The following is a 70,708-nucleotide window of genomic DNA, read 5'->3' on the forward strand; positions in this document are numbered from 1 at the left end:
TACCTACAGATGGTTTTGGCCCAACCTGATTTGCCCATACAGACATGGCCGATTGAGCCCAGCTAAACTAATTTGAACAGTGAGGCCGGTGGAATTCAAGAACAACATTGATGGGGAGAGGGCTTATTAATTTAGTTCCTAATTCAGAACACATACAAAACATGAATATGCACTAAAATACTGAACAGATGCATGAAGTCGCCTTGGTGCAAATAGTGGACACGAGGAAAATTGTTGTGGATATGATCGGGCCACACCTTAGCCCAAATATGGCCCTTATTACCCTCCAAAATAGAAGAAAATATTTTGTTTTTTTTTTGACGCAAAGAGGAAAAATTGAATGGAAAATCTCTAAAATATGGTCGTTGGAGCCGCCTCCATTAGGCTAAAAACACCCGCCTAGTTTGATTTTTTTAGAAAGATACAAACAATCTAACCCATCCTAATCATTGGAACTTGTCAAACACCTCCCATCTAGTTTGTCCACACCATCTTAGGCTTGATACTTAGTCCATAAATTTCACCAACAACGAAATATAACTTACAAAAAAAAAAAAAAGAGTTCAATTTGTTCACCCGTTTTCCTTCAAGCTAAAACTTGTTTTTGTGGTTGGTGCTTCAACAAGTAGCTTTAATCTTAAAATCCAATTTCATATAGTACAAGAACATGCAGACTGCTAATCTCCGATCATTTTACCTAGATTCTTCTCCACTCAAGCGGATAAAGATTTCATAGGATTTTTTCTCTACAGTACTCAAATTGATGCTGAATCTAAAGTGTGAAATACGATTTCCCAATAAATAAAAAATAAGAGAAATCAACCGAAGCAACCGGTCTCGTGTACGGCTTTGCCACAAAAGGCCCAACAGCGACGCATCTACCTACATGCACCCTAAATTTCTGTGGCGAATAAAGCCCAACGTCTCGAGGGCAATACCGTCAGCCACCAAAATATCTCGGGGCAAGACAGGGACTCCAGACACATTGACTCACAGATAACACCCGTGGGTCCAGCCCTAGCCACAAATCTCCACACTCCCACTCCTACGTGGCCGCATCTCCCACCGTCAAAAATAATCGTTAGCGTCCAGTCGGCTTATCGTGTGGGCGAGACTGCATGAACGGCGATGCAGGCGCAGAGGTAGAGGAGGCTTATCAATTTATAGTCTTCTGAGAGAGAAGGAGAGACGGAGCTAGTTTAAGACCACAGCCTCATAGCTCTATCGGCCGACCATATCAGAATTCTAAGAATAGGGTTTTCCCTATTCTCTCAAGAAACACCAACCCTTCTCTTCTCTCTTCTTTTTTTCTCTTAAAGTTTGCTCCTTTTTTTCTTTTAATATTTTATTTTTGGGGGTTGAGGCTAATCCAGAGCCACAAAGGTTTAGGTGAGCCTTTTCTTCTTCTTGTTTTTTGTTTGTGTTGGATTTCGCTGCGGAATTAGGGTTTTTGGGTTCTGTTCTGTTTGGTTCTGGATGTATTGGATGTTGTTCTGATTGGTCGGTGGAGTTTTCAGTTCGTGTTTGTTGGATTTGATTCTGAGCTGTTTGGTGTTTATGTGTTCTGGGTGTTTGAGATTGATGAGGTTTGGAGCTTGGGTGTTGTTCAATATCTGATTTTGATGGTAGGATAGAGTGCTTATGGTTTTATTACTTGGTTTTTCTGTTTCAAGTGTGTTGCTTTTTTTGAATTTGAGATGGGTTTTGGGCTCTAAGATATGTGCTTTGAGGTTAAACATAGTTTTTTTTTTCTGATTTTGTGGAGCTTGATTGGTTACTTGTATGCTGATTTTGGTGATTTTGATTGGTGCAAGAGGAATGTAGTGTTGAAAGGGCTGTGTGATCTTATGTGTGGTTGATATGCTTGGTGTTGGTAGGAGGAGTTCTTTGAACATAATAAGGGTCGAGGTTTTCATAAAGTGATTGTTTCTTCATGAATTGAATGCCAATATGCTTGTAACATGAACGTATTGATAGCTGAGCTATTGCTAAACTCGGGTTTGTTGGTTTTCTGTTATTATGAATGTGTTGAAATGGATGCTAATTTGAGTTTGCTTGTTGCCGCAGGTGGGTATCATGGCTAGGGCTTTAGTTCAGTCTACTAATATTCCTGGTCTGGTTTCCGAGCGAAGGCTTGGTCAATCTAAAGGATCTGGAAATGGTAGAAGATCGACCAAGATGATGTGCACTCTACGAGCACCTCAATTGAGATTGAGCAGCTTCTCGGGACTCCGTAGTGTTAATGCGTTGGATATCATGGCGAGGCCCAGGCAGGACTTATATTCTAAAGTGGGAGTAGCTATCTCCTCCCGTCGTCAAAAGGCTAGCAGATGTGTGCCTAAAGCCATGTTCGAGCGCTTCACAGAAAAGGCAATAAAGGTCATTATGCTTGCTCAAGAGGAAGCAAGGCGACTGGGTCACAACTTTGTTGGTACCGAGCAGATCCTTCTAGGTCTTATTGGTGAAGGAACTGGAATTGCTGCCAAAGTCCTTAAATCTATGGGTATAAATCTTAAAGATGCACGTGTTGAAGTGGAGAAGATTATTGGACGTGGTAGTGGCTTTGTTGCTGTTGAAATCCCATTCACCCCTCGTGCAAAGCGAGTTTTGGAACTGTCTCTGGAGGAAGCCCGCCAACTAGGTATATAGTTTCTTCTTGTTTAAACATCTAGAAAAAAAATATGATAGTAGCTAATAAGAAGTTTCAACTTCCTCATTTTGCTCATTTTGAGGGAACATCGGTCCTTCTGGTGCATTTGATGTTCACATTTTCATGGAGTCTAAGCCCTGCATTGTATAAGGACTGCATTCTATCCTTCGTAATCTATGTGGAATCAACTGACAGTTCATTGAAGAACTGCTAATTGATGATTGAGTCCATGTATGACCTTGAAGGCAAATGTTGGTTATTGAAGAAAGATTTTAACACAACCGGAAAAATAAAATGAAAAAGTGGAACATACAAATAGATTTTAAAGTTAGTGGCATGGACTTAATTTTAAGTCAATGAAGTAATTTGGCCCCCAATAATATATTTATTATCTATTGATCATCTTTGGTTGCTGTTCAATTATATGTCATTGTCTTTTGATTATATGCATAGTGTCGCTAAGCTTTTGCTCCTGTGTCGAAAGCAGTTTTTTTTTTCTTATCTGAGTTAGTGATATACCTTTCGGATTTACTAAGAGACCTTATCTGGTGAATTTTAGGCCATAATTATATCGGATCCGAGCACTTGCTTTTGGGACTGCTTCGGGAAGGTGAGGGTGTGGCAGCTCGTGTTCTTGAAAATTTAGGTGCTGACCCCAGCAACATTCGCACACAGGCAAGCTACCGTTTCTTTCTTTCCAGAGTAATTTGTCACAAAGGAAAATAGTGACAATTTTTTTTTTGGTTGAGCAGGTTATTCGTATGGTGGGTGAGAGCACAGAAGCTGTTGGTGTTGGTGCTGGACAGGGAACCAGTGGCAACAAGATGCCAACTCTGGAGGAGTATGGTACCAATTTGACTAAGCTAGCTGAGGAGGTAAGTTTTATCACAGCTTTTTAATTTTTTACTTTTAGTGTCATCTCTTTGTCCTGTTGCTGAATGTTCTATTGTCTCATATTAGGGAAAGCTGGATCCTGTTGTTGGAAGACAACCTCAAATTGAACGCGTTGTCCAAATTCTGGGCAGGCGGACAAAAAATAATCCCTGCCTTATTGGAGAACCTGGTGTTGGCAAGACTGCAATTGCAGAAGGTCTTGCTCAACGAATTGCAAGTGGTGATGTTCCTGAAACTATAGAGGGAAAGAAGGTGAGTTAGTCTATTTGTAATTTTCAGCTAGTTCATGTTATTTTAAAACATCAATACATTAGTTATACATTAAACTGCAGTAGAATAGCACATGTTACCTCCCCATCTGCCATTCTATAGGTTATCACTCTGGATATGGGTCTTCTTGTGGCTGGTACAAAGTACCGTGGAGAGTTTGAGGAAAGATTGAAGAAGCTAATGGAGGAAATCAAACAAAGCGACGAGATAATTTTGTTTATTGATGAGGTTCACACTTTAATTGGAGCAGGAGCAGCAGAAGGTGCAATCGATGCTGCAAATATATTAAAGCCAGCCCTTGCAAGAGGTGAACTACAGGTAATTTTTTTTGATACATCGCGTTGGCAGAAACGAGATCTCCTTGTCCCTTGTTTTATTTATTATCCTATATGGGAAAGTGCAATTATAGTTGTGATGATTGTTGCAGTTCTAGCTTTTATATACATGTGCTGGCTTTGGATTCTTGGTAATTAAAGAATAGTGGTGTTTGTGCATTCGAATATTAAGTTTTATCTCTATGCTGCAGTGTATTGGAGCCACCACTCTAGATGAATACAGAAAGCATATTGAGAAAGACCCAGCATTGGAAAGACGTTTTCAACCGGTGAAAGTTCCGGAACCAACTGTAGACGAAACAATACAAATTTTGCGGGGGCTCCGGGAACGTTATGAAATTCACCACAAACTCCGGTATACTGATGAAGCTCTGGTATCTGCTGCTCAGCTATCGCACCAATACATCAGGTAGCATCCCTTTACATGGCATGTTCATTGTAGAAGTCATATTTGTCTTGCATTTCTACCTCTTGAACTTTGCTATTGATGGATCCATTTGAAATTGTTGTCTGGCTGGTAATTGAGCTTGTATACCAAGTTGTGTAGTAAGTAATCATCTAGGATGTCAGAAATTAATCATCATTCTTTTTTGTTTGTAGTGATGCTAGCTACTTTTATCAAAATCATTGCTAATTTTGTTCTGATTGACAATATCGATTTTTACAGTGATCGATTCCTACCTGATAAAGCAATCGACTTGATTGATGAAGCTGGATCTCGAGTTCGCCTACGTCATGCACAGGTCGGACCTCACTTTATGTTTCAAATTTTAGACAGGGGCCGTCTTTTTATCCCTGGGGTTCTGGAGTTGACGTGGCCTATATGATCTTTTGCAGCTACCTGAAGAAGCTAGGGAGCTTGACAAAGAACTGAGACAAATTACTAAGGAGAAGAATGAAGCTGTTCGGAGCCAAGACTTTGAAAAGGTATAAATCTTTCACGTGTGCATGGATCAGCATGTATGCTGAAGCCGTAAAGCACTCATGTTGCAATTAACTATAAATATGATGAACCGGATCCACAGGAGATTGCTTTTAAAAATACTGTTGAACTTTCAAGGTGACTAAAGAGTTAGATGATCTGTATCCAGTGTGGTAGATTAAAGTCTTGAGTCTTTACTCTCTAATTTGTCTTAATATGATTCCACTGATCAAGCTGACAACACTATCTTTCCCAGGCTGGGGAGTTACGTGACAGAGAAATGGACCTTAAGACACAGATCACAGCTATAACAGAGAAAGGCAAAGAGATGAGCAAGGCTGAGAGTGAGGCAGGGGATGTTGGACCTATGGTAACTGAAGTGGATATTCAACACATTGTGGCCTCTTGGACTGGTATTCCTGTCGACAAAGTGTCAGCTGATGAATCTGATCGCCTCCTCAAGATGGAAGAGACCCTCCATACACGGGTTATTGGTCAGGATGAAGCAGTCAAGGCTATTAGTCGTGCTATCCGCCGAGCCCGTGTTGGACTAAAAAATCCCAACCGTCCAATTGCTAGTTTCATCTTTTCTGGTCCAACAGGTGTTGGAAAATCAGAACTTGCAAAAGCTTTGGCTGCATACTACTTTGGCTCTGAAGAAGCCATGATTCGTCTTGATATGAGTGAATTCATGGAAAGGCACACTGTATCAAAGCTTATTGGTTCTCCCCCTGGTTATGTTGGTTACACAGAGGGAGGTCAGTTGACTGAAGCTGTCAGACGCCGTCCTTACACTGTGGTGCTTTTTGATGAAATTGAGAAGGCTCATCCGGATGTCTTCAACATGATGCTTCAAATTCTTGAGGACGGTAGATTGACCGACAGCAAGGGCAGAACTGTGGATTTCAAAAACACACTTCTGATCATGACATCTAATGTTGGAAGCAGTGTAATTGAGAAAGGAGGCCGCCGTATCGGATTTGACCTTGATTACGATGAGAAGGATAGCAGTTACAATCGCATCAAGAGCTTGGTGACAGAAGAGTTGAAACAATACTTTAGACCAGAGTTCCTAAATAGGTTGGATGAAATGATTGTCTTCCGCCAGCTCACTAAGTTGGAGGTGAAGGAAATAGCAGATATAATGCTGAAGGAGGTGTTTGAAAGGCTGAAGACTAAAGAGATTGATCTTCAAGTGACGGAGAGGTTCAGAGACAGAGTGGTTGATGAAGGATACAATCCAAGCTATGGGGCAAGGCCTCTAAGAAGGGCCATAATGAGACTACTGGAGGACAGCATGGCTGAGAAGATGCTAGCAAGGGAGATCAAAGAGGGTGACTCTGTTATTGTGGATGTCGACTCTGAAGGGAACGTAACTGTGCTCAATGGTAAAGGTGGTGCCCCTGGAGCTTTGCCTGAGGCTGTTCCCGTTTGAAAGCTGACAGCAGTTCACCTTTTGACGATATGTTTGTACTTTTTCAATTGAACTTTCTCGTTAAATAGTCTGTTTTCTTGATAAGTACTAGTTGGTAGTGGCAATTGAAAGCTGTTTATTAATGCTTGACTTGATTGATCAAGGCTGTACCAGTTATACTGAAGAATAGCATGCATAGTTCAGTCTCAGATGGTAGGGTTAGTCTTTTGTTCTTCTTCCATACTTGCGTTTGGCTGTTGGGGATGCTAGCATTTATAATAAAAACACCTATTCATCATTTTTCAGCTGACTAGCTTAGATTTTTGCAATTGTCTTTGTCTGAATTTGTTGCCTGGGTTGTTCGATTCCTTGCAAGCAAGGAGTATCACAAATAAAATTGATACTCGGCCGTGCAAAGCCAAGGTCATTTATATTCAAAAGACTAGCTTTATAAGATATGTTTTAGGTGCACGTCCCGGTTGGGCGCTAAAGCGGGCTATGCTCAGTTGCTCACAATGTTATTACCTCGTTTGTTCATGATACAATTTTACCTGAAATACTCCTAGTTTACACTCAGACAAGGCTGCTTAATCGCATGACTACTATATCATCTCTACTGCATATATACAACAATGAACACCAACCTCCGTAAAGATTTCGTAGTGATTACCAAGAAGCTTGGAAATCCCTAATCTTCCACATCTGAATGAGATCTTTGTGTGGGGCTAACACTTCCACCTCGAGTGATTTTTAGTGCTGTCAAAGCCTTTTGTATTTCCATTGTCATTGCACTATCCACGCTACCAGACGATAGTTTCTTATGTGATTTCTGTAAATGAAGCTTAAGAGAGCTGCTACTCAGACCCGCATTCACCCCACAGATGGGGCAAACTTTCATCATTGGCTTCCGCTGTTGCCACTCCATTGAAGCTCTACCATGCAGCCTCTTATCCAAATCCAACAAGATCTTTGCAAACCCATCGTTGGGTTGTGCTCGGCGATGAACCTGCTTTAGAGAATTCCATGCTTCTAATAGAGTGGATTTCCTGCACCACAGAAAGATCACGTATGTAGCTAATCATTTCGGGAAGGTAGCCTTGTTGCAACATACAGAAATAGTGAAGACGTATCATATCAGCGAGTATACTGCAGTTTTTACTTACTTTCGAAGCATTAGGTACGCAAGCACTAGTGTTGCGCTTCTACTTTTCCCTTCAAAGCAATGGACTAGGACCTTCCCTCCTGTTTGTTCAACATGATCAATAAACTCAACCGCTTCATCAAAGATATTGCTGATGTTGAAATCTTCACTGTCACATATCTGTTCATTCATACAGTAGAGTAGCCTAATGAGGACAGTTCAGATACAAAAGTATGATGAAAGCAGAACATATACACACTGATGAAAGGTAAGAACAAAGACAACACAGCTAAATATGACCAAGTACACCAAATATTGGATACAATAAATAGTCACATTACGAAACATACTAGTTTGTAATGGTTGTCCCCTTGGTCAAATATTCATGACACCACTATCAGGATATTTGTATTTGAATTCTAAATTACTGTAATAAAGGCTACGCTAGGCCAATGGAAGAAGAAGTGACTTGCTATTTCAGTCATTCTGTTTTATTAAGAGACTTACGAATGTGCAGATGGCTTCTAGGAGCTAAGATATCATAACATGACCTTCAGATGGGCTGAGGAGATGTGTTTAAAAAAAAATCCCTAAATGATGATGAACCAACAATTGTAAACAAATGAGAAACTACTTACAGAGTAATTTTTGTATTCAAATAGATCAGGAAACTGAGAATCTGACTGTCCAATTTCATTGGAACACAAACATAATATATGAGTAATTCCTAAGCTTTGCAGTGTGTATACAGATCGTGCAGCAAGTGCTCCACCTATAAACAGGCTACTTGTGATTCGAGATGGCCTCTCTGTATTTGCAGCCTCAGATATCAATGAAATTCTCTCGAGAATATGTTCAAGTCTGACCTGTTAATAAAGATAAAAGGTGAAGAAAGAAAACATGAAGACAAAAAAGAGAAGTGACAATAGCTTCTAAGCGACAGCCACCTTAGTACATTTTTTGTTGTACAGAAATAAAATTACCTTCAATTCATAAGCATCAACTATGCCGTTATTGTCACTACCCTCAAAGAAGCCAGCATTGAAATTGTTCTCTTGGCAAAGTCTGACGGCTTCGCTCTTTAGCATTTCATTCCACTGTTCCAATTCTTTGCTCGTTTCAGCATCAACCTGAGCAATGTAATATTAAAACTTAAAGAGTTTGTATGAAGAAAGGACTATCCCATAGCATGGAACTCACCCACCCCACTACATATATATCTCCATCTTTTGTCTGGTATACATGCAACTACATTATCTAGTGTACCAACGTGAAAAAAGAGCAACACTGAAATCAAACATACAACTATCCTTGACAGTATTATTGTCTGTTATTTAGACAGATGATACTTCTACCCATGATGTTACCGAAAGTGTGAGCTCTGCATACCAGAACTATGAAAAGCAACTATTAATCATATCAGCAGACAAATTCAATGAGTGCAAAACTTCCCAACTAATTATACATATCATCACAGTACCGTTTTTACTATAAAGAATTCCAACCTTCGCATTTTTATTGAAGTCCCGGAGCTTTGCTGTCAAACGCAGACTACGGAGGGGATCTGAACTTGCACTCCCTTTCCAAAACTTTCCATGCCAACTCTCCCTTGACATGGGAGAGCTGCAGTCATAGCTTTCTTTCTGTCCTGAAGTTGAAGACCTTGTAGCAGTTCTCTGCGATTCAGAATCACTAAAATCTGACTGGTTCTCACTGACAAGCCTCTCCTTACCTGGTGTAGAAGGAAAATAACCAGTTCCGGCAGCTTGTGATGGGGACTCAGTAACTACCAAATCCTCTTTCTCGGACTCTGCTACTTTATCTATGATATTGAAAAATATACGTGTCAAATTCTCCAGCTTTTGATGAAGTGTGATTAAGAAGATATGGAATCCCTGCAGATCCCTAAGAGCACGTTTGAATCCACTACGAAATTCTTTAACAACCGTAGTCATTTCCATTGTTTGGGTATCAGATGCATCAGTATCTTGTAACGAAGGACGTCCTAATTTCCCTAATGTTATGTCGTGTAACAGATTAGAGGAGTATTCACAATTGTTCAGTAGTAACTCAACCAGCTTTGGATAAATTTCCTGGTCATTAGCACGTTTACCAGCAGGAGGACGACGGGGAACACCAGAATCAATAGCCACAATTGGAAAATCAGAAAAAAGTAAATCATCTGAGAGTTGACTCTTTATGCTCATTTGACTAGACCTTGGCGACTCCATGATGTCTGAAAGATCAGACTTCTGTGTTACCAATCCTGCATTGTGCAATCTGATATCTACTGAAGTTGCCCTTCTATCCTTTTGTAGAGCTCTAATCACTCTTGGTTTGTATCTCTTGATGGCTGAATCAAATGCTTCCTCCAATCTGTCCATATTTCCAAAGTCCATTTTGTCTGCAAACAATAAATTTGCAGAGTTTCCACGCCATCTGAGCTGACGGCAAGGTAGTCTATCTTCATTTCTGATGACTAGGTCCAGTAACAAAATCCTACCAAGAGAAGCTGCTGTTTTTTCTGCGGTATCCTTCGCCTCAAATATACTTGAGCTTTCAAGTAGAGGAGATCCATGAACATAACTGCATAAACGAAAGATGTGATCTTCAAAACACCATTTAAAAGATCCAGTTATCCAATCAGAAGCACTTATTAATGCTACATGTCATGAAATGCCATGCTACATTATTATTATAAGCATACAGCAAGGCCATAGATGGAAACATAACATCATCTAGAATGCCTAAAGAATGTGCTAAATGTATATGGAATGGTCCTAGAAATCAATAGAGTTATTTTAATGGCGAGAACTAGTTATGTGCATCCTAGGTAGCAGACTCATAAATCTATTGGAATGCTTCCTGAATTGATATTGAACTTCTGAAAAATTGAGCAACTCAGATATACCTCATGAGCAGAAGGCATCGGCTAAGTTCAAGAGCTTCCAAAAGTTCTGAACATGTCATTTCCCCACATTCATCTCCTTCTGAAACTGCTGCTTCTCTTGCTTTCTCTGCTGCTTCCTTCATCTGGAGCCACTCCATACTACAATTATGTATAACCCTGGCCTGCAACGTCCAACTGAATGGTTCAAGAGAAATATCACAGCAATTTCAGAGAGAAGAAAGAAGCATTTTGGCAAACATAATAGGCTAGCCTGATCAGAAAGGTAAAACCTGTGGAGTTCGAACTCCAAGCCACTTTGCAAATTCATAACCTAGACGTTCAGACTGTGTGGCCATCCTTGACGAGGAAATCTTTATGCAAGCCACTGCTTCTTTAGAAGAATTATCATCATTCCCTGGTTGGTTGAAAAGGGCAAAGAAAACAACTCCTCCGGAATTCACTGTCACCTATATGCAGCAGAACTGAGAGATGATGAGGCAACATATAAATAATAATGACACACTTCTTTGATTCAATCCAATAAACACACAATGATGCTCCATATGTGATTGAAGGGGTTGCTTACCTCCAGCGCTCGGTTCATTTCATCCTCAGACTGATCAGTGCTGCTACTGTGTTCAGTGTGGTGAAGTGAAGAAAGCCTATCCCACGAGAAAAAACTCGACTCAATGTCCAACGTAGCAGCTTTACCAAGTCTTTCCCAGAGACTGACTTCCGTGGTTTGCTCAGGCGACGTGGGGCCTTTCCATTCCTCACTAGACTCTCCTGCACTGAATGCCAACCCACAACCATGATGATACTATGTTCCACATTTCAATGCACATATTCATAACCACAAGATAGCACAAAGTTAACAGCAACCTAGAAGGCATTGTGTCAAGCCTTAACGGGCGGCGAGGGAAGCCAGAGGATTGGTACTTGGAGCTGCGTTTACGGACCAATTCCAGCCATTGAGTGATCTTGAAGGCCGGTCCAGACGCAATGTCACCCAACATATACAAGACCTACATTCCCAAACTACATTTTACATCAACCATTGTTTTATTTCTGTAAATATCAGCTACTATCAACATCATAACATTACACACAAGCATTCAAACAATTCAAATTTCAAAGAACTCAAAAGTAACTGACCCGGGAAGTGACGGTAAGAGGCAGAGGAGCCTCGAGGTCGTCAGATCCAGGGTCCAAATCCTTATCTTCCTGCAAATTCAGCATGACCCAATTCGTTTTATGTCTAAACAAATCAATCTCATAAATAAAGATTGCAACTTTATGCAATGCACTAAAAACCCAGATCCCAAAATTGGCAAGAAATGAAGCAAAAGTAAAATAAGCAATAGGGTACAAGATTTTAATGATCTGGGTTTAAACAGAAGGTGGCAAAAGAGAGAGGGGTTTGGAGGAGGAATACCTGGACCTGCAGAGGGTTGATGATTGCAGGCAGCTCCTGCTTTTGCTCTGGTTTTGCCATTATGTTTATTTTTGGGAGAGCTAGTTTTTCTTTAGAAAATATAATGAGAAAGACAGGGCACCACTCTCCTCAATTCTTAGCGAGTTTAGAGAGAGAGAGAGAGAGAGAGAGAGAGAGAGAGAGACTGGGGAAAAAGAGTCCCTTTGCTTTATATAACCATTTTGGAAGTTGGCGCCTTTTCAGGGCTCTCTGCTCTTGCAAACATTTAAATAGTCACTCCAAGATATAGCTGGTGGTAAACTGGTACTGCTGGTTTGGTCTTCAACAGTGCAACTCTTGCTTACGAGTTAGATTGGGTTTTGGGAACTGATAGCTGTTGCTGTTGCTGTTGCTACAAGCTATGCTATGATTAGGAACGCACACACTGAATCTTTCTGCTTTGGTTCTTCAGCATAGTGCATTATCCTCGGTTGTTTATAGTGATGGGGTTGTGTGTGTTTATAAAATATAGTATTACACCATCACTGAAACCTACGTAAATATCCACGGATCCACCGACTGCTCTGATTTAATTAGGTGTTGTTCTTCCTCATCTCCCAACGGCTCTTTTTCTTCTTTTGGTGGACAAAATAACAAGATTTTCATTTCTTAGAACAATTCATTGATCTATTATTTAAAACCGTCACACGTATGTCCATCACTAAATGCTCGACATATTATTTAGGCCTCCCTTCATAAGGCAATAGCGTTACACATAGAAACATCTCGCCCAATTTTCTCTCTTAACAAGACCAAACACTCCCAAGTGATGAAGGATGCATGGCAGACTCACGTAAGTATCACGTTGTGATATATTTCAGTTCAGTATTGCACTGACAAAGTTTAATAATTGTGCATGATTTTAGTTTTAGGTCGGAATTTAAACACGGAGATAACATCAAGTGATCAATTTACGCTATAATTCATTAAGATCTCAATAGAAAATTATATCGTTGGCCCTTCATTGTCATTTGTTAAGGAAATACAGTTCGAACAAGATAAAATTTTATTGTCACCTTTTGCTTGTGTATAAACAAAAATGCCGTGCTGTACATCTAACAAACTGAAACATCTCTTTTGCAGTTATGCACGAATATGAGTTGCAGATTGACTTTTCAGCAAACCGGCCATCAGAATACTTGAGGTAGAGGCCTGCCTTGAAGTAATGACTTGAATAGCATGAGTGATCTCTCCGGCTGTGAGAATGGAGCTTCATGAGAGGCACCTCTAATGGTAGCAAATGAAAGTATATTCCCATAAACTTGAGTCCATCCACCAACCTGTACACAATATATAGATTACAAACTAGTCCAACTCAAATTCCTACAATGAGAAAGTTAATGAGCATTGCAAAAAATACCTGCTTTCCCTGAAACCAAACTCTATAAGGGACAGTGGTGTTCAATCTTAGCTCCCTTGCCAATCTGTTGACCAAGCTTCGGCTTCCGGTCAATGGAATTACAGAATCTTGATCACCACTGAATATAGAAATTATTTTTGTGATGATTATTGCAAATAGAAGTAATGTCACTATTAATTATATTAAAATTAACATGACATATAGTTACCTGTAGACTAAAACTGGAATTCCAGCCTTGACAATCGATCCAACTACTGAGATGGTAGGGTTTTCTAGGTTGAGCATTTGGTAGTCCAAAATGCTAGTATGACAACATACGAAAAAAAAAGTATAAGATTTTAACTAGGTAACTAAGATATTGTATCTGTATATTATATCAAGTTAATGGAGTTACTTGCTGCAAACATCCCATCTTCGAACTCCAACAAGCTTAGCATGGAGAGCATTCTGCACATCTTTTCGGTTCAAGTAGTTCACAATCTTGTCTTCTACACACACATCAATCCGCTCTGTAATTTGCTGCCACATTAATATGAAGAGTTAGAAGTGTAAGACGTGGGAGAAATGGCACACTATATGGTTAAATGTGTGAGTAGGCTTAATTACATTGGGGCTTATAGCCTTTGACTGTGAGAGCACAGATGAAATGCAGACATCAAGAGTGACATCATACTTGTCCACAAATTTACTGGTTTCTCTGCTCACTTGGCTCATAACTCTTGAACAAACTGGTGAAACCGAGTCTCTATAGTACTCGCTCACGTAGCGGGAGTAGTTGCAAACAGAAGTGAACATTCTGTATGTTGAGTCTGATATGAGTCCATGAGACCATAAATACTCAGCCCTTGAATTAAAATCGGTGGCGTATTCTAGCACAGGGTTACCCAACTGCATGCACACATAGTTAGAGAGTTGATATGTAAGTTGCCTTGAACTGAATTCTGTTCACTCAAAATTGCTAAATCATGAACTTCTTCTACTCACAGCTAGTCCTTTAAGATTGAACAACTTCTCTTTGCTATTAGCTTCAGTCATAAGCTTAGCAAGTTGAGGGATGTAGTGACCTGGTATCAAGAACCAGCTAAGTAAAACAAAAAGGATAAACATAGTGAATCCTGATAGTACTATAGAGTGCATGCATGAGAGAGCTTACCTGCATAACTTTCTCCAGTCAGAAACAAATCTCTGTGCTTATATTGAGGGAACTTCTTGAACCAGCGTTGTAAGAATACAAGATTGTCCTTGGCTTAAGGGGTCAAATGCAGACACAACATTCAAACATCAAGACAGAAACAATTTAAATCATGGAAGGAACAAAAGAAAAAAAGTTCCCTACAACAGACATTTCGGTAGGATTGATGTTTTAGAAGCCACTTCAAAGCCTAATGCAAGAAACAAAAGGAGAAAAGTAGACAGAAGCAAGAAACTGAAGGATTAATATCTTTATACTTGAACAGAAGTACCTGTTGCTTCATCATCCACTGCCACATAGTTGGAGCTTTGTCTAGAATAAGAGAATCCAACACCAATTGGTGTCTCTAAATACAACATATTAGCCTCTGCAAAATAGAACTATAAATAATATTAAAAAATTAAGAAATTAAGAAACCATATTATGCAAGAAAATAAATACAAATCATCTCCATGCATTACCTCTATTCCAGCTGTAGTCATTTCTAACCAGAATTTGACCATCTGGTCTAAAGGGTCCATTTTCAGAGAAGGCCCCTACCCCAAGAGAAGAACAACCAGGACCTAAATGAAACATAAATTGACCCCCATCAAGAATACCACATTGTCAACTTGAGTTCACGCTGAAGAAAGCAAAAGCTTTAGTGTTACAGACCTCCATTTAACCAGAGGACCAAAGGCTTTGAAGCTGGGTTTATTTCTGCTTCAACAAAGTAGTAGAAAAGAGCTTTGTGGTTTTTCTGATGATCACCCACAGAAATGTAGCCTGAAAAGTGTTGAAATGACACATTTGGTTGTCCTGGAAGCCTAACTATCTTGTGATCATAGTGATGAGATGAGGACTCAACAACCTCCATGGCAATGAAGCACAGGTGAAGCACAAGCAGTTGAACAATTGCCATTGTCTTCATGAGAGAGAGAGAGAGAGAGAGAGAGAGAGAGAGAGAGAGGGTGGTTGAGTTTAGCTTAGTGGAGAGCAAAATATAAATGTGAAGACTTTTGTTTTTATGTTGTCATTACAGTTGTGGTTTATGCTTGCAGGCCTGAAATCAATGGTGTTGAAAGAGACACAATCACTAGGGAGTGAGTCTGGTGTGTCATGTGTGCTTAGTTTGGGGTGAGTGGAGTCAGCAGCACTTATAAGATTGTTGTCAAGTAGAAATGAGCAATATATGTAGGAGAGATGGAATCTTGAATGATTTAGATTAGTAATCACAGAAATTTCAGTTTTGTTCTTTCTGCATATTCTTCACCCTTTTGACCAGGCACGGATGCAGAGGTGGTCTGGAGTTTGCTGCAGCCCACCCCATTTTTTCAAAAGAAACTTAAATTTTACTACATGTTAGAGCATAAGATTGAAAGTCAATACTCTTTCTCTCATCCACCGCTCCATGACTATGCTCTCTCTCATATCAGTCCTCTGCAATTCTTTGTCACTCTAAAACTCTAATCACTCTATTTGAAAAATCTTCATCCATAATCCTATTGATTAAGCAATCCCAGGTATATATCGATTGATTCGTATCTATTTCTCATATTAGTTTTTTTGGTTTATTTGCTATGTTTTTCTAAGTTTCTCTATCAATACAAAGTACATATGATAATTCATTTAACTTGAATCTCAGTCTTCTATCTTGTTCCAATAAGTGTAAACTATTATTTCCATATTGAAATTATCATTGTTCTACTACGAAGTCCTTAAAAAATTTTTTGGCATTTGACCAAATTTAGCACACCCTATTATTAAATCCTGGATCCATCCGTGCTTTTGACTAAAGTAACACTAAGCGCATGATCTGTGGAAAGTGGCTTTTTCTTAAGATTACTTTCCATCTGTGAAAATGTGTTAAACTAATTGAATACATAGTTATCCAGAAAAGCCTTGTTAACTTCTGCATATTTTTCTTTTTAGAACTACTTTGCAGTTCCTTTTTGGTTTTCCAAAAAAATGGCTGGATTAATTATTTAGCTTTTCTTTATCTCCAAGAACAACCCCTTATCTGGTTTCCAATTTTAAGAAGATTTGAACATAGCTGCATGATAAAAAAATAAAATAAAATTCTTTTCTTTGGGAAGGATAGCTACATGATAATTGCTATCAAGAAAATTTTGAAAAGGGTGATGGAATAGAAGGAAGAAAAATGATGCATATTTTTGAAAGAGAAAAGTTGTCAGCATTCCTCATCGATCCGACTGTTTAGTAAACACATCATGTATCCCCACTTTGTTTTCCAAATCAGACAACATTACTGAAAGCAATTTACCAGATATCCAAGCATGGGATTCAACTGAAAAGTTCTTTTAATAAAATTGAAGGAGGAATTTGATCATCTGTATATAATCAAACATCAATGTAGGATGGAAATAGCATGCTTAAGTAAAATAGTCTCAGAGTGTTTTTAGTGGAGATTGAGCAAAAGCTCGCAAACCTTTTCTCTATGTATTCATCTGGGGATGAATTTGTTCTCTTTGACCTTTATGTTTTTAAAAAGGCTTCTCTTACAGAATGATCTGTAAGACTGTAACCATCCCACTTTGTTAAGTTGTCATTTTGTTTTAGTTGTATAGTGTAATACTACCTCACAGTGAAGGTCCACATGAGACACCACATGTTCCCCATCATAGCTTCAAAACAACTAGTCATTGCTTCTATTGGGACCTGACCTGCCTCCTCCTTCTCTCATTCAGTTCTCTTTGCTGTGCCTGTGCGTGCCATTTTCTTTCAACTGAGCTTTCAAGTCATCCAATGATCACTGAGGAAGATGGTCATGGCCACAAGTCACGGATAATTTGCCAACTGCTTCACTCCTTTTACCTTTTAAGTTTAATATTCTGATGATTACAATTAGGGGTTGGGGAAAGATATTGGACGATTTGTCTCAAATAAACTAAGCCAAGAGCAATGTGGCAAGCAAAACGACTTGACATCATTGCTTCTATTGGGACCTGACCTGCCTCCTCCTTCTCTCATTCAGTTCTCTTTGCTGTGCCTGTGCGTGCCATTTTCTTTCAACTGAGCTTTCAAGTCATCCAATGATCACTGAGGAAGATGGTCATGGCCACAAGTCACGGATAATTTGCCAACTGCTTCACTCCTTTTACCTTTTAAGTTTAATATTCTGATGATTACAATTAGGGGTTGGGGAAAGATATTGGACGATTTGTCTCAAATAAACTAAGCCAAGAGCAATGTGGCAAGCAAAACGACTTGACATCAATGACATGTGAGATTTAGTTGGCAGTCAAATTTCTATGAACAATGCAGAAGAGGAATGAATGGTAGGTTGTTCTCATTGTGGAGCTACAATAAGGAAAAGTGATTAGTACAGAATTTTAAGCAACAATTTGGTTTTGGGAGATTGAATCCTATTATGATTCACTATACATGAGATTCCCACTATACATTTATAGATTCTTATATGATGCTTGGTTCTCAAAGAGGCAGAGAAGTGGACCCAGCATTACTGAAGTTCATGATGAATTAGGCTGATCTTCATTCTGACTATATCTCATATAAGAATTCTTTGATATGATTTCCTCAATGGAGTTGCCATTGTTTCATAATCTATGAGACTACCTAACAGTACCACAGTTGGAAAATGTGTCAAACAAGGAAAACCAACATTATGAAGGCTTTAGATGAACCTTGCCATGAAAGCAAAGCTTCCCCTTTTCTCTTCCATTTACTTATTTTTATTTCCCCTTTTGATGGAAATTTTGTGTGGAGAAAAGCTCAGCAACTTTTGTGTTTTAATATTTACTCCATATACTTGTTGTCTTTAACTAAACACAGATGCTTAAGGATTCCTGTCATGTTCCTCAATTTTAGGGGTAACAATTCTAACCAGGTTGATGATTTGCTTACTTGGTTATGAACAATGTTATATCAATTACACGTTACATGATAATGAGAGATGTTAAATCAACTCCCTCCTCGCCATGGTTTCATCGGCCATGGAGTATTAGACCCCGTCCTGATTACTGCAAAATATGGGTCACAGTGGGTTCAACCGTCCAATAATTTGTCTCCAACATTTTCATTCCATCACTGGTAACTGAACACGCCCGCCTTATATATGCATATGATTCGCAAATCTAAGAAGCTATTAATTACATAAAAAAAATGGACTTGCATCCACGATTCCATCCGAGTTATTGACCCAAAAAGAAGACATCTGTCTGAGTACTATATAAAATGAGAAAATAAGAAAAATAAATAGAAAATTTGAAAGAAAAAAGAATTGATATAAACAGTCCAAGGCAGCATCCATCATAACGAATAGGTGTCAAAATCTGCAGAAGATCTGTGATTGTGGTTATAAGTAATATCCGAGTTGGGATGATCAATTTCCTTACGTGATGCTTCCCAGAGTTGCTTTTCAATTCCCAACTTCCTCAGCTCCAACAAACCTCCCTCCACTGCCACAAGTTGCCATTTGTACGTTCAGCAAACAACAATAAAATGAAAATGATACTTCCCAATAAGAAAAAAAAACCCAGTTTTTCGTTAATCATTTGTTTCTGGATCCTAATCATGTCCAGATATATTCTACATTGTTGGACTTTAGACAAGGACTTGAGACTTTTCAACAATTGAATTATATTAGATTCATAAATTTAGGAATGCCTAAGCTTGGCGTCATCAGTGAGTGTAGCTTACCATCCACAGCATCATGTGAAGTCGGTGACTGTGTGGTGCTACGGCTCATGTGGCTTATCCATAATTGAAGCCTGTCATCTGCTATATCATCCTCGACACCATGTACTATAGCTCTTTTCCAAAAGTAAGCCAGCCAAGCCTGCGCATGTCAGTGGTGTTGAAAAACATGTCAGACTCGCATAATAAATAGTCTTATTTCTATAAGGCTAATGGAGATCACTACAACAAGGGGTTGAATCAGGCTTTGTATATCTATAGCAGAGATACTGACCTCTTTAAAACGAATATCATTAATCTCCTCTTCACTGAGTTCTGCAGGAAGAAATAAAAGAGTAAATTACTGAATCCATCAACAAACTGGTTGCGTAAACAATTGGGTGAACCTATCACATGAATTAACTTGAAGCATACTTCATATAGCTTTTGAAACAAAACCCACTTGAGTCCTAAATAGCCGGCCAAACACAATCACATCACTTTCGTGCAAGGAGTGATGAATCTAAGGTACCACAGTGATCATTTTATATGTTTATAAATTCTTTTTTTCAATTGTTTGAAAATAAACAAATGATACCCTTCTCTGTGTGCTATGCCCAAACAAAGTAAAAGGCCTACTGCAAATAATGACAAAAGCCAACTAACTGTTCTCTATAGAGCCTTCACCTAACCTAAGCCCACCCCAAAAAAATGTTAATGGGTAATATCTTACATGTATTATTAGAACAGTAGTTCTGAAAGGTAGTGTTATGAATAGTCAAACGATTTTTTATTGTGTCTTATCACTCTTATAATTTATGTGCATGAGCGTATATCATTCATACCAAAAGCCTCCATAAACTTGGGATCACCGGTTGACTTTGAATCTGAATTACAAACAAAAGTACATGTAAGCTTCATGATAAAATATACTCTTATATCCAAAAGTAAAAAAGAATAATGCAGAAATTTAAATTCCAGGTATGTATGTTATCAAACATTAATTTAACAGACCAAATAAAAGAATATTGAAAGCAAGATGTCTGGCGACACAGCATATGAGCCATACAAGATGATATAATCAGATTGAGGACCGATTAATAACAATTTCAGGAAATTATCTATAATTTGGAACAAATTTCAGGAAAGGATAACACTATCCATAACATCATCAGGACATCGCATGAAGAAAGAAGATACTTAATATATTCGCATTAGATAGACAGCAATGGACCAGAAATATCATGTATATGGTGAACTGGAGCCTGGAGATAGATATGCAACATACTAAATGCTGACTGCCGAATGGAATCTGGACGTCTATGTCGGGCCAATGCAAGTGCGACAGCATCCTCAACCTAAACAAAACAGTGATATAATGGATTGGAAGAAGGAAAACGGGAAAAAAAAAGTGGAACACTTATTCAGAGTATTTTCAACCAATACATGTTAAAGCAATATTAAAATCCATATTAAGGGGTGGCAAGTCATGTAGGTATTAAGTATCTATACTTGACACTTATTGACCCATAGAAGATGAATATTTGTTTGAAACATAAAACCTAAAAGTTGTGTATAACTGCAGGAAATAAGGGAAGGGTAGGCGGTAGAAATGAGACTTCACCACTCATTAGGTGTTACAAATGGGACGAGAGAAGGAATTATGTGTATAAAAATCCCTCATTGTGAGCTATTCAATCCTCCACTTTTAGATGAAAGGCTGGGAAAGTATACACTTGTCTGGTTGTACAAACTCATTATATACATGGACAGAACAGAGGACCAAAATACTCTTCTAGAATTCAAGTGTGTTGCCAAACTCAAAGAATGAATGGTCACCAACCATCTCCTTCTCAACCATTTTTCATTAATATGCAGACCTCTTACTGAATATACCGTCAGTATTAACTATAGAAAAGGAACAGACCTTTAGAGATGCTAATTCCCTCAATCCCATTTCCACAGAAAGCATACTCTCAATATTTCCTTCCCCAGTGAGATCACTCAAATCACGACCTAAATTACTTCTATCTGGATCATCACCACCTACAAGACAAAAAACAAATATGAGAAAAACAACATCAGACATAAGTTATAAGAAAACACTTTTTGGCATAATGGATGTATCCACTAACTTTTTTCCCAAGATTCCTCCTTGGCCTTTTGTCCAGCAGAAATGATGACTTCATATGGAAGAGGAGCTAAAGATGACCAATGTTCATGCTTTGATTCTGCTATATCCGCACATATTCCTAAAAAAAGGAGCAAACAGAATATACAGTAAAATGTTAGTAGGAAGAAAGTTTACACCTACGCATATACAAACAAACAGTTTTGTACTCTTTCTTGCTGCTAAGACTAATAGTAATCATCTTCAAACGAGTAACAGTATGTGTTTTATGCTGTTTATATAAGAAGAAGATGGTAAAAGATGAATACCATGCTGCACAGCTAAACCCCAGTAGCGAGAAAGCCAACATCTCTTGAGAACAACTTCCTCCTACAAGAGAGATGCAGTAATAAACTTACGACCCTGAACAGCTAAACAAATACTCACTTGTGTATTAGAAAACAAACCATCTCCTCTTGAGTTAAAATCATTCTTTGCGTCTTTGACCGAAGACTGTGTGCTTCAGATTCTGCTTCTCGGAGTTTTTCAGCTGCTGCTTCAGCACTGTCCTTTAGGTTCTGAATACAAAAAAGTAAATATAAAAAAGTTAATTCAGAGTTTTTCCTGAAATTGTAACTCCTGAATATATCACAGATTTACTTCACTGAGATCGAAAGCTATTACCTCAACTTCTGAATGAAGAGTAGCAATTTCCTTATCTTTCCCATCCTCATTTTGTCTTGCAGCATCTAGAGCAGCCTGTGAAATAAACGCTCTGTTGTCTGTTTTTTTTTTTAATGGAAATGCTTTGTTGTCTAAGAAAAACCACTGAAGGAGCACAATGCATCTATTCCAAGCCTACTTTTAATATCCCAAATTACCTGTCTTTGACGCAACTTCTCCTCCTTCCTGTAGGTGAATCATTCAAATAATCAAAAGCAAGACATCAAATAAAGACGGAACAAAAAAAAAACTCCATTTTACCTGCTCAACAATCTGGCTTCCAGGGATACACCTTCACCTAGTGTTGCAACCTGTGAAAGAACCGAACATGAAGATAGCCTAAAAAAGTGGCACGGCTCCTTTTATTTGAAATTTGAGCCCAACAGTCATAAGTAGATGCAATAGAAATAAATTTTAACTTTAACTCTAATAGAAGTCACCATCACCAACCAAACATACAATATTAGCTATCTCAAGCTTTAACTATAACAAAGGTATCAGTCTTGAACTGATTTGGATCCCTTGATTTGCAAGCTACAACCTACAAGGATATGAAATAAATTTAGAAACATCATACCTGTTTCTCAAGCTCCTTAGCTCTGGCTTCTGCTTGTTCACACCTTTCTTCAGCAGTTCGAAGCTGCAAAAAATGCTCAGACATAAGTGTTATAAATATATGGTTTCAATTATTGACACTTCTGGGGTTCGCAAGAAGGGCACACCTTGTCAAGAATATTCTCATTTTCTTCTTGGACCATATCAAGCTGCAATTACGATATATGTTAGTTTCATAAATTGCTTAAAACAGAAACTGATGGCTGACAGTAGCTACCTCATCACGTAGAGCAGCAACTTCACGCTCATCTCCTGGAGCTAGTGAGTTAACCTGTCCAATGTCCCGTGTAAACCTGTGCAAATAATGTATTACATACAGAAAGAGCTGCATGAACTCCAAAACCATCAACTACCTAGAACAACTTAAGCCAGAGTATATCTATAGGCACTTGCCTTTTATCTCTTGTTCGATTTGAAGGAGGATCAATCGGAGGTATGGATACCGGAGTCCTAATAGAGGTCTTGCTGGCTAACACTACATTCCCTGCACGAACCGACACTGAAGATCTTCCTGCTGATGCCGAACGAACTGAAGTAGTATGCTCTACAAAGTTCCGAGGAAACTAATTACAATACAAGAATCACAATTAGCCATAATGTAGCCACAATCAAATTCGCAACATTGACAATACATTATTGCACTACCACAGAATCTAAGAACACTCCGATAAACTCTACACAAAGAAGCTGAAATTCTAATCAGAGCTACAATATTTGATTCAATCTAGTTTATTCAAAGCAGCTAAAATTCAGATCTCAAAATAAACACCAGAATTCAACATAATTCTAATAATTCAATTAGCTATAACAGATTCAAAAGTAGCATCGTAGTTCAAAATAGGCTCGGAAATTACCGCCGGCGACGGAGATCTAGTAGGCCGAGTGGTCGAAATCGCCGGAAGACCGTTCCCGCCGTTATTGGCGCCATTGCTGGAGTAAGACGACGGTGGAAGAGGCTGGCGCGCAGGGAACCGGAAACCGAGACCATCGTCTTCGTCGTCGTCTTCATCGGCGGTGGTCTGCGACGCCATGACCTGCGCCAGGCGCTGCGCGGCGGCTTTCGCGGCGAAGTTCTGGTTCCTCTTGACGGTGGATAATCCAGTGGCGGAGGGATTAAGGCGCGACTGAGGATGCGCCGGAGATGAGCCGGGGCTGCTGGAGCCTCCGCTCCACTGGCGCGCGTAGACTGGACTCGCGGGTCTCCTCCGATCCATAATATGTAGAGAGATGTAGCTGTTTATATATGCTTTGTGGATTTTCAGTGTGACTTGATTATGAGGGAGCTAGATTTTATCGAAGGGAATATAGGGAGAGAGAAACGGAGGAAGGTCAAGACGGGTTTGAGGGGGGTTGAAATTGGAAATATTTAGAGCAAAACGGTGGCGTTTTGTTTGGGCTGGACGTTGATGCACGTTTCGCGGGAAGAGGTGTGGTGACGTGTTAGCCGAGGACATGTGTTTTAATTTTGGGGCTGATTTTCCGTCGGGATTTAACACGTAGACTTTTCTCTCTTGGATGTGGGATAAAGACAGAATTGAAAGGATGGGGTCAATGAGCCGTCGACGTTTTGATGTGGGAGAGGTATTTTTGGGGCAACGTCTTTACTCTTTAAAGGCTTTTTTTGGACAAATTAGGTTAAAATATATTAAAGAGTGTTGTAGGATGATTATCTCCGTAATCTCCTTAGTGTATTTTGTCATAATTAGTATAAATTAGTATAAATTAGTCTAAATAAGAAAGTATATATACTATCTGATTATACGGGTTACTTGATGTTATGCTTATATAAAGACCTATTTATCAATGAATAAAGATTGATGTTTCTCCATATTCCTGATACGTATTACATTATTTTGTAACACATTATCAGCACATAGTTCTAGCTCTGTGCTTAATAGCCAAGAACCCTATTTTTAAAAAATTCCTTCTAACATTTAAATAATTCGACAGAAGAGACATAAGATTCATTCTACCATGAAATTTTTTTTGATAGAAGACGATGAAAAGTAAATCTTTATGCTAAAAAAAATTTACAAGAAGATTAAAAAAAAACAAAACATAAATCGTTTTGGCTCCGGGCACCCAAAAATTTCCTCTGGGCACCCTTTTCTTTGATCGATAGTAGACAAGTTGCCCCATCTTCTAGGTGTGTTGTAGCAGATCACGCCGGCAAAGCATAGGCTTAGGCGCGTCGCAACAAGACTAAAAACCGTCGACGACGACGTCGCTGCGCTGGCTCTAGCCCGATCCATCCTGGTCATCAATGACCCAGACCATCCCTAGTGTTGCTCTCTTCCAACGATAATAAGCAGCTCAAGCGGCGACAAGTCGCCGATGTCAGACCAGCGCTGCACGACGGTCCTAGCCTTGCACGATCTCCCCAGCTGCAAACCTAGTTGACCTGGTTTCGTCAACGGTCAACATGTCCTTGTTAGAATTCTCTGACTTGACCAATAGAAAAGAGTTTTTTAGCTCTTCTGGTAAACTGGTAAAAGGGACACATTAATTTTCCCCTAGTTAAATTTGTTTTTACCTCACGAGTAAAAAAAAGGTTATTTACTTCAATGTTTTTATTTTCATTTACTGATTTTCTTTATGGTGAATACTCTAACCATATATTTTGTTTTCGTGAAATAAATTACACGTCGAAACAAAATTGAATGGCGAAAATTACCTCGTGACGCATCAGTGGAATCAAGCATGAATGTGGAATCAAGGAATAACAACTTATATGTTGTTATTTGACAAACAACCAAGTATGTTTTAATTAATGTTGTTGCTTTCATGCAATTTAAATTCCTCTCAATTTTGTCTTTCATAAAAAACTTTCAACCTCTCTTTCATTTTCAACCCGATTTTTTCACTTCTCGGGTGGTATACATGGATTTGATTCCCTTGGTACTGAGTTTAGGGGCGGTTGAGAGTGCCGCTGATATCATCCGTAGTTGTTGAATGTAGCTACAAGTTTGAAAAAAAATGGGACAAACATTGGTTTGCGATGGCAATTGTCGCTTATATCATCGATTTGTGAATAAAATTGTCACGTATACCAAGGTGACGTATGTATCACAGTTTATTGAATGGAGTTACCATACTTTGGGACTTAACCTCCAATTCAATACTTGGAAGTTGTATCATATTGATACTAATGAATCTTCCCTATTGTTGACTGCAACATGCGCTTGAAATTTGACATATTTATGTTGGATGTGTTTATGCAGCTAGTCCAGATTAATTTCTTTTGATGCAACATCATTTCATTGAAAGACATAAACATTATGGTCAAAATATACAAGAGCAAGATATGAGAAGTTCTTGAAACAAGACACTTATTATATAGAATAACATGAGAATATATTCTCACTATTACGGATTACAAAAGCAATTATACATTACAGTTATTGAAAAAAATAATGAAACATAAGTCTTCAGTTAATAGTCTAAATGACTAGAAATTTTTTTATTCCTAAGTTTTTGTAACTAATGTTACTTAGTCAATACATTTTTAATTGGATCATGGTCAAGATCTCAATACAATTGTTGACTGTATCATTCTCATGTAGTTCAAGTAAACGAACATACGAGAATGCCTCGATGCATTTATGGTTTGATTACCCAAAACAATATGTTAATGCAATGTAACGCATTACATACTACATACATAAAACCACGGTTTTAATTATGGCATAAATCAGGCTTACACGATCTTTGTGTGGCACAATGCACACTTATATGATCACTGATGTTGTTATTATACATTTATTTCGGTTCTCCATAATTTTTGGTGGATTAGGTCATCATCTATTGATTTTGATCAAAACTTTGTAATTTGGCATTGTGAAACACTGAAGGACTCCGAGCCACGAGCATTTGCTCTCGACTTTATTTCAAATCGGTAATGCTTGTTGTAGCATATGTATGCCTCGTTGGCATGATAAAACCTTGATTGATGTCTTGTTATGACATATTTCCACCTTGTTTTGGTGATGATTTGTAGTGTTACACGTCATGTAATGCACTATATGTTCCACCGGTTTGAAATATGGTAATGTTTTCACAAAGTTCGAATTGAACTAAGGCTCGTACAAAATTAGGGGAGTGACAAACTATAACAGCTTCGCAAGTTACGATATTGACAGTTTCTCCAAGATGTCGTCCGCGCCCGATTTTACCCCTAATGGCATCAAAAGTAGCCAAGCACTTGGCTCGGCCCCTATGCCTCCACAGTCCCATGCACGCCCCCCCCCCCTCGCACAGCCTCTTCACAAACACCTAGTCTTTTTGGTTCTATTTTTTACGCCGGCAACTCTTTATGGGTATGCCAAAGCAACACCGATCATTATATTTGGATTTATGATGTATTTGCATGATATTAGCATATCAAAATCACTCATGAATGACGTTTGAGGGTCCAAAACCCTTATGTAACGTTAGACAACCATTCAGGACTACTTTATTGCATTTATCGAACTTTATATTGTGATGTTTATATGTCTTGACCTAAGACTATTGTCTCTACATTCTTGTATATGAATATATTCAAGAGACACTGAGTGCATAGCTAAAACAACTTAAAAGCTATTAACGGATGTAGTTTTTAATCCATTATGACAACAATGTCTATGTCATCACATAAAATCAAAGAGTGATTTAATGCTCAATATTAAATGTCTTATAGCGTTATGATTCAAGTCACATGCTTTTATCTATCAAGAGAACAATTAAACCTATGAATTGGTTTTGCCATAGTAGTTGTCTACGTTGATGAATTAACAGCGAACCAAAATAAAATTGGTGAGACGATAAGCTACTTGAAGGAATTATTTGTGCTAACATTTATCACCTTGAAATTCATTGTGAAATAGTTCATATGTACTGCTTCTAATGACGGAGCACATCTCAAGAGTCGAAATAATGTGAATTGTATCTTTTCACGTTACTATGATTCGGTTTAATGAATCAATAACTCATATAGGCTAGTCTTTTGAGCAAAGATGTTATACGGATCAATATAATTCCTCTAACATAATGGAGACGTAATCAATGTATTAACAAGTGCATAAACCCCTATATGATCCTTAATTAACTACGCTCACTATTAAAGCCTATTCTTTAGCAAAGTTTAGGAGTGGCATACATCATCATATGCTAAAGACAATGAGATATAAGATAGAAGCCTAGATTGACTTATCATGATTCACTTTGAGGACAAAATATATTGTGGTGATACATATATCATGGTTAAACTCAAACCATAACACTTAGATGTTATGGAGCACTCAAATAATGACAAAAAGTTGGAAAAAAACCTAAAATTTCATAATTTTCATATTGCAGACTTGTCATTGTGAGGACCGGTTCACCTTCTTTTCGGTGGGCTATTGGGGTGCTACTTGCGGCCATTAATTCCTAACATCTAAGGCTACCTACTTATAAAATTTGAGGGCATTTGGAGACCTAGGGTGAACCACTCGACACAAGTGGTCACTGACCTCTGACGAGTTTTTTGGCTGATTCGGTGCTTTTCTGACTAGTTTCGGCAGTGAGGCCAGTGGCATTGGATTCCATACACTCATGTTTACTTGCTCTCAAAATTTGGTAGCATTTAGGGTTCAGAAAGTCAGTGAACCATTTAAGAAAGTGTAAAACAGAGGTTTAATATTGGATGTTGACGAAAATATGTTTCCAACGATAAACCAACCATTCGAACCATAAACTACGGCTTGTAGCGTGTCTTGTTTTACAGTATCTATCTATACCGCTATCATTGATGTTATGGTTGTAACGGCTTACACGTTAGTATTTCAAATCTAACGATATGCATGTTTGTTAACGGATTAAGTTAATGGTTTATCATCCACAGATTGTATGTGTCAAATTACGCCTCCACAAGCGCCTAATAATGGGTTATTTGATGTTGAACTTTGTTTTTAACTAAGACATGAACTTCCACTTATGTTTGCTTATGTAAATACCTTAACAGGCAATCTCGTTTAGTCACTTGATGAATTGTCTCCCCGTCATTAGGGAGAGAGAAAAACAAGTATGTTCAAGTCAAACGACTTGGTTTTATCATGGTTTGTCTCACTGTACCTCATCATGATCCTAATAGTCCTATAAATGGAAGTGAGGAGATTGGACATACATGCTTCAACTATGCCTGTATGGATTGATGTCTGACAAATGGACATGTAGTCACTCTTTGTTAGTGACGTGGTGACTCCAAAAATGTGGTAGATGGTATCACTAGACCGGGTGTCACAAGCAGCACAAATGGTTGTGTCATCGTGACACTTCCTAGGGGCTATGCCGAAGAGAGGGTGTCAAGCGACAATCATGCATGCTAATTGGGTGTCTAGTGGCATGTATAAGTGGCAGTTTCGTAATTAAGTTGAACTTATAGGTTCGAGGCACTTAGGCTTGGAATTTGGGAAAAGTCTGAACACGAAAAATGTTTGGGATGTTGAAAGATTTCAATGCACTTGACGACATATTTTTAGGAGCTTGTATGAATTAATTCTGGAAGTTGCCCCCTCCTCAGATATTTGATATTTTCTCCTGCCAAGTCTAGTTTTCTCCAATATGCTCTATATGGGGATACCTGGTGTTTGACTCTTCAGTGATAAGAGCACTTTGTGCGACGTTCTTAACATGTTTTTACCTCAATTTATACTTTGCTTAGTCCTTATTGTTGTACTATTGAGTCATTCAGTCGTAGTAAGAGTCTTGAGCGGTATTAGATGCATTTTTGTGCTTACATGAGTTAAAAACACATAATTGGTCTAGAGTCCTAGTTTGAGTAAGAATCCTTGTAGGACTAGGAAACCTAGTTGGATTATGAGCCTTCATCTTTTTACGTTTTGGTCGCATTTGCGACATTTAGAGAGTCCTTCTTGCACTAGAAATCATTGTTAGGTTTCGAAACTAATTATCTCTTACTTATGAATTTAATTTCTTATTTTCAAATTGGATTTAAGAGATAATACTAGAGGAAAACAAGGAGAAGCCATGCACATGGAGTCCTATCATCAACAAGTCATGCAACAATTAAATATAAGAGATAATTAAAGAAAAAGATATTGAGCTAAGTCATGCAACAATTAAATAGAAGATGATCATTAAAGTCATAAAATATGACATGATTTAGGGAATAAAACATGTCATGATTTAGGGAATAAAACATGTCATGATTTAGGGAATAAAATATGACATGATTTAGGGAATAAAGCATGACATGATTTAGGGACATAAAGCATGACATTATTATAGGAAGAAGGAGGCAAGTTCAAAACCCTCTATTTTTCCTCTATATATACATGGCTTCACTTCTCAAATAATATCATTTCTCATTTACATTCAAGAGTCAAAACTCTACCAAAATACTACCTCAAACATCCTTCACCAAAATAGCAAGCCGTTCTCCCTATATACCAATTTCATCTCCACCGAAATCACCATTGAAGACACACCTCCAAGGTTCCTACAACATGTGATTCTCGCAACTCTTCTTCATGAGTTTGTTCATTTTTGATTTTTTACAATACTTTGTAGTATGATGTTTATGTAGAATTATTGTTTTGTATTAAGAATAAAAAAATTTAGATTGTTTTATTGGATTTTTGAATCTTTGTCGAATTGATGGTTTCCTATAATTAATGAGTTTTTATTTCTATTGTTGTGTTCTAATCATATTTATCATACTTTTAGATAATTTTTCAGATATGTGCATATGAATTCAGTGCTTGGATGCAGTTCCTAAGATTGTGTTTAAGTGCTAGATTCATCAACCATATTGACACAAATCGAATCATGCCCTAAGTAGATTCGGTTTGTGTTGATTAAAAGTGGTAAAAATTCTGGAAATTTGCATGTAAAACCATGGTGGGTGACGCAATACATGAAACATGTATCCAACAACGATTTGGTGCTTAAATGTAATATTGTTTGATTTCTACTCTAAGTGTTATTGAATTCGATTGCATGCAAATTTAGATTAGGCCCTAAGTCAATCTAAATGTTAATTGAAATCTTGCATGATTAGATGATCCCCTAAGGCTCTAATTGTATTAGTGTCTAAAAAGTATGTAATTGGTCGAATTAGAATGTATGATAGGTTCGAATTTGTAATTATGTGGTGTAATGATAAATTTGGTTTAAGTTTGTTAAAGAGAAGTCGATCATGTAAATAGTAATTTAGGATTTATTTTCATTAGTAGTTAATAATCAATCTCAAACCCCCCATTATTTGTTAACACTAAAAGTTTAGAGTTCCTTTCAATTCCCCGGACTGAACGATCCCTACTTATTTTATACTAACGATGACATTTTACAGGGTTTATTATAGACATTTTAATTAGCGCTCTATCATCCACCACCCTCGGTGCCGGCCTTATGGGGCACTAAGCGTGTTACTCATGGCGGACATTGGGGAACCTATGAGCCGAGCGAATGTCGCCAAAGAGGGGTGGCATGCGTTTCCATGAGTCCGGATGTCTCATGGACAATATCGGCTGGCTGGCCGATATTGCAGGTCAATGTAGGTGGCGAGGTTTGTACATGGGCGATTCTTATGCCAGCGGTATGGGCAAATGGGTGGACTTAAGAAAGATATGTCGGAACCCCGTGGTGTGCAATGGCCACAGAGCAAAGGGACGGATCTGTTTGGAAACTGCAACTATTTTAGTTAAATATGACGGATATGTCTGGAAACTGCAGCTGAGTCGACTTCGACTGAGCTTTGTGATCAGTTCAGAACAAACTAGGTTGTTAATCATATATCACTGGAAAGCCACGAGTGTCTAATTTCTAGAACGTTTAACGATTTGTTTATACCTATTGCATCAAATAAGTTATGACTGTTTAAGTGCATGAATGTCATACCACGCATGAATCTAATTTTCATTGCAAACTCTTATTTTGAGTTGTAATGTAATTCTCTTTCTTTTGATCCATGTATGGATAAGTGTACATGTTTGATTTAAGAATGTTTGGCGAGATTTGATATTCAAGTCATTGACCCATTGCTACTTTTGAAGAATGTGAAGAGCGTTTGTATACGCTATTTATCTAAACTCCAATATTGAGTTGCCGATCAAGGGGAGTTGTTTTGCAGACTTCAGAGAGAGTCTATTCCACATGGTACCTTCAACTGCAGTTAGTGCGTTGTACTATTTTTCTTCTTTGACCAAAACTTTTAATTTTACCCAAAGGTTTTTATTTTGCTTGGCAAGCTTTTTACCAAGGCAATATTATTGCACTATGTCATACTAGGATCACGATACAAAGGGGAGTATTGTAGAATGATTATCTCCATAATCTCCTGAGTATATCTTGTCTTAATTATATGAGTTACTCTAAATAAGGAAGTATATATAATCTTTGATTCTACGAGATATTTGATGTAATGCCTATAAAGGTCTTATTATCAATGCATAAATATGGATGATTCTCTATATTTCCGATGTGTATTACATTCTTCTGTAACAAAAAGTGAATATTACAGAAATATTGGAGCTATAATTTGCATATATCAAAATCAAGAACTCTAAGGAATATTGGGACGTTATTTACAAAAATCAATGAAATGATGCGATTATATAAAAAAATTGATGTACCCTCCCACTTTGAGTACTTGGTAAGAGATTAGGTACATCGGTGGAGGCTTGGAGCTTCTAGTGCTCCACTTTGTATGTTATTCATTTTCAATTGAGTTGTTAATCATATTAAGTTATCAACGGCAGAAATTGACTCATCGCAAAACTCGTAGAGATATAAATCTCTCTCAAATGGGGAGGTATCTATAGTAACATGGTTTCTAGTTTTCTTCATTATTAAAGAAACTTCTGATATAATTTACAGAGTTTAAAAACATATTTCGAACTGAGTAAAATCAGACCTCAAAAACCTACATTTTACATGAACATTGAAGACTAGAACAGACACAAAGTTAAACAATCAAGACGCACCATTATGGCAACAATTAACACACCCCATAGAGTAGAAAACAGGCATCTTCAAGAAATTAAATCAAGGTACTCAAATCCGATCCAGATATATATTGCAAACCAATCAAAATCAACAAACGCTCCAATAGCTTATCACATTTCTTCTTCCTCGCTCATAATAAATCAATAAACTTAAACAAACTCATCAATTCCTCCTAGCGAGGCTGCCAATAATCAAGCTTGTGTTTTCTTCTCAATGAGCTGCTCTATCAAATCAGCCGCTTCTTGAACCGTGGTTATGTTCTGAGAGTTGTCCTCTTCCACGTTGATGTCAAACTCTTCCTCCAAACCCATCACTATCTCCACCTGTTCCATGAACCATAATCATCAGTAAGTTAGTAACTACTCATTCGATCAAACCCTCATCACAGTTATACATCACAATGCAAAATCATGACCCTACACTGAATTTATCTTAAAACTGAATTGTACTACTTACAGTGTCAAGAGAATCGGCACCAAGTGTTGAGAACTTGGAGTCCGGTGTGACCTCGGACTCCGCCGGCAAAGCCAGTTGCTTCCTCACAATCTCGACCACCTTTTGCACTGTCTCCGGCTTGGCCTATCCATATTTATGCACATGAATTCATTACTAATATATACGTATTGAGAGAAGTAGAGAATCCTCTTTGTACATCTTATAGAATTCTAACTCACAGCAGAGCAGATGCGAAAACGGGAAGTTCTCAAAGAAGTGAAGCCACCCTTCCCCCAGCCAGTAGATACCAAGCTTGTTCTTGTTACCTGCAAAAAAAAAAAAAACAAAACACATTTGGTCATAAATTTCCTGAAACAGTGTTTGAGCCAAAAATGAACAGGAAGCAAATCAGTGAAAACCATATATGCATATATATTTCTCAGTACGTACCTGCAGGCTAGTCTTGATTGTATGGCTTTGCAAGGACTGGAAGCTGCAGAGAATGGTAGCTGAAAGGGAAGCCATTGCTGAAGCTCAGAGATAATGGAAGTGAAGCTAAGCACAAGAACAGAGTAATCTCAGAAACACTTGCAGATATGGTAACAGCGAGGCAAGACACACTCGAACTTCTATTGGAACAGAAGCCCTATCTACTACTTACGTGGCAGGGATTTCACCATCTTCTATAATCTATTCCCCAAGTTGCCAATTGGGGCCAGAACCCATACGACATGTCGTCCAAATACGGGTTTGCTTCTTTTGAAGTCAACCAAGGAAAAGTTGTGGAAGAATCGAAGTTGAGTTTTAATTACATCGTTGCTTACGATCGATCTAATTACAAAGTTTGAGTCGCCTTCGACAAGGTTTTGAATCTTCTATAATTTGACCGACTAGTAGTCCAAGGTCAATGATGGCTTTTGTTCTAATTTGTGGTTATAAAACGCATTTGCAAGAACATGCGTTCATAAAGACACGAGGCAACAAATATCCACTCAATCATTTTCCAGAAATTGAAACAGAGACGATGGCAGATAGTTTCTCTAGTTCTCGCCAGTCTCTCATTCCGAGCTTCCTCTACTCCTCTTCCTCTTCTCCTGCATCATGATTACATCAAGACTGGCTACCAACAAGATTGTCTTTCTGCAATACATGGGATCAGGCAGGTGCTATATATTACATTCTTATCACTTAGCCTTCCAATCTTTCATACTAAAACAATGTCAGCATTGTCTTTCTGAAAAGAATATGTGAACCCATTTATGTTTCTGCATAGAATTATTGAACTATCGAGCTCAAGGCTTTTCCTGACGATGTTGAGCACTTACGAAAAAACCCAGTTGAGCATTAGAGAAAAAACCCTTTTCGCCCTTTTCGCTTGTAGGACGATGATGGAGTGCGGCGCCTCTGATGTGGAGCCGATGGAGTTGGACTATTCTGGCCCGCGGCTCTCTTTCACCGAGTCTATCAGCATGGCTCATATGGTTCCCATAGTAACCGAAACCCAACTCTACACCTTCAAAATCACCATACTAGAAAAGGCATCAGGAATGCACCACTAGAGGAAATTAAAAGTTTCATATTTTTTAATGCTACTTGTTTACTGAGTTTTTTTTTGGGTGATGTGTTTACTGAGTTGAGCAAACGATTCTTTCAAATCAGCTGGTATAAGAAGAATGAAATTCCCACCTTTGATCACATCAAGAAGATTAGAAGATCATGATGCATATATATCGACCATTCAGTATATCAGTTTCCTGAAATCAAAACGTTATGAGAAAATGAATTAGTGTGCAGTTTGCTGAACAAAAGAGCAAGATCACATTATCTGCAATTTTGGTTCTTAACACTACATTCCCATGACTTGACATGGTGAAACAGTAGAAGAAAATCTGAACTTAAGAAACGAGAATTACACTGTAAAGAAATCCTAGTAATCACTGATTTGGGCCTCCAAATTGAAAAGTCACCTCCCTCAAGGCTCACAGATAACCCTTTTCCCGACGGAATGAGGAATCAACAATTTAAGAACCCATTCCTTGTTCGAGGATGCGAATATATATGTACGTGTATGAAACCTTCTTTCCAGAGGCGGATTTATGAATTAAATTTTGTCTAAGCTAATTTACTCTCTTGTAAGAATTTTTTTTGCAACGTTGTTTTTGTGTGTACTTGATTGTTTATTTTGATCAAAATGATAAATCCATACCATATTAAACCCTATTTTCTAAGGAGAAGCAAACAAGAAGGTAATATATAAATGCTAACAGAAAACAAAATCGGATGGGGAAAAGAAAAAGTACAAGAAAGAATAGAAGAAACCTGTATGTAGGAGTCGAACCCAAGACGCGGTGGAGCCTGGTTGGCTGGTGTCAATTATAAACACACTAACCCATCTGAGCTAACAAGATAACCATTGATGTATGGACATATAAAATATATTCAAAAGCTCTCTAGATCGCCGACTTCGATCATGCTGGGTTAGATTTGTGTCGAGTTAAGATGTCTCGCGTGTCATACCCGGATCTAACCTATTTAATAATCGTATTAAAAATTTAAATACAAACTCAACATATTTATTAAATAGATTATCCGTTTCCAATCCGTTTAATCTATTTAATAAATATATTCTGTCATTTAGATGAAATAACCAACTGAAGCAAGATTCAAATAAAAACATTCAATGTATTACCCAAAATTATAGTTTAAAATGAGAAAAGACTTACTAAACTTTTATATACATATAATGTTACCATTTTTAATAGCTTGTGTACACATATTTTATATAGAATTTAGTTCGACCATGTTAATAAACCTGTCATGCGGGTTCATTTCGTGTTAGTGGGTTAACATGTCGTTGACCCGTTTATTAAATGGGTCATGACGGGTTGACCCACCGCTGATCATTTTTTAATCGTGCGAGTTCAACCCTCTTTTATTTCATGCGGGTTTTGAGTCATGTTATTGGGTTGTCTCGGAATTAACAACCTACCACTACATAGGTCCGCCCCTGCTTCTTTCTTTAGTTTTCTTAACAAAAACTTCAATACGAAAGTAGCTTTAGTGTGCATTGTTTAGTCACCATTATGTTTGAGTGCCATTGTTTAGTCACCTGTCTCACACAATTTTTGGTTACCCATTCCATGAATGACAAAAGTAACTTTGATTTGGTTCCGTCCACAATTACAATTCTAATGTAACAAAACTTTATGAAGGAATCTACACTTGAGTTTCATATATATGCTGAGATCTAAATTGGAGGAGGATTGATGTACAATAATAATGTATGAACAAAACTTTATGAAGGAATCTACGCTTGAGCTTTGTACATCAACCCCCCTTTAAATCTCAGCTATCAAATCATCAAATCCCCTAGCCACACATTTGCCCTTTTCTATTAGCACTTTGTAGAAGACGCTAACATTTCAATTACTCCATCACGTCCTTGAATAATATGGATCAATAATGGTTGGAGACAGACGACAACTCGTAGAAAACAAAATGTCATGCTTGTTAATTCTCATCATTATCTATCCTTAATCTACATAGGCCCTGCAACAAACCATTGGTTTGCATGCGTTTATGTAATGATCAAAGAAGGAGGGTAGTTAAGAAGTTGATTGGGAAATCACCAAACTAATTTTAGATTAGCAATAATAAGTTGAACTGTTCATGTAGTAGTTAAGGTGGTTGCAAATTAAACATGGGGTTGACACGGATCAGAAAAGTTTGAATAGAATCCTGAAGCCATAAGATTGAGACGCCATAGCTGTACGTGTTCTTTCAGTTTAGTACAGTACAGAATTAGTTGTAAGCAGCTTCAGTCATCAGGCTTCAGTCATTATTCTGATCAGTTGTTTTCCAAATGAAAAATGGAAGCTAAGTAGTGGTGTTGCTGATCGATTCCAAGATAGAACAGGAATACAGCTAGCCCTTAATTAATATCAGTTTCTATCGATCGAATGGTGCATCGCTTTGGTGAAAGCCTGAGATAAAGCCGTGGTGCGGTTAAGTTTGAGTACCATTCCATTATGCATGTTTTCTTCTGGAACATGTTCCTTGTGTGGCTGATTCAAGAAGAATGGCAGACTGCTGAGGTTTATTCAATACGGTATTGTCTTGCATGTTAGAAGGCTTTATGACTCGAGCCCTAGCTTATTTGGCTTTCTAGATGGAAAGCAATGCTGTCTTTGAAAGAGATTTCTTGCCAACATTTCTGGATACTTCATGCGTGTATGTGGGATTCTCATATCCCTACGTATTTTCTGGTAAAATATACCAGCTACCAAGAAGTAGAGATGGTCAAAAGTAGGATAAATCTTATGAGCCATAGGACAAATGATTTAGTTACCATTGTTCTATTCTTGGGACTATTCATGGATTGAAAATAAAGTCTAATAAAACTGAGCTATTGAAGTTCAGGTGAAGCTTGATTCAAAAGCAAGGTAGATGTAGAACCATATGAGTTTCAAACCATATGCTACTTTAGACCAAACACATTCAACAATGAATTTCAAATTTTGTTGCTTTAAAAAAAAATGAATTTCATTACCGTACTATTACATCTATAAATTATATATTTCTGAACATACATCATGCCTTATCAGACTGCATGCCTTATTACCAAAAGAAAATGGTATACCGTGTTTCATAACCTCAAAATCCAAGAGATGGAAAACGAAACTATGACAGAGACATTGTTGGAAGGGAACTCACTTAAGAGAGAGGTTCTTGTACATCTGGATTGTGAGGAAAGAGATGACACTGGGCATATTGAGCCATTAACTGATCCATGAGCACTAGCGCTACTCCCGCCTCAACCATTGGAACCGCTGCATCATTCCATTGCATGACAAACAATTAGCAAATACTTGCAGTCGAATTTCGGCTTTAAAACAGAAATTAAGCGAGAAAAGTAAAATATGGAATGAATAAGCTGCTTTCCAATCGTACAATGAAGTATAGCAAGATTTTGCAACTGCACGGTTTCATTATCTAAAAGGGAAAGTACAAAGAAGACAACATGATGCACGAAAGTTCATGTATCATTCACAGAGATACCTCGCGGGACAACACAAGGATCATGGCGACCACGGGCTATTAGTTCAGTCTCCTTCTTATCTCTAGTCACTGTATTTTGCTTCCTCTGCGCAAGTATCACGGAACCATGACAGTTATGTCAGATAACTTAACCACATATATTAAAGAAAGACCTGATCAGACTTACTGAAATTGTAGCTGTTGGCTTGAAAGCTATTCTCATGTTTATGATTTCCCCATTAGATATTCCTCCCTAATTGCCACATGCACAATGTCAGTGTACCAGACATGGTCAGGGAAAAACATTTTCACAATTGGCTTCACATATATAAGTAGGTAATCGAAATTTCATATATATACCTGTATCCCACCAGAGCGGTTTGTTCTTGTCCTCACTCGTCCTTGTTCTTCCACATAGAACTCATCATTATGTTCACTCCCAGTTAAAAAGGTACCTGACATGTCAGCATGAGTAAGAACTTAAAAGATCTAGCAACCATCCTATTATTCCTATATCACCACATCCAATTTTAGACATTTAAATGCAACCTCCATATGGAAGTACACGAAATATTCATGAATATTAACCTGCAAACCCGCTTCCAAATTCAAATCCTTTTGTTGCAGGTAATGACATGCAAGCTTTAGCCAGCTCAGCTTCAAGTTTGTCAAACACAGGCGAACCAAGACCCTGGAGTTTAAGACTGAAACTTCAGTGATGAATATACTACTCAATGAAGACGAAAGGAACATGCACAAGTAATTGTGTATAAAAGTTGAGAGAGAGAGAGAGAGAGAGAGAGAGAGAGAGAGAGAGAGAGGAGGAGGAGGGAAGGGGGGAAGGAAGATACCCGTGGGCAATTTCTAACTATGCATGTGACAACACCACCAATTGATTCTCCTCTCACTCTAACAGCATCAATGGCAGCAATCATCTTCTCTGCATATTCAGGATCTGGACACCTAACTATATTACTCTCTATCTGGCAAATGTTTCACAGAAAAACTAGTTCAGCTAATGAGCAAGTAGAATTGAACAGTAATTGTCAATTTGTCATAAAGGTGCACAGATAAAGACATTTGAAGTTGGGAAATACAGTCGAAGTAGTAATAATATTTTATAAAATCCATAAACTTAGAAAAATATTGTAATACTTAAATATATAAAAAGAATGGACCTCACAATAACAGTCGTTAATTATCCAAGATCAGTTTAGATGTAGATGGTTCTTGAATCGTATTGGCTTAGATGAATTGTAAAAATTATGTTACACACTTACATGTATATGGGAGGTTCAACAAAAACAGCTGCTCGTGTGTCAAGTATTTGTGTGTGTGTGTTTGCTTCCTACACTGAACTTGAATTAGTATGCATTTTCAAACCTGATCAAGTGTCAGAGTGTAATGATTAACTGAGTCCTCTGGGAGTACAACCTTGTGAACTTGTGAAACATAAGCAAATACCTGCAGATGTGACAAACATTAGGGCAAGATTTGAATAAAGCGACATGAATATTAGTAAAAGGATGTGCGGATGATAACTTTCAGAGAAGTAAAAAAAACAAAGTCAAAAGTCCACCAATTCTACAGCAAAGCATGCATGCTCACAGAGTACATACTCACCTCAGTTCCTGAGAAGTCCTTAAGGATTTTCTTGGCAACTGCTCCTGCAGCAACTCTTCCTATTGTTTCTCTAGCTGAAGACCTACCACCACCCTTCAATTAAAGATTGGGTTACGATAAAAAATTGGCAATTTAAAAGATTTCTGTGAACCTTTCAGAGTTTCAGTGGTTAAACAAGAATTACCTGCACTGATCTGATACCGTACTTCATGTCATATGTGAGATCTGCATGCGAAGGCCTATAAGCTATCGACATTTCGTCATAGTCCTAAAAATAAAACAACAGAACTATAAGCATTGTCACTTGAGTGCAACACAGCTTAATAGACAAGCAGGGACAGACCCAGGATTTAATAATATGGTGTGCTAAAGTTGGACAAAGGCCAAATTTTGTTTTAGGACTTCTAGAACAATGATAATTTCAACATGGAAATAATAGTTTACGCCTATTGGAACAAGATAGAAGACTGAAATTCAAATTAAATGAATTATCACATGTACTTTGTATTGATAGAGAAACTTAGAAAAACATAACAAATAAACCCAAAAAACTAATATAAGAAATATATACGAATGATTAGAGTTTTATGGATGATGATTTTTCTAATTGAGTGATTAGAGTTTTAGAGTAATAAAGAATTACAGAGGACTGATATGAGAGAGAGCGGAGTCATGAAGCGGTAAATAAGAGAAAGAGTCTTGACTTTCAACTTATTTTTTTTTTCTTATGCTTTAACTTGTAATAAAATTTGAATTTCTTTTGAAAAAATGGGGTGGGCTGCTGCATCCGTGACTGTAGACAAGTGATTGACTTTGTAAAAGAACGCACACGTGATGGTCAATTTACACTTTCCAATATCTTACAAGCAAGATATCATACAAAAACACAACAGTAATTCATTAAGGAGTTCCATAGGTCTCACATTGTGTTTACAAGCTCCCTCCAATATGCAATCATAAGTGTTTGAAAAAAGAAACAAGCACCAGAATCATCATATTCATTTGAGTTTTGATACATAAGTGCACATATCTATGTAGCACTAGAAAAGTTTACATTTATATATCTGAAACCACTAATGCAGAACTGAGAACTCTACAGAGTAAATGGAAGTACAAACTTATAGCCCAAAAAACAACGAACATCATAAAAACATTAATTATTGAAAAAAGTGGCAAATAAAGATTATTTTCTCTAAGCATTAGATACTTACACGTCCTCTCTGATCAGTATTCAGGACAGACACATCAATTGGAGTCCCCGTAGTTAATCCTGAAGTTGATATCATACCGTCACAATCAGAGTATACACTAATGACTTCAGAAAATATTTTCGGATCCGAGCGAAAGAAAAAAAGAATGAAGAAAGGTACACAGAGATCTAACCTTCATGGACTCCTGAACGTATTTTGCACGTGTCGGTTTCCTTCCTAGGCGTAGTAATTCGGCTCTGACCTGGCCTCCTGTTACACCAACTCTAATATCTTAACCCATGGAAAGGCTTGCATCAAAATAACTCAGACACCAATAGCTATGGTAACACCCTACCCCAGATTAATAGACAATAATACAAAATTAAGGTGTATTAAAATAATATTAGATCATTATCCATACGTTCAAAGGTTCATCTGTTGTGCAGCAGTGTATGTTACTCATGTGTAGTATAGAATTAGTGTCATAACATGCACGCGGGGTGTGTGTGATAATGTGAGAAGGAAATGTTGGTACAACGTAGGGTAGAATTTTCTTACGTTGAGAGAGAGAGAGAGAGATGTAAACCATGATGAATAGTACGTAATATCCATAACATAACAGAAACCTCACCACATATGATGCTGTACTGATTACAATGTTTTAATCAAGGCCAAGAGATAAATTAAACCTTTGTACTAACCAAAAATAGTCTCAACATTTAAGAGAAGGTATCATCAACTTGTAAGCAGAGAGCACCCCATTCCAATAGAGAAATAGATTTACAATAATGAACATACTGCCAGAAGTCCTTAAAAAGACTAACATGAAATGGATATTATACAAATACCGATACAAATTAGATTTGGGAATTCAAAATGAACTTGAATATCAAAATACCTTCTGTCGAGGTCCGCTTGCAAATCAGCTTCAGACAAGGGCCTCCGAGGAGGCACTCCATCAATTACACAACCAACAAGACCACCGTGAGACTCTCCATAAGTTGTAACACGAAAGTAGTTCCCGAAAGTACTCCCAGCTGCTTGCACCTCTGAAACCCAGCAGAAAACATTTCAGACATTCTAACTAACTACAGCCCCTCACACACACTCCCGGCCTCATCTATTTTCAATCTCCCATTACGTATCTTCCGAACCCTCGATCTCTCAATTAGAGTGAACAGAGACCATGGACTAGTAGGAAACAAACAACAACACCATTGACTTAACAAGTCAGACCAAAATTCACCAACTTTTGGGACCAAAACAAACAAAGATTCATCCTTTTTCATATCAAAATCCACACTTGAACACACATTGTACTAGCAACTCACCCCACAACATACACAACTTCCCTCTAAGAACAAACAGAACCCAGAAACAACATTGCATTCCAATAAAAATCCCAACACGTACAAAATGCAAAGAATTAAGCTTTACACACACAGATCGAGCCTCATTCAATGATCTCAGCTAAACAATATACCAATCAAGATATAAACTTTATAGAATAAAACACAAATGAACAGAGAGAGAGAGAGAGAGAGAGACTGACGAAGCTTCTTAGCCGCTCGAGGGCGGACGGAGAAGTGAACGGGGGAGAGGTGTCGGAGATCGGAGCAGAGCCCGGAAAGGGAATCGGTCCTTGAAGCAGAACCCAGAAAGGGTTTGGATGAGAGAGACGAAGAAGCCATTGAAGTTGGAGCTCAGACCAACAACAAGAACAAGAAGAAGAAAGGGAGTTTGAAGGCAACAAATGTGGAAGAGAGAGATAAAAATCGAACAAGGTGGGTGATGTGTTTGAAAGAACTTGTGTTTGTGTTTGTGATGGCTTCAATTCATAGCCTCACAGTAGCTGTATATATATATATGTGTGTGTATTAGCTTACAGAAAACCTACGCTAGGTTTACAAGAGATAACAAATGGAAGTTACAGATAAGCCATACAGCTACAGCTTCCTATCCATACTAGGAAAGGTTTGAATGCTAACGGTTGACGCTTCCTTACAAAGTTATTTGCCCTTGGGATGCTAATCCAGAGCCGACCCTGGGGCGGTCAAGGCGGTGCGGCCGGCAAGTGCCCGGAATTGTTTTTTTTTTTCAGTTGAAAATAAGTTATTATACATATATTAAGCATGATCAAGATATAACCAAATGAGTTGGTTGGTGGATTGGTTACTCGCGAGCGTCTTTAATTGAAGTGCCAACGACGAGGTCAGGGGTTCCAGCCCTGTCCTTATCGTCTGTTAACTTTGGTGTGTTTGGTTTGGTAATAGATTAAAGGAGAGAAAGGAAGGGCATGTTCTGGTTGGTTGAAGCTGAAGACGAAGGGCTTGTCTTCTCTGTTAAAGCTCACCCAAGTCTACCTTCGGTGCTTTTATTATAAGATAAATTCCTCATATGGTACCTGATATTTGGTTACTTGGACAATTTGGTACCTGATATATGAAAACAGACAATTTGGTACCTAAAGTTCTCAAATTTAGGTCATTTTGGTACTTATGTCAATTTTAACCATATTTTCATAGTTATTTCCGTCATCTTATCTCTATTTTACTTCATTTTTTAAGAATACCTCCAAATTATCACTACAAATTTGATAACTCATCCACTTAGTATCTGTGATGATTTACGCAATGTTCAAATGTTATCGGAGATATTTGATGTTATTAGAGAAATATCGCAGATACGAAAAAAAAAAGATATTTACCCCTAAAATATATCATAATTATAAGTAATATCGAGGAGATTTTGTACCTTGGATTTACGTATATAAGTTTTCATAATGTAGCTATCAATCTAAATTAATTTTAATTATAAGTAATTTAAAATATATATTTTAATAAAAAAATTACAATTGCATAAAGACAATTTATTTCCTTTGCAGAAAATAATTTGAATACAATAAGTATATTAAGAAAAAAAAATATTTTCGATATATGCGAAGTAGATGATAAGTAGAGTAGATATAACAATTTAATTATTTCTAAAGAGAGACAATTATAGGAAGAAATAATGAAAAATGTAAATTTAATGAGTTTAGGGTTAGAATGACGAAAATAACCCTAAAAATATTATCAAAATTGATAGAGGTATCAAAGTGGCTTACAAATGAGAACTTCAGGTACTAAATTGTTCATTTTCATACATCCTGTACCAAATTGTCCAAGTAGCCATACTTTAGGTACCACATGAGGAATTAACCGTTTCTTATATACTCTATCTGTTTCTCCTCCGCCAAATACTAGGGTTTTGTGAGGCGGTAGGCTCTGTGGTTTAACCGAGTTGTTGTCTGCTTGACAGGCTGAAACAGACTGTAAGTGTTTGCTTTCTTCAGCTCAATTTCAATTTCTGTAATTTAAGTTTGACACTCATTACTGAATCCTGTGAATTTCGCCGACGATGGCTCAAACGCTGTTCCCTCAGGATAGTGATTGGAGTTTCATGCTTGCTTTATTTTGTTTAACTATCTGTTTTTTATTTTCTAGAGCTCATGGTGCATGTGTTTAGCATTTTGCTGGGTTTCAGAATGTGGAGCTTTGCCGGAGGATATGGAACTTACTAGGCAGATGAATGAGTTGGGGCTTCCGGTCTCGTTTCGAACAAATAAAGAGGTACATTAGCTTGTTTTGTGATTTCATTCAAGTATTTAAGTACTGGCTATTCAGCATTTACATTCCCCACTACAAGCACTGCTGCACTAGCATTATTATTATTCGGAAAACAAATCGAAGACTTGTATGCAGAACACGCCGAGCCTTGTGGTGGGGGTGGGGGGTTTGTAACTAAGCAGGGCATCAAAGTGATTGGCGTGTGAGAAGCTTTACCTGATGAGTTGAGGTTGTCTTGGTCACGCCCCTAAACCCTTGGAACAGCTAGATTCTGCTACATCTGTTGGGAGTTCACTAGAGTTCGTAATGGTGTTTAGAAAGATTGTGAAGAGGTGCATTGTTGAAAATGTGCATCCTGCAGTTATCGTCAAGGCAATAGAGCAGAAGATATCAGAGGTGAAAAATGGGGTGATGCACTGAATTGCATGTAATAGCAGCTCAAGTCCTTAACTTAGAATGTTAATATTGTTATAATCAGTGACACCAGCGTTCATAGTAGGATGTTAACCTTATGCTGCGGACAACAATTATGTTTGAATCACATCACTGAGTAGAAATGTTGTCACTGAATTAGCAGCATTGTAAATACCATAGTTGCTATAAATTTCCATCAAATGATTAGCGAGTCAGGCTTGCAAAATTAATCTTGTAGGCGGCATATAATGGATAAAAAGATTTCCTAATATCCTAACATGATACAAAATTTTCTCACAATCAAGCAATTCATGTATAAAATCAGCGTCTAGGCTGGGCTACAGAGGATATATGGTATCAAACACTATTGCAAAAATATGCCGAATCTCTGGCAGGCTCCCCTGAGCTAATGACTCATAGTCATCTTGCTGCCTTGCTTTGCCACAAAACCTAATTCCCCACCCACCTTTACGCAGTTGAAAATCCGGGAGACCCTCAAAGATAATCCCCATGATATAAATACCTGCAGCAAATTGAGATCGAATAAAATAAAGCTTGGCTTTTACAGTTTCTCCTTAAACTGAGATGAAATGCAAAGATCATGATATAGTGATGATATATACACAAACAGGAAGCGAGAAATGTTACACTGACCAGATCAGAAAACGGTGCTTGTGGGTACGCTGCCATGGCCTCTGAGACCATTCGCTTGTCAGTCATATGATCGAGAGCCCACCTAAAAGATGCCTCAAGATCCTTAACCCCTTTGGTTAATGCTCTAGAGTCCAACCCCTGAGGTTCTAACAATTCGTGAAAGCTAACTTCATGCCGGTTGGTGATAGTCCTGGCTATCTCCACTACTTCCTTTATATCTCCACCATTGTGAACAGCAAGGGTAAAGGCAGCAGCCACCAACGCATCTTGAGGTTGTTCAGAGAGTGCTTTGTGGAATGCTAAGATTGCAATCCTGAAATTGTAAACTTGTGAAGAGTCTCCTCAGGCCAAAGTTGCAATGATCTTGCAAGTATATTCCATTATCTCACATGTACACACGAATCGTGCTATTAAATCTGCTTGGATAACTGTCAGACCAAAATTGTTATATCATCATTCTATTTACACTATCAACTTACCATAAGCTACTGTGGCACGGCTTGTCAGGTGCAAGAAGATTATCTAAGTTAGAAAAAAGGGACAGCAAGTGAAAACAAAAGAACAAATAAGCCACACCTTAAGTAAACAAAATCAAATATAATCAGGGACTAGTATAACAATGCGAGTAACTGAATGATGATGAATTGACAATTACCAAAAGCATGTTAGACCTTTTGTCATGTCTTCGAAAACCATGGCGAACAAAATATGCTGCCTGCAATATGAAATTGTATCAAAACATGTACTACAAGTAGGAAACTTATTTAAATTTAGAAAATACACACCTGGATGGGTAGAAGTAGTTCCAGAAGTCCAAATTTCCATAATAACCGAAGAGAAGCCTCAGCAGAACCATACGCCAACATGTAGTTCATTTCCATGAGGATCCGGCCCTAAAGTGCGAAGAAGTACTGAATGAGTAATCAAACTTGAATGCAAGGGAAATGATACGGTCAAAGCGCTCTTGAACTACCTTATCAAGCCTAAGAATTGAGTAGGATAAACTCTTAATTGAATCAGCTGTTTCCTTTGATATACGGAACCCCAAATGAGCAGCAATTCTTATGGCACGTAGAATGCGAGCTGCACAATAATTGGAATCTGATATTAATGTCTCACAGAGATAGGAAGTGTCCAGCATATGCACAAGAGAGGTGTGTTCTACAAAGTTTGAATAAAGCTGAAATCTATCAATGTATAGAAAACACATGAAAAACATAAGCTCACCACAATCCTCTTGAAATGAGGTACTTGCTGGTATAACAGTTTGGAGCTGGGTCCACAGAAGATGATGTGAGAACAATAGATTATCTGCTAGTCTAAAGTAATTTAAGAAACCAAAATTTCTAAGTATGCAAGCGCACTTTAGCCTTTTGAAGATCTTCTATTCCTCCCAGGTAGTCATACACTATCCTTGCATATGGATCAAACATCAATCTGCAAGAGATGAAGAGATACCATTTAGAGATAAACAGAAGGAAAGAGTGAAACTGTATCTTTCAGGTGAACATGGTTCGATATCAACCCGTTAATTGTAAAGTCACGCTTCAAACAATTGCTCCAACGCATAAAATCCTTGTCATCACAATGTACGGGTTTTTTAAATTCACTAGTTGAGTTCCTACCAAAGCTTCGTGCGCTGATGCTAAAACTGAAAACCTAATTTGAGCACAACAATTAGCTTTAGATTAGAGCTCTGTATGTGTGTCTGTCTGTGCATGCATGTATACAAGTCTCACAAGAAACTAAAAGAAAATAAGCCTGGCCCTTTAGAGATCAGTATGCTATGATGTTGTATAACTTAAAATCATGGAAAAGAATCTATTATCAATTTGATGGTCCGGGATACCAAGACCGGTTACCTTTAATATTTGGCAAGACCTCACTCCTTCATATATAAGCAAATTTTCTGTTGATAAACAAGTAATTAAGCATTGCAATTGTACATTTACGAAGAATAACCAACCTCCACTACTGTATCACCAACGTGCACATGACATATAGGAAACCGCCTTCCAACTACTTCACACCATGAAAATGTTCTCGTCACCTGAAAAAGTCACTAGCATATACTACAAGCTAAAACTTACGGCAACAAAACCAACTTCCACACAACGTTACAGAGCATTACCTCTCTCAATTCAGCTGTAGTTAAAATGTCGAAGTCCGTTGGCGTGCGTTTTAAGATAAGATCCCTCACACAGCCTCCTACAAGATACACCTCAAATCCTGCAAACAGAAAACACAAAGCTGACACTTCAAAAAAAAACTTGTGCCAATAAAATTCCAAACTTCAAACCCCAAACACCAATTCCCAAATCCAAAATATGAAAAGCTTCAAAACTAAAATAAAAAAAATCAAAACTTGCTTGTACTACTGCCCGAATTACTGGTGTTTTTGTCCTTCGGCTGACCCTCTCGCTCATCAATCGCTTCCATAGCCGCAACTAGATTCAACTGAACCTGAATTGAATCGAACCAGAAGCTCAAATGAACCCAATTCACAAATGTAAAGACAGAGGCGCGTGGCGGAGTTACCTTGCCAATGCATTGGAAGGCGGGAATGCGGAGGTTGAAATTGGGGCGGCAAGCGAACCCTAAGCTTGAAATCGCCATTGGTGAGGGTTTTGGGTGCAGAGAGCTTAGACCTCTCAGAACACAAGTGCCTGAGCTTCACTCACCGGGAAGTGTTGTGACACGCATGAAGATCAAGTTTGGATGTAGCTGGGCTACTTGGCCTTGAAAGTATTGGGTCTCCTCGGAAATGATGTTAGTACAGTCCAGTTGTTTTGGGCCAGTTACATTGACCCACTAGAGTATTTTCTCTGTTTTTTTTTTAGGAGAAGCAACTTTGTACATGGATGCAATTTTCTCAAGAGGGAATCCGAGGTTTCCAAACTCTAAGGAAGGTAAGAGTAATGATTTTGTTGTTTGAAACTACTATGTACGTGCCGGTAATCTTAATCAGTTTGGCGCCAACTCGCCGGCCTATATACGTGTAATGAGGGGGAAAGAGGTACAATCAGAAAGAAGAGAGTTGATCAAGAGTGATCAGGGTAATGTTATATGTGCAGTAATCGAACTGTCGAAAGCCATTGACAAATGATAGCTCGACATATCGAAAGATAATTGGGGTATCGCCCAATGTGGTCATCTATGATATAAGAATGTATATCATACAAACATTTTATAACTAATTGAATAAAATTACTATATTGACAACAATTTCATTAAACTAAATTACGACATTGACAACAAAATTATCACATTCATTTATACGTACATTTACATAGAATTGAACAAAATTACCATCATTACAATAATTTGTTTAAAAACTTATAAAATGTTGTAAGTGAAGTAATTACTTATAGTATAACTACAATTATTTAAATAATTATTCGTTTTACCACAATAACGATAAATTTGTAGTCATATTTATAAATGTGGGTTTCATGTACTGATTGGTACTTAAGAAAATTTCATCGCATGATCGGTTTGGATTTCTCTTGTTGGCAAATTGCACAAAATGATCAATCAGATCATCAACACCCTCGATTAATTTCCTCGTAATAAGTTCTAATAGAACGTACATATGAATGATATAATCACTATCTATAGCAATATGAATGAACTTAACATGATATCAATGCCAGCTCTTGATATATATGTTTGTTCAATCAAAAAGGAATCTCATCTTGATTAGATGATGATTCCTGATAGCTTAAATTGGAAGAGCTTTTTTTATTTTTCCATCAATGAAAGAGAATAAGTAGGGACCCAGAAAAGAGAAAAAAGAAGAGCCAAATCAGGTGGAGGCAGACGTTTATGATGCTATAGTCTTGCAAATATGAAGCTAGCTAGGCATGCAAAGTTGAAAGTACCTGTGTGATGTTGCATATCACATCGCCTAGTTAATCCATATACGGCTGAGAATGATATCCCTTGCAGCCCCATTGCGTTCATTTCAATTCGCAAATTGCAACTCGATCACTCTATTCCATCGTCATCCAGATCGTGTCGATCTCTGTGATTTTGTGCTGTTAGATATCTCTACGACCATGTATGTTCGTCTACAAGTTCCGACGAATCTCTGTTTATGTATACGTAACCAACAGCTGTAGCAGCCTGATCATCATCCTCAAGCATATGCAATTTGAAGCTAATTCTGATCAAGTACATCTACTGAGCCTGAAAGGGACTCACCCTACCTGAAAGTGATTTGACTGCCAAAACCCCATTACAACCTGGATCTTGTATTTTATGCTAATAACATATGTAATTACTTGAAAGCAAGTTCCACCTACTGCCAATGTAAGAAAGGTACGATCATCGCACTCTATCCGGAAGAAAATCAATTCGGACTAGACCTCGCGATGGATCAATGTTAATACATATATATGTACCACGGCCAGTCTAAAGTTTGCGAGGGTCCAGTCCGAAAAGAAAAATTGGTCATTTGTACTTATATAGAAGAAGAACGTTTAAAATTAATAAAATTAATTTATCAAAATAATTTCATTGGAAGTACAAAAATCTTGTTTATATATTGAATATTACTTTTCTAATCTCATCAAAATAAGATGTTTAAAAAATATCGGTATCAAACCTACTATCCTTTCGGTTTTTTATGTTTACAAACACGTACAAGTTACAAAAATATATTTTTAGGAAGTTTTCAATTGTTAGATTGGGATGAGTTTCACTAAACTCAACCCAAGATAATGGAACTATAAAAGAAAATACAAATAGACACAACACCTAAATGAAGGAAAATATTACAAATAGTAAAATAAAAATAAAACAACAAAGGGAAGAGTCAAACTCATCACCTCCAACCTGTCTTTCTTGCAATTAAAAAAGACCCTAAACCATCTGAACCAGAGCATTACTCATGTAGTCATGTTGTGAATCATGTTGTTTTAATTTATTAATTGTCAGTTTCTTCACTAGATTTTTTTTTTTTAAAAGGCCTCTTCTGGCCAAGAGGGCCTTGTGGGGCACTACCACCTTGACCTCCCGAAGGCCGCCCATGATATGTACCATCAGCCGAAGGCCGCCCATGATATGTACCATCAGAATTCAATTTCTTAATGATCTGGTTCTGCACGAGGATTGCGGAATCTGTAAATCAGTACCTTGTGATCACAAGTGAATGTTCGTGGTTTATGTAATGTCTGATATATGTGTTGTCCATGAGCAGACGCTTAGAGGCATTTTTCGATTACATTATACATATATTTCAAGATAATTAAGAAGTTCAATAATAGTGGAAATCTAACATTATATATATATGATCAGGAGCAGACATTCACACGGTGATGATTCACTTGTTTCAGTGACCGGCGACGCACAACAACGGAGCAAATAGTGTCGGCCGTACTTCCCCACTCCCAACGCTCATATCTGTGTCGGATGGAGCCCTAACACCGGCCCACGGCAGTTGGAATCTTCAAATTTCCATAATTGCCCAGAAAATTACAAATTCTAGCCAACACAGACAGGAACGCCATGAGGGGGAGCATGGCTAGCACCATTCGTGTCATTGTTGCGCGTCGCCGGAATCAACGAAGTTCTCACTTTTGGTGCAATACGGACGTTCACTCCCTATATACGCATGACCCTTCCACTAAGGGATTATTTTTTTTTTGTGTTTTAAAAAGATATGTCACTTGACCAACTTCTTGATCATATTTCAACATCTACACTGTTCAACATTTAGAGTCTAATGTATAAATCATCTCTGTAAAATTTCAACCAAAATAGAGGTGTTTAAGGCATTCAAAACTGAGATTTAAACTCATAAGTATGAACAGTTTAGGTTTGAGAAATTTGGTACGTCTATTGCTTTCACAAAGTTTGATACATTAATAATTACCATTTTGATTGAAATTTTACAAAAGTAATATACATATTAGATCCTAAAAGTTAAACGGTTGAGATGTGAAAATGTAATCGAAAAGTTTGCTAATAAGTTATCCCTTTAAAATTCCAAAAAAAAAAGTTCCTTCATTGGAAGAGGGCTACACACACATATATGGCTCTTCTAGTTAAGGATCCCTCATTGGAAGGTGACTGTATATATATATATATATATGTGTGTGTGTGTGTGTGTATATATATATATATATGTATATATGGCTCTTCGAGTGAGGGATACTTTTTTTTTTGCTTTAAAAAATAGATAGGTTATTTGACCAACTTCTCTATTATATTTTAATATCTCAACCGTTCAATTTTTAGGGTCTAATGTGTCAATCACTTATGTAAAAATTCAAAAAAAGTGGAGGTATTTAAGGCATTAAAATATGAAAATTTAACCCTATAAGCATGAACGGTTTAAGTTTGACAGATTCGGCGCGTCCATTGCTTTCGCCAAGTTTGATACTTTAACGATCACCGCTTTGGCTGAAATTTTATAAGAGTGATATACACAATAGACCCCAAAAGTTGAACGGTAGAAATTTGGAAATGTAGTCGAAAAATTGGTTAATGAGTTATTCCTTTAAAACACAAAAAAAAGGATCCTTTAATATATGGGTCATGTATTGTCACAACTCCGAATTTCGAATGATAAAAATTCGAATTCGAAGCCATGGAAACTCTAAAACAATCTCAAGTATATTGAAATCATCTTATCATAACAGTGTATCGAAACTGAGTCAACATCATGACTCAGTCGACTTGAATAATACACAACTAATAGAAATGTATAATTCACTCAATCCTCACCACAAACAACAGAAAGAAATCTCCTACAATCTTCAGCGAAAGCCCTCTAATTATGCTAATCCATACCTGCAGAACTATCTCCTACACCATCAAATAGGTGCACCGGGATTGTAAACACAAACCTGGTAAGCTTTGCAGTTCGTATGAGTAACAACAATATAACTCGCATATAAATAAAAAAATAAAAATACTGAAAACATTTAATTATAAATGCACTCATGAGTCACAAGCCGACCCATCTAGTTGTCCAATAATATCTGAAAATATAAGTGCTCATGAGAATCGGGTAACCCATCTGTTTACCCAAATACATTTATAATACGGGTACTCATGAGACTCAGGTACTTATCTGTTACCTCTCATGCTAGTACGCCGCCAGACATTGGGCAACCATCTGTTACCCAATATCCAAAAATGGGTACTCATAAGCCGGTAACCCATCTGTTACCTCTCATGCCAGTACACCGGCAAACAAACTAGAGCTCTAACTGCATTGTAACTTTCGCCCGACCAAGGCTAGGTTCTGACATACCAACACGTCCGAAGATAGAAAAACACGTCCGAAGACATAACACACGTCCGAAGATAGAAAACGTTTTAACAAAACTCAATATTAAAACCACGTACAATAACAATCCACTGATGTTATTGTACTATAACAAGCGATTCTTGCTCAAATAAAATAAATATAATTACCACAATATAATCCATTTGGAAATAAGAACGTAACAATATATAATATAGCAACTCATATGTATGTATCGTATTTACCATTTTATACACATACACAACCCACTATATTATATACATGTCATAATTCGATCTTTTTAAGAAAACATAAATATGAGTCACTACCAAGAGTAGGCTCGTCATAGTGAGATTTACTTACATTCACCATAATCCATAATCACAAAAACTTTTCAAAATAATTTATTATAATAATGTTTTACTTACCCATGAACCGTAGATGATCACTTACACATGCACTGTTCATATGTAATGTTTTATAAAACACTGTTTACACTGTAACTGTTCATGAACACTATTCACAGTACTATTCATGCGGCGCCACTGTTCCCCCGACTGCCACCAATGATCACCAAATTTCACCACCACAATCTAAATGACATTCCTAACAACTTCCTAGTTCACCACAAAGTCTAATTCTGAGCCTAAACACTTTAATTTAACAAAAATCGAAAAGCCCCAAATTAAAACCTAGGATTTCTTTTCTTCGATTCTCCTAGCACACAACAATTTGGGATAAATCTTTTGGAGAGTTTTTAGTATGGAATGAGACCTTCAAAATGGGACAAGAATCTTACCGATTGGTTGTCGGAGGAGGGAGATCCGACGAATTGAAGTTCGGCGAAATATATATTTTCGGAAGAACTTCCGGGCTTCACCGCTCCCAAACGGTGGCGAGATGGCAGGTGATGCTACAACCAATCGATAGGGGACGCATCAAACTTTCAAACGTGACCAAAGTTAGCCACTCGGAGAGAGAAAAATCTGAGATTTTCGGTTATGAAAAGTACCCAATCCGAATTTCTGATATTTCTCCCATTTTCTATTTAATTCTCATATTTATACTATTTTCTAAAAATATCCAAATACTTTTTTAATTCGTAACTTCTTTATACGAACTCTGATTTAGGCGTGCCGCATGTCCACGAATTCGTATCGACGAGCTCTACGACTTTTATGTAAGAAGTTTTCTAAGAAACCCAATGAGGCAAAAGTCAACTCTTAGACTCGTCAAATTGAACGTTCATGAACAATTAATCTTTCGAACCCTTTTGTTTTCATCCCCGTGAAATAAAATTGGACAATGACCAACTTAATAATACGAAGGAACTCATTGGAAATTAGATGTGAATTTTCGGGGTATTACATGTATGTATGTATATATACACATACAGTAATACACACAGATCTGAATATTGTCTTTGCTGCTAAAATCTATACCACTACCAGAAAATAGCACTTAGATGACAACAACAACAATATGTCGTCACCTAAGCAATTATAAGACGACGAAAACAAAGCCGTCATTTTAGTGAACACTTTCGTCACCTAGGTGCCACTTAAATGACAAAATGTAGTGTTATCATCTTAGTTGGGTAATTTAGACGACGAAATGTAATCTCGTCGCCTAAGATGGTGACCTAGTCAGCAAGCCGCTCCATTGTCATCTCAGCACAGAACTTAGACGACACATTTTATATTTTGTCATCTAAGAATTTATAAGGTGATGAACAAATCTACTTAGATGACAAAAATATTTGTCGTCTAAGTTAAAGCTTGACTTTATAATGTAGATCTATTTCCAGATCAACTGAAACGAAGGAAAAATAGAAAAACTATGGTCTTTCTATATATTCCTTATTTTGACGATACATCGAGATTTCAGCCATAAAACCAAAACAATGGTGTCATGGTGGACGAGAATGAATTTCCTTACTATGGAGTGCTACTCTCCGTTATTGAACTAATCTATGTGGATGGTATATCAGTTGTTCTATTCAAGTGCAAATGGTTCAATACTAATCTACGGGGATGGTATATGAGTTGTTCTATTCAAGTGCAAATGGTTCAATACTTACCCTAGTGTGTGGAGAGTACACAGATGGATTGTGGTGTATTAAATATTTATTATTATTACTAATGATTAATGCAGTGGAATTAATCCATTAGAATCCACTACCGACATAAGATTAGGATTACTCTAGGGTGCTAACAAAAGCCTAATCAAGCTCATGGGTTAAAATAAAATAAAATCCAAAACAAATAAAATCATGTTGCCTAAGTACTCTATAGAAATCCCTCAATCGAGTCACTCTAACACTTCGGCCCCCATTTCTCTAAAACCATCTTCTCTGAAACCAATCCCTAAAGCCGTCCGTCCAAATCTAGTTTGCCCCAAATCCCATCTTTTTTGAAACCAATCTCTCAAAAATCAGATTCAGTTCCCCCACATCCATTAACCCAAGCTTCCACAATCTTTCTGAAATCAGATTCAATTCCCCCACATCCATTAACCCAAGCTTCCACAATCTCTCTGAAATCATATTCAGTTTCCCCACATCCATTAACCCAAGCTTCCAATCTCCCAAATCCAATAGTGTGAGCATTTGGTCTAGTGCGAATCCTTCTCTTTCCCGGTCTCCTTCCAATTTCTAACATGTACAAACCTCTGATGCTTTTTTCTGGGTTGGTGGCTTATTATCAATGGATTCTTGATAAGCTTAGTAAGGTTAAGAGTATTGAAATCTTGAGGCTTGTTATAACTGTATGTGCATTTGGTTTATTGTTAATGCGTTCTTCTGTCTCGATAATTTGATTTTGTATTTGTAATTTACAGAACTCCTAGTTTCCTTTGTCTTTGATTTTATTAATAGTCAAACTAAAATAATCATGATTTAGTTCAGAAGAAAAACACCTGAGTTGGTTTTATTTCTTTCCTTTTGGCCTAAAATCGGTGTGATTCGCTGAAACTCAATGCAACTGATTGTTTTAGTTGTAACTGATTGTTTAGGACCACTTAATGCAACTTATTGTTTTAACTTACCTATATATATTAATACATAAAGTGATTATTTGTTCACTACAATGTTTGGAGAAGCAGACATGTTACCTTGCTGACTTGTTAGCTTGTCTTCTTGGTAGAACGATCTCTGTCTTTTTTGTTTAGTTTTAAGTTTGATTGAAGTTTTAGATTATGTCAATAGCAGTTGAGAGATAAGGATCATTGTTTCTAATTCTTACACGGAAAGTAAAAGGTCTCTGTTAAGAATACTACAATACTAAGAATCTATGAATAACCACACTGGTTATACACTTGCTCTATGAATCTATGAATAACCATATCATGTTCCTACTGTATCATTCTGTAGCATTGCATGCGGTACCAGTCTCAATCCTTTTCATTTAAGCATTTCATAGACATTTTACAAGATTGTTGGTTTCTAATTCCAAACTTCTTCAATTTACAGGTTCAAGATGCCGCCAACTAGTAATAGTTGGAATAAAAAGATGCAGAAAGAGAGAGATGACCAACTAGCTCATGAGTTGGCTAAGCAGTACTCTAGTTCTTCTAACATTGTGCCTCCACCGGGTTCAACACCCCCTGTCCCTCCCCCATTGCTAGATGAAAATTCAGCCCCTCTTTCATCAACTTATGTTCCTCATAGTGACTGCTTATCCAAGCCAAAGAGTTGTCGCCCGAAAAAACCTGTAGAAGGAGGTAATGTTATAACACCCCAATCAGATTTTGAAAGTTAACAACTTATTTTGTTATTATAAATGATAAATTCCTAAGTTACCTAAACATTGTACTGCAGCACCTCCCCCCAAACGCACTCGTGGGTTGGTGACGGGTATGAAGGCTCAAAATATTGTAGAGAGCACTGACAAAAGATCAAAGTCATTTGGGACCCTAATTTCCTGAATAGCCCGATGAACGCTGGCATACACAACATGTTGACTCACGATATTGGCAACATCGTGCGAGACTCCATTGCTTTGCTGAAGCCTTCTTGGAAGGCACTTAACAATGAAGAGAAGAAGAAGGTTCCAGCGGAACTCTCGGTAAAAAGTTAATGTCAAATCTATTTATTTATGATCGTTTTCACATGTCTTCATTGTCATTGTTTCATTTTTGTAAAATGTCTATTATGAGTTCAACTTTGGCGTCTCGTCTCCAGAGTGGGGATGGATAAGCAAGATTGCCGACACTGCTTACAGGAACTTCAAGTGTGATATTAAATCTGAATGGGAAAAAGATGGCGATGAGGATGTACCAGCGGAGTTCCTGCATAGGTTGGACCAATGGTAGTATATGTGTAGCCACTTTAAGTCTGATAAATTTCAGGTTGATTATTTATATAAATGTGATGATTTAATAAACATGTTGGGCAATTTGATTTATTTATGAAAAGTTTTATGTTTTGGTTCACATAAACAATCTTGTGCCAACAAGAGTAACCGGCATAAGAAGACTTTACACCACAAGACTGGGGCAAAGTCTTTCATTCGCAGTGCGGAAGAGCTTAGAGCCCAGGGTGACCCCATCCTGATCCTTTCTAATTACTCCCGAGTGTATGACGCTACCAAAAGCAAGGAAGCGGCAGACAATATAGTAAGTTATTATTTAATAAAATGGTTGTTATGGTTTATGTTTTGTGATGAAAGATGAGACTGATATCATAAAAAAATCTCATACTATGGTTGCATTTTGTATGATGAGTTTATGATGTTTGTTATGATAATCTAGATTTATGTCCTTGTTTGTGGGTGTAGAAGCATGTCAGATCAAAAATATAATAGTAATCACCCATAAAAGATATTGGTACTGAGGTCAGCATAAAAGATACAAAGAAAAAGTCTTTATTGAAATTGTAATGTACCTGTTAGTTGAAATTGATAGTGATAAACTGATTAACTTCTCTCTATGAAAAAATGATGTAGAATACAAACCTTGCAATACTTCTGCTCTTGTAAATCAATCAAGTAATTAAAACTTGATAAGAAGCAGAAACCCATTCAGATAGATAGAATTTTATATTAAGATTCTTCAACTCACCCACTGCTATCCTTGTCAAAATTGTCACGACCCCAAAATTTCGAGCATAAAAAACTCAAATTTCGAAGTCATGAAAAACACTAAAACAATCTCAATAAATCGAAATCATTTTAAATGCCACAGTGGATCATTACTGAGTTCACAATACAACTCAGACAAATCAATTATTACAAACCAAATTTATCATTCAACATTACATCAAATGGAAATGTAATAATCCTCACAAATTCTCACAAATATCCACAAATAAATCCTCACCACAAGCTGGGAATAAATAACTTCAAGTCTTCTGAGCGGTCCGTCACTTCCCGCTAATCCACACCTGCAAAGTTATCCCCTACACCATCAAATTGGTGCACCGGGATTATAAACACAAACTCGATAAGCTTTACAGCTCGTATGAGTAAAAACATCAATAAAACTCATATATCACCATATACAAAAATCCACACAAACATCACTTATAAATGCACTCATGAGTCAATGGACGGCCCATCTGGTTGTCCATAAATAATAAAATAAAAGTGCTCATGAGAAATTGGGCAACCCCTCTGTTTACCCAAATGCATTTATAACACGGGTACTCATGAGCGCCAGTACACTTCCGTTACCCCTCATGTAATACACCGACAACATTGGGCAACCTCCTGCCACCCAACATCTAAAAATATGAGTACTCATGAGCCAATAACCCATCTGTTACCTCACATGCAGTACTCCAGCAGACAGACTAGAGCTCTAACTGTATCGTAATTTTCGCCCAGCCAAAGACTAGGTTCCGACATGCCAAACACGTCCGAAGACAAAACATGTCCGAAGATTGTGGCAGCGCGTGGGGCCCACGCACCGAGCCTAAGGCCGGCGCGTAGCATGCCACCGCCGCCCCAAAACCCTTCTCCTTTCCTCCGCACTCCTCCCCACGGCCTCACGCCGCCCTTAGACCACTCCACACCCCCACACGCGCCGCCTAAGGCGGCGGTAACCCCTCCTCCTTACCTCCTCCTCCGATCTCCTCTAAACCTCCATCAATCCCTCCAAAAACAACCCAAATTCACACAACAAGCATCACAACATCCAATTACATAGAAATCTCACCTATTCCCGGCCTTGGGAGCGCCGAAGCTCGTCGGAAAGCTCGGACCGACTGGGCTCGGTTCTTGCGGTTTGCGTCGAGGCTTCACGGCGGCGCTGGAGACCGTGGCTTGCTAGGAGGAGCACCGCGTCAGCTTGCGAGGCCGCTGGTGTCGGCGGTGAGGAACACGTCCCTCGGACGAGGGAGATCGGGTCCGGAGGGAGAGAGGGCTCGGGGAGGGAGGGAGAGAGAATAGAGAGAGAGAGAGAAATGGGAGAGGGAGGCGCGGCTGTGGGTTTCTAGAAATGGAAACCCTAACTCCAATAATTAACTATTTATATTAGTTTCCAAAATCGGAAACTAACTTCCGACGTTAATTGTCACGACCCCAAAATTTCGAGCATGAAACTCAAATTTCGAAGTCATGAAAAATACTAAAACAATCTCAATGAATCGAAATCATTTTAAATGCCACAGCGGATCATCTCTGAGTTCAAAATACAACTCAGTCAAACCGATTATTACAAACCAAATTATAATTTGACATTATAACAAATGGAAATGTATAATCTTCACAAAAACCTCACAAGAAAGTCACACAAAATCCTCACACAAGTTGGAACTAAATATCTTCAAGTCCTTTAAGCGGTCCGTCAATTCTCGCTAATCCACACCTGCGGAGTTATCCACTACACCATCGAATTGGTGCACCGGGATTATAAACACAAACCCGGTAAGCTTTACAGCTCGTATGAGTAAAAACAACAATAAAACTCGCATATCAATATATACGGAAATCCACAAAAACATCAAATATAAATGCACTCATGAGTCAATGGATGACCCATCTGGTTGTCCAAAATATGAAAATGAAAGTGCTCATGAGAAATTGGGTAACCCCTCTGTTTACCCAAATTCATTTATAACACGGGTACTCATGAGCGCCGGTACACTTCCGTTACCCCTCATGTAGTACACCGCCGACATTGGGCAACCTCCTGCTACCCAACGTCAAAAAATATGAGTACTCATGAGCCGATAACGCATCTGTTACCTCACATGTAGTACTCCGGCAAACAGACTAGAGCTCTAACTGTATTGTAACTTTCGCCCGGCCAAAGGCTAGGTTCCGACATGCCAAACACGTCCGAAGACAAAACTCATCAGAAGACATCAAATCACGTCCAAAGACAAAACTCGTCCGAAGACATCAAATCACGTCCGAAGACAAAACGTTTTAACAAACACTATGTTAAAACCACATACAATAATCATCACCTCATATTATACAAATTAACTCGACATGGTCAATATATAAATCTTGTCATCAAAATGACATATTCACAATGAATTCATAACAGTATATAATATAGCAAACTATATATATATGTACCTATTTACCATTTATACAAATATATATATATATATATATTTACCATATAGCAAACTATATATATGTACCTATTTACCATATGTACATATATATATGGTTTGCTATATAATGTACTGTTATGATTTTATCGTGATGATGTTATTTTGATGACGAGAATTATATCGAGCATGTGATTTTGAGTTGTACAATATGATGTGTGATTATTGTACGTGATTTTAACATGGAGATTGTTAAAATGTTGATTTGTCTTCGGACTCGATTTTGGTACAATATGAGGTGTGATTATTGTACGTGTTGGCAAGTCGGAACCTAGCCTTTGGCCGGGCGAAAGTTACGATATAGTTAGAGCTCTAGTCTGTCTGCCGAAGTACTGCATGAGAGGTAACAGCTGGTTATCTACTCATGAGTACTCATATTGTTTTGATGTTGGGTAGCAGGTGGTTACCCAATATCGGCGGTGTACTACGTGAGGGATCATAGATGTGTACCAGCGTTCATTAGTACCCGTATTATAAATGTATTTGGGTAACCAGAAGGGTTGCCCGATTTCTCATTAGCACTTTTATTTTATATATTTTTGGGACAAACATATGGGTCGTCCATTGACTCATGAGTGCATTTATATTGTTGTGTTGTGGATTTTCGTATATATATTGATATGCGAGTTATATTATCATTTTACTCATACGAGCTATAAGCTTACCGGGTTTGTGTTTAAAATCCAGGTGCACCAATTTGATGGTGTAGGAGATAATTCCGCAAGTATTGATTAGTGGGGATTGAGAGACGACTCCGGAGACTCGAAGTTGTTCATTACCCCGCTTGTGGTGAGGTTTCTATTGCAGAATTGTGTGTGAGAACTTGTGAGGATTTATTTGTGAGTTTTGTGAGAGATTATGAGGATTATTACATTTCCATTTTATGTAATGTTGAATCATAAATTTGGTTTGTAATAATTGGTTTTCTGAGTTGTATTGAGAACTCAGTGATGATCCGCTGTGCATTTATAATGATTTTGATTCGTTGAGATTGTTTTAGTGTTGTACGACTTTAATATTTTGAGTTTTTATGCTCGAAATTTTAGGGTCATTTCGCGCCATCTAATAACTCAATTAATTGCCGCATAATTAGGAAGAAATTAGTTTGTTTAATCAGGATTAAACTTTGATTAATCAGCTTATATGATTAATTGGAATCATTTTTTAATCCAGCAGTACGTGCACAAAATTTTTCAAATAGATCGAATTTTGTCATTAAGAAAGTAACCATTCTTTTCGATTGGTTAATCATATTGATGTGAGACATGCCATCTAAAAATTAATGCAATGCTTGCCAACGCAGTGGAGAATATATCTTCTTGGCGGCAAGATGATTGATGATCACGATATAGCTTGCTGTGCGTGATGTCTATAGCAAATCCTTCAAATATTTTGACTTCAAGAAGCAAATTCCACTTCATACCGGTCCAGCAAATTTTGCCCATGACTAGATAATGTTTTCAAATTTGATTTGATCACCCCATTCTTGCAACAAAATCATAATATATAACAGAGCTTATGGAAAGCAGAAGTTTGCTATGCATATACGTACATAGGTCATTGAAGTTTCAATGAATATATGCATCGCAATATCTGATCCGAAGTGGGGCTTCGGAAACTCTAAATGGAGATATCTAGCTAATATATTTTCCTAAAACATAGATCTATTCTATTACAAGTAACAAAGATATCATCTGTTAACGTAGTGATAATACTGATGTGATACGTTGTATTCCTTGCATGTGAGATATGTCGTATTCCTTATCTCTTTCCTGTCACAAGTGACACACGTCGTCAAAGTAGAGACCACGGTGACGTGGTCTTCAACTCTCCGACGCTCAAGTTAGGCTGATGGTAATTTATGCAGAGTAACAGTAGAGGATGTAGTGTACTTACTTTATGAGGTCAAGGGTTTGATCTTTTATTGTTGAGTTAAGATAGATCATTTACCTATCTTTCGGTGTGGGACGAGGTCCGATTAAGGTGTTCTCTGGAGTCTTCTTTGAGATGTGCGTGAGGGCGTGTCCGTAGTCAGTTTGGACCGCGGGGAGGCCCATTGCGTAACTAGTGCTGCTGACTCGCTGTTAGTATTGTAAGACTGAGCTATTTATTAGCCTTAATGCGTTGATAGTTGTCCTGATTATGGCGGACATAAGCCTATGCCAACATCATCAAAAGTTCACTGGTACAAATATCAAGACTAGTCTCCTCTCCCTGTTATGTGTTGAAGCATGCTGGTGCAAAATTGTGATCACGCACAGCGGCACAGGCCGGTACCGGTGTAATCACACAGAATTGCTTCAAATTCCTAGCAGTGCTCCAGAAAGCAATATCTAGCTGAGCTGTTAATTAGCTATCAGATCATCGTATGCACATATGCAGGGAGAATATGATATACTTGCATACCCCGAAAACGTGCTGATTGGTTTTGCCTTTCTGCAAACCAAGAGAAAACATTCAGTGTATGTATACCAATAACCAAATCCGGGAGGACAGAAGTGGCTGCGGATTGGACTCTTTCCTAAAAATTTTAATTTACCAATCCTTGATGTATCATGCATGCACATTCATACCAGATGGGACACTGTTCTGTCTTGACAACGTACATGACAGAATGAACCATACGCGAGTAAGATACACGAGCTGCTGAGCTAGAAAAGATGCATACGTAAGAGATCAATGACCGGTAATTAATTAGTTGACTATATAATTACGTAACTACATCACGTACGTAAAACAGTAAAAGATGACTCTATAGTACATAATTACACCACGTAAGAGTAATTAAAGTAAGGGGAGTACAATTACAAAAGAAAAAACAATGAGAACTACACCTTATATACACACATTCTTACTCACCCCCAAGACATATACGTGGATATATAGGAGTATCAACCTAGTTTGAAATATATACTACTACAAAGTAATTTAACTATGAAACGCAACCCCAATTAAGATAATTAGCAGTACGTGTTTAATAGAGAAAGAGATCCAAACTCTGACAAAGACAGTTCTGATCGAGGTTTAGTTTCTTCTGAGCAGGCAAACCCTCCATCCTCACAAAGCATCAAAGTATCAAACATTATGTTTGAACGTTGTGTTCCTATATCCTGTACCTGCGGAGCTAGCATCGAAAGTAAATATGAACATTTCTGCTACCTTCTTCTGTTTAAACACGAGTTTCCTCAGCAACGAAAAACACGAGTTTCATGCATTTAACAAGTCAAAAATGAGTAACAGTGTGAGGGTTGCTATTCTAGCCCTTAAAAAAAACAATTCTTGATCAAGAACTAGCAGCTAGAAATGAAAATGAAATCAATGAAAATGTGATGTTAAACCTGAATTTGGGTTATCCGTTAATAGGCAATAAAGATACTAAGATTGAGAGGTTGTCAAAATAACTTTTACATACGTTTAAACTGACATGAGATTCTGATTTCTTAACAAATTAAAACCCATGAAGCTCGATTATACGTACTAAGTTATATATATTACAAATTTACAACCATTTAATTACCGGCACCTCTTATCTGAATTTTTCAATGCTAGCTAGTGACCAGTGACTATGTATATATGTATATAACTATGAGCTAATTAAGCCCCTATAGTATGCGACTGAATTTGTGTGTTGAGGTTTACGAATGGTTACAATGAAAACTACCCCGCTATTTTACGCGTGGAAGACTAGTCACCTTCACAAGAGGATTCCATATCCATCATTAATAATAATTGTTCTTCCATGAAGCATACATGTAGTACCTACCCGTCCATGAATTCCATCAAAATTTATACACACACAAGAGAGAAATGAAATCAAATGAAAATGTGATTATAATCGATAGCCATTTGTCATATTCGATCTATGACGGGTCTGAGTAGTTAAGCTAGGTAGTCAAAAAGATGCAATAAATTCCCGACCTGTAGTCACCTTGAACGCTGCATATATAGCTAGCCTTTGAAAGTGAAGATATACTAAAAGTTTAGCCGACAAATTCTGAAGAATAATCAAGAAATGTAGTATACATTATATTTGTGCGGAAATTTAATAATTTGAAGCTTATGTAATTCAGAAAATGTTGACAAAATTATTTTTTGGGATAACCAAAAGGATGTGTACGTGCTAGCTAGATGCGCAATTCCCTAGAGTCTTCATCAGCTAATTAAAGGAAAACATGAACGAGGAGATAGGACATGAACCTTTAGAGAAATGAATAAGTGGCCAAAAAGATACTACTACCAAATGTACACACAAAGAAGACCAAAAACAAATATAAGCTACAATGAAAACTAATTAATGGAAACGAGAATTAGTAAGAAGATTAAACTTTCTATTGCTCATTAATAGCACCATTTCAAAAAACTAATTAATGGAACGAGAATTAGTAAGAAGATTAAACTTTCTATTGCTCATTAATATCACCATTTCAAACTTAAACAAAAAAAAATTTGGTTTAGGTCTCGAACTTCAAGTAGATACTGAATATCAAGCTGAAACCCTAATCATTAAGTCTATAGAATTTGATGGACCACAACGTACGTACGGGTGACACACTGCATGCTTCGTACTTGGGAATATCAGTCTTTTCAAACTTAAAATTTATAGTCTAGTACGTTCTTGAGTTCAAGCCAATAAATAAGATTGAGCTGAAACCCTAACTAATTATTAAGCTGGTACAAACTTATTCGATGGATCAGAACGTAAGGGGACGAAAGCCGTTTTTGATATAGAAATAAATTTACTGAACATTTTTTATTTACACATATTTTTAAATTTATGTTATGTGTTTTGACTGAATTCATATTTATATAATAATTGAGAAATTAGACAAATAACATAAATTTAGAATGATGGACATAAAGTAGTCAAATATCGGTAAATTTATTTTTTATTGATTTAGTAACTAAACATGATTAAAATGATCGTAAATTCATGCATGGCTTATAGCAGTGATCGAGCGAGTAATTATAACTATCTAGCGAGGGACCACTATAGTCGATACTAGAAAAACTGGGCAGAAGAAACCAAAGTGGATCCAGACGAAGCAGAACCAGGAAGACGCAGTAGGGTTGAATGATGCCTTTCATGGCAGTAGTACGTATCCATTCTACTGTAATCTAGCTAGTGTGGTACACACTCATTAAGTCAGATTCATCGAGAAAGAGAGACATCCTGGGGACCGAAAGATACCTCACAATCCGCGAATCCATCATACTTATTTCGATTCAGTTCAGAAGAAACATGTATCATACTTTTGATGGATCACTACGCCTACCTTTCACCATAATTGATTTAAATCGGTATATAAAGATTTAGATTTATTTAATTAGATATATATATATATATATATATATATATTCATGTCTGTGTGTACGCGCCGCACCTCAGTAGCAGGTCTGGCATGGCTTCCACAGTTTTTCTTGCTGGAAACTTTTCGTATTAATACGAAGTAGCAAGCAAACAACGGCTAACTCCCAGGAGGCCAGGACTTTTCATATAGAACTAGTCGTGCATATATTGAGTGCACTAACCTAAACGTTCTTATAAATGCTAGCTATAGTACTGTTTACGACCAAAGACGAAGAGTAAAGAAATATGCTGGAACTGTACTGTTCCCATTAATCTTCACAACCAGCTAATTAATTAACGCCACTTATGGAGTTCTGGATTTCTATTAGTGCTGTGCAGTATATATACGTACGTCCCAGTCCGAGTATTGTTCATATTTTAATTTGTTGTGACCTACTGACCTTCGGTTCCCAGTCTATCATGCATCTTTTCGTTATTCTGAACTCTGAAGCATGCATGATTTGATCCATGATCAGACCCTTGGAAGATCAATTTTTTGGAGTAACCTTTCATTCCTTCCTTATCTTCCCCCTCAAACCTTAATCTTATATGCCCTAGACTCCACACCTGCAAAAGGTGGAAACAATAATACTCACAGTGAGCAACTTTTTTTTTTGTTGGGGAAAGTTTGGGGTCTTTAATTTCCAAAACGGGATTCCTAGAGCCAAAAAAGGTAATACTACGAGGTTTATGATGTATACAATAGAGTTGTAATACCCCGAATTTTCGGGTTCGAATTGTATGAATTCTTGGAAATTATTAAACTTGGAAAATTGGATAAATCGCGAGACTTATAGGATAGCTCGCTCAATGACATACGGTGAAATTGGTACCGTTGGAAATGTCTGTGTATCTACTTTCTTTTCGCTTTCTCGACGATGTCAAACGAAACGGAACCGTTTTCGGAAATTTAAATTGGAAAAACGTTACGTTTTGTGACTTGAGAATTGACTTCTATTTTCGTCGTTCGTTTTCGAAAAACTTCTTTCACGAAAGTTATAGAGCTCGTCAGTACGAGTTCATGGACACGTCACGCACCTTAATCGGACACGTCACAAAAATTGGTTTCTGATTTTGGAAATTGTATAAAAGGATATTTTTGGAAACTCTAGTTTCCAAAAACAGAAAGTCTCTTTCTCTCTCTCTCTCTCTCTCGATCTCTCGACCCTGACTCCCTCTCAAGAAAACTCCTTCGCTGATCTCATGCCTCCGGCCGATGGCTCTCACCGCTGGTCCCAAGCTCGACCACTCCAACCCCCGGGCGAGACGCACCCTCCCTCACCGCCGTGAAGCCTCGCCGACAAGCGACGATTTCTGCACAAACCTCGCCGCTGATTCAAGCTTCGCCGCCGGTGAATGGAGCCATGGATCCTTGCAAATCGAACTTTGGGTTAGGTGTAGCACGAAATTAGAGCTAAAATCGGAGGTTTAAACGTCGGAGGTGAGCTTGGGATTTATGAAGCTTTCCGGCTACTTTCCGGCCAATTTCCGGCGATCTGGGTTACAACGAATGTACGGTTGTGATCTCCTCTTCATGTTCTTCATCTTTCATGTTGAATGTTTGTGATTTTGTTGAGTTTTAGGCGGAGATGTTGAGGTGGCGCGTGGGAGGTTTTGGAAGTGTAAGGAGACAACATTAGGCCGTGGAAGGAAGGAGGGAGAGGAGAGTTTTGGGCGGCGGTGGGCAAGCCACGCCGGAGGGTGGCGCGTGAACCCACGTGCGGCAGCGCGTGAACCCACGTGCGGCAGCGCGTGAACCCACGTGCGGCAGCGCGTGAATAGAAAATTTTGAACAGTAACTTTGTAAAAGTAATTTATGTACAGTAAATGGTAAAAATAGTTTCTGTGCAGTAAAACTGTCAAAGTAATATATGTACAGTAAAATGTAAAAGTAATTTATGTACTGTTGGTTGAATCACTTAAGTATGATTATGTGTATTTATGGGTGAAACTACCTACTCCCAAGTATAGGAGGTCAAGTTTTAGTAAGGGAAAGTGTAGAGTATCGTACCTAAGGGATTGGGGGAAACTCAACTCTAACTAGATTTTCGCAAGAAAAACTAGAAAAACATGCATTCTAACTTTTTACAAGTTCACAACCTTAGCCCTTTGGAAGCTAAGAATCATGGAGATGGTATTAACAAGTGGTAGTGAATCGACTTGGTTGATTTTAGAATTAAGCTAAGTAAACTAATTCTTGCACTAAAACAACAAAGAAAGGTAAATGTAGAGATAAAATCAAAAGAGGAGTAGAGACTTAGGCATTGCACCTAGCCTTACTCATGCACAAATGTAACTCAAGATTAATGCATAACATGTTTGACAAACTTCCCCCTAGTGCTTTGGTGAAGCTACCAAGAAACCAACTAATCATGTAATTTAACAAAGTCTTTTGGAGCCAAATTAAATCACAAAACCTTAGTCCCAATTATATTACCTTATAATACAAGTGGGCTATGTACCACAAGCATAACACCCCCTTAGAGTAATTACACTCATGGAACAAGCATTAAGTTCATGGTAAGAAATTCAAGCAACTTAGTATTTCCCGTAAGAAACACTAAGCCACCACCTAAAGGCTACTCATGCTCACGGATTCAAGAAGTTGTCAAGTTCAAATTCCGATTCATTAATTACCTAAACATGTTTCTAGGTGACAAAACTAGTAACACATTTAGTAAGCATTTTAAGTGTAGAAGCCCATAAATTCAACATGCATCAACATCAATTAAAAGTAAAATGAATTCATTAGCACATGAGTTTGGCTAGGGCTAGCCTAGCCTCAAATCCAACTACTCACAACCCATTAAATACAACACCCTTGAAAATGAAATACATCAAAAGAGAAGTAGAGTAAAGAGAGAAGAGATTACCAAGGGTTTGGTACAAATGATACCAAACCATACCTCTAAAGGCTTACTACCCACAAAGATGTAATAAGAAAGAAAATGCTTCTAAGTATGGTATTAATGGGTTCTAACAAAAGAAGAACTCCATGAACACCATACTTTATCCACACAATCTAGGAACAAAGAACAAGGGTTGAGAAAGAGTATGAGTAGAGGATAAAGAGAGTGAAGTGACCCAAATCTATGAAACAAGTTTGTGATTGATCAAGGGTGTAAAGGATCTTTAGTTTTTGGTGAAAACTCAAGACACTTTACACTTTTCTTTGCACAACTTGATATCTATGACTTAGGCCTAAGAAAACTATGTTAAAACTATGGAAAATATGAAGTTTTGATGGAGTTTTAGTGTGGTGAAGGAGAATGCACGAATTTGTGAAGAATGAGGGTATTTAAAGGCCTTAAGGTCACAAATGAATGGTGGAGATGTAAGGGGATGAATGGTTAGATATGGTGGACAAATGTAGAAGCACAAATTGTGGATCTTGTTCTTGAAATGGTCCCCTTCATTTGTCTTCTTCTATTTTAAATTTAAATCCCCAATTCATGGAGCACAAATTGAGGATCTTGTTCTTGAAATTGTCTCCTTCATTTGTCTTCTTCTATTTTGAATTTAAATTGTAAATTAAAATTTACAATTCATAATTCACCAATATGCTTCATTGACTTATTGACTTTAACCACCACCATTTCCGGCAACCACCTTCTCATCGCCGGAGTTTAACCGGCATTTTCCGGCGTTGACTTTTCTTTTCTTATGAAATCTCCACATTTGCTCTTTTTAGCTTGAAACTTTCACCTGAATCCATAATGTGCGCTAAATCCACTCTTCTTGACGTGTTTCCGATCATTTGCACATTTTCCTAGCATGAGTAGGAAACGTAAAAAGAAATAAATAAATATACAAAAATATAAAGCAAAAGAATAAGAATAAGGCAAACATTACTAGGTTAATATTAACCTAACAAACTACCTCACACTTAGACTTTGTTTGTCCTCAAGCAAATCAAAACTAAACACAACCAAACTAAATGGGTCACTTGCTTCCATCTTGAATTCAACCAATTCCTTTAAAGAACCATGATATCAATTGAGCATGATTAGAAACTAAATTTTTGAAATGCAAGGCTAATAAATGGATTTGGAATGTCATGCTCAAGAAAGTATATATATGCGTATGCCATGTGTGTCATCTTAAAGTCATCCATATATGATTAACTTGGACTACATTTGTCTAACCATCAAACTCACATGGATACACTCATTTTCACTCAAGTGTTTTTGGTTAGTGTTTACACTCAAAAGCAATTCAATGGACACGCTTTCCATAGGCTTGTTCTTCAATCTTTTCTCCACATGATCATTACATGAGTTCTCTCGGATCACAAAGTCTTTTATTTTGGTTGTATAGGGCTTAAGGTAGAAGCTTAAGAAATAAAATGAAATATATCACAAATTCTAAGCCTCATAGTAAGCAATTCTCTTGTTGAGATCCTATAATACACTTTCACAACTCTATGTGCTTTGTAAGTTCTTGATTCCACAAACTCAAGTACAACTAGACTACTAAATTATTCTCCTCACTTTTTTTTTTGGAATTTTTTTTTTTGCAACAAATTTTTTTTTTACTAGCACTAATTTTTGGTGACCCTAGCCCATATTTGATTTTGATTGATTCTTTTGATATTGTGAACATGTCTAGAGTCACCATTTTTCTTTTTTTCTTAGCCACACACAAGACTAATCTACCCCACCACACACTTATTCTTTTGAAATATCTCAAACTCATTTACAAGCACCAAACTAACAATAGGACTCACATTGCTTACCACTTGGCTTAGAGAGGATAGAAAAAAAATGTTTAAGTTTAAGAATGGTAGACATTTATGGTGGTAAAGAAATGAAAAGGCTAACACAAAACTACATAGGCTCAAATTGGCTTACTAATGGAAATTTTTTAAAGGATAAAAGCTATTTGGCCTTGGTGGATACCTAATGCCTTGGTCTTCCCCAATAACAACTCATGCCTTGATAAAAGTCTCGAAAGATTTAAAGCAAGTTCTAGA

The 70,708-nt window shown here is 37.6% G+C and overlaps 7 protein-coding genes across 8 annotated transcripts; 1 reads left to right on the forward strand and 6 right to left on the reverse strand.

Annotated features, from left to right (window-relative positions):
• Positions 1–1,184: 1,184 nt before the first annotated feature.
• On the forward strand, positions 1,185–6,795 carry LOC126796433 (ATP-dependent Clp protease ATP-binding subunit ClpA homolog CD4B, chloroplastic). Its single transcript, XM_050523258.1, has 10 exons — positions 1,185–1,389; positions 2,068–2,641; positions 3,210–3,325; positions 3,403–3,525; positions 3,611–3,796; positions 3,917–4,132; positions 4,341–4,558; positions 4,817–4,892; positions 4,987–5,076; positions 5,328–6,795. The coding sequence occupies exons 2-10, from the start codon at positions 2,077–2,079 to the stop codon at positions 6,504–6,506; spliced, it is 2,769 nt and encodes a 922-aa protein (XP_050379215.1). The 5' UTR covers positions 1,185–1,389; positions 2,068–2,076; the 3' UTR covers positions 6,507–6,795.
• A 189-nt stretch (positions 6,796–6,984) lies between these two features.
• Positions 6,985–12,181, reverse strand: LOC126793579 (dual specificity protein phosphatase PHS1). The gene is made up of 11 exons (XM_050520139.1): positions 11,952–12,181; positions 11,672–11,740; positions 11,399–11,541; positions 11,103–11,307; positions 10,807–10,983; positions 10,538–10,698; positions 9,132–10,212; positions 8,610–8,756; positions 8,265–8,492; positions 7,649–7,806; positions 6,985–7,531 (listed from the first exon to the last, which is right to left on the reverse strand). Exons 1-11 carry the CDS (start codon positions 12,009–12,011, stop codon positions 7,174–7,176), a joined length of 2,787 nt encoding a protein of 928 aa, XP_050376096.1. The 5' UTR covers positions 12,012–12,181; the 3' UTR covers positions 6,985–7,173.
• A 704-nt stretch (positions 12,182–12,885) lies between these two features.
• Positions 12,886–15,476, reverse strand: LOC126793921 (serine carboxypeptidase-like 45). Its single transcript, XM_050520551.1, has 10 exons — positions 15,197–15,476; positions 15,004–15,105; positions 14,814–14,909; positions 14,504–14,596; positions 14,335–14,414; positions 13,957–14,238; positions 13,745–13,869; positions 13,559–13,651; positions 13,351–13,468; positions 12,886–13,270 (listed from the first exon to the last, which is right to left on the reverse strand). The coding sequence occupies exons 1-10, from the start codon at positions 15,450–15,452 to the stop codon at positions 13,121–13,123; spliced, it is 1,395 nt and encodes a 464-aa protein (XP_050376508.1). The 5' UTR covers positions 15,453–15,476; the 3' UTR covers positions 12,886–13,120.
• Positions 15,477–18,554: 3,078 nt separating this feature from the next.
• Positions 18,555–23,972, reverse strand: LOC126796337 (coiled-coil domain-containing protein SCD2-like). Of its 2 annotated transcripts, XM_050523145.1 has the most exons (17): positions 23,480–23,972; positions 23,019–23,188; positions 22,843–22,918; positions 22,733–22,774; positions 22,588–22,650; positions 22,272–22,321; positions 22,169–22,196; positions 21,972–22,046; positions 21,755–21,865; positions 21,617–21,677; positions 21,313–21,429; positions 21,105–21,223; positions 20,466–20,535; positions 20,023–20,064; positions 19,473–19,513; positions 19,202–19,340; positions 18,555–18,960 (listed from the first exon to the last, which is right to left on the reverse strand). In XM_050523145.1, exons 1-17 carry the CDS (start codon positions 23,837–23,839, stop codon positions 18,812–18,814), a joined length of 1,713 nt encoding a protein of 570 aa, XP_050379102.1. In that variant the 5' UTR covers positions 23,840–23,972; the 3' UTR covers positions 18,555–18,811. The 2 variants fall into 2 exon arrangements, with proteins under 2 accessions (XP_050379102.1, XP_050379104.1); XM_050523147.1 differs by lacking the exon at positions 20,023–20,064.
• An 8,679-nt stretch (positions 23,973–32,651) lies between these two features.
• Positions 32,652–33,679, reverse strand: LOC126794921 (acyl carrier protein 1, chloroplastic-like). Its single transcript, XM_050521719.1, has 4 exons — positions 33,498–33,679; positions 33,287–33,373; positions 33,069–33,191; positions 32,652–32,935 (listed from the first exon to the last, which is right to left on the reverse strand). Exons 1-4 carry the CDS (start codon positions 33,570–33,572, stop codon positions 32,804–32,806), a joined length of 417 nt encoding a protein of 138 aa, XP_050377676.1. The 5' UTR covers positions 33,573–33,679; the 3' UTR covers positions 32,652–32,803.
• A 4,025-nt stretch (positions 33,680–37,704) lies between these two features.
• LOC126794206 (chorismate synthase 1, chloroplastic-like) lies at positions 37,705–40,993 on the reverse strand. Its single transcript, XM_050520864.1, has 10 exons — positions 40,919–40,993; positions 39,892–39,975; positions 39,708–39,800; positions 39,468–39,548; positions 38,936–39,067; positions 38,673–38,775; positions 38,445–38,539; positions 38,272–38,337; positions 38,106–38,190; positions 37,705–37,876 (listed from the first exon to the last, which is right to left on the reverse strand). Exons 1-10 carry the CDS (start codon positions 40,991–40,993, stop codon positions 37,761–37,763), a joined length of 930 nt encoding a protein of 309 aa, XP_050376821.1. The 3' UTR covers positions 37,705–37,760.
• Positions 40,994–45,740: 4,747 nt separating this feature from the next.
• LOC126794530 (uncharacterized) lies at positions 45,741–48,234 on the reverse strand. The gene is made up of 12 exons (XM_050521278.1): positions 48,112–48,234; positions 47,949–48,036; positions 47,705–47,802; positions 47,540–47,623; positions 47,099–47,232; positions 46,938–47,010; positions 46,801–46,846; positions 46,547–46,656; positions 46,359–46,466; positions 46,229–46,288; positions 46,053–46,095; positions 45,741–45,886 (listed from the first exon to the last, which is right to left on the reverse strand). The coding sequence occupies exons 1-12, from the start codon at positions 48,187–48,189 to the stop codon at positions 45,873–45,875; spliced, it is 936 nt and encodes a 311-aa protein (XP_050377235.1). The 5' UTR covers positions 48,190–48,234; the 3' UTR covers positions 45,741–45,872.
• Positions 48,235–70,708: the final 22,474 nt, after the last annotated feature.

The sequence above is a fragment of the Argentina anserina genome, chromosome 5 (assembly GCF_933775445.1).
Source record: "Argentina anserina chromosome 5, drPotAnse1.1, whole genome shotgun sequence".
In the NCBI taxonomy this organism is placed as follows: Eukaryota; Viridiplantae; Streptophyta; class Magnoliopsida; order Rosales; family Rosaceae; genus Argentina; species Argentina anserina.

Bases quoted from the DNA above. Each gene is read 5' to 3' on its own strand.
- LOC126796433 (XM_050523258.1), top strand. From the start codon at position 2,077: ATGGCTAGGGCTTTAGTTCAGTCTACTAATATTCCTGGTCTGGTTTCC. The intron at 3,797-3,916 runs GTGAGTTAGTCT...GCCATTCTATAG, and splicing joins AAACTATAGAGGGAAAGAAG to GTTATCACTCTGGATATGGG. The intron at 4,133-4,340 runs GTAATTTTTTTT...TCTATGCTGCAG, and splicing joins TTGCAAGAGGTGAACTACAG to TGTATTGGAGCCACCACTCT.
- LOC126793579 (XM_050520139.1), bottom strand. From the start codon at position 12,011: ATGGCAAAACCAGAGCAAAAGCAGGAGCTGCCTGCAATCATCAACCCT. The intron at 10,984-11,102 runs GTAAGCAACCCC...TGCTGCATATAG, and splicing joins AAATGAACCGAGCGCTGGAG to GTGACAGTGAATTCCGGAGG. The intron at 7,807-8,264 runs GTAAGTAGTTTC...ATGAATGAACAG, and splicing joins TTGAATACAAAAATTACTCT to ATATGTGACAGTGAAGATTT.
- LOC126793921 (XM_050520551.1), bottom strand. From the start codon at position 15,452: ATGAAGACAATGGCAATTGTTCAACTGCTTGTGCTTCACCTGTGCTTC. The intron at 13,870-13,956 runs GTAATTAAGCCT...TTAATGTGGCAG, and splicing joins CAAAGGCTATAAGCCCCAAT to CAAATTACAGAGCGGATTGA. The intron at 13,469-13,558 runs GTAACTATATGT...TTCTATATTCAG, and splicing joins ATTCCAGTTTTAGTCTACAG to TGGTGATCAAGATTCTGTAA.
- LOC126796337 (XM_050523145.1), bottom strand. From the start codon at position 23,839: ATGGATCGGAGGAGACCCGCGAGTCCAGTCTACGCGCGCCAGTGGAGC. The intron at 21,866-21,971 runs GTAATAGCTTTC...TTTTGTATTCAG, and splicing joins CTCTTCATTCAGAAGTTGAG to AACCTAAAGGACAGTGCTGA. The intron at 21,224-21,312 runs GTTAGTGGATAC...TTTGTCTTGTAG, and splicing joins GGAGGAATCTTGGGAAAAAA to GTGGTGATGATCCAGATAGA.
- LOC126794921 (XM_050521719.1), bottom strand. From the start codon at position 33,572: ATGGCTTCCCTTTCAGCTACCATTCTCTGCAGCTTCCAGTCCTTGCAA. The intron at 33,374-33,497 runs GTACGTACTGAG...TTTTTTTTGCAG, and splicing joins CAATCAAGACTAGCCTGCAG to GTAACAAGAACAAGCTTGGT. The intron at 33,192-33,286 runs GTGAGTTAGAAT...AAATATGGATAG, and splicing joins GTTTTCGCATCTGCTCTGCT to GCCAAGCCGGAGACAGTGCA.
- LOC126794206 (XM_050520864.1), bottom strand. From the start codon at position 40,993: ATGATATCAACTTCAGGATTAACTACGGGGACTCCAATTGATGTGTCT. The intron at 38,338-38,444 runs GTATATATATGA...TGTGGCAATTAG, and splicing joins ACCGCTCTGGTGGGATACAG to GGAGGAATATCTAATGGGGA. The intron at 37,877-38,105 runs GTATCTCTGTGA...GGAATGATGCAG, and splicing joins TCCTTGTGTTGTCCCGCGAG to CGGTTCCAATGGTTGAGGCG.
- LOC126794530 (XM_050521278.1), bottom strand. From the start codon at position 48,189: ATGGCGATTTCAAGCTTAGGGTTCGCTTGCCGCCCCAATTTCAACCTC. The intron at 47,624-47,704 runs GTAATGCTCTGT...TGACTTTTTCAG, and splicing joins CTACAGCTGAATTGAGAGAG to GTGACGAGAACATTTTCATG. The intron at 46,847-46,937 runs GTGCGCTTGCAT...CTGTGGACCCAG, and splicing joins AAGATCTTCAAAAGGCTAAA to CTCCAAACTGTTATACCAGC.